Genomic DNA, 71,258 nt, shown 5'->3' on the forward strand with positions numbered 1-71,258 from the left:
AAAGACGGTATGATCTTCTCAAGGGTAAAAGCAGCGGAAGTAAGAAATGAAGACATATGTCTGAAATTTCACAAAAGATAGCAATCTTAATACTTCAGCACATAAGCTCTGTGGGTGGAGTGAGGAGAGTTGCCTTTCTTAATGCCAAAGCTTCCACCAGTACTCAGGCACAATTATGCTGTTTTCCCCCCACCCCCTAAAAAAGGGTACAAAACTCACTGCTTCAAAGAGGCTGCTGGCTACACAGAAGAGCAGTCTGCCCTCAGGGAAGCTGGGTGAAGGGGAAAGAAGACACGTATATTTAGTTTAAAATCTCTTTTAAGAGAAGCCTTGGCTCTGCGCAATTTTTATGTATTTTTATTCCAGGACAGAGAGGAATAAAGGTTTGTTAAATCCCAAAATACATTAAATTCTGTGGTGCCTGCTGTGACCTCACAAGCCATGCTAACTTCCCAGAAAACACAGGTGCAACAGCACTTCTTGGTATTTGCCCTTCGGTGCCAGTGCCGGCTGGACCAGAGGAAGGAATGCGCTGCAGCTGTTGGCCCTAAGCATGGGGGACCTCCTTTATTTGTGCTTTTAAGAGCCCTGAGGTGGTAGCTGACAGCATAGAAGCGATTTTGAGTTTCCAGTGATTCCTCAGCATCTTTCGCTCATGAGTGGATTAAACTGCATAGCTACCCGGAGGTGGATTAATGTCCCTGTTCCACAAAAGCAAACCTCCAGGCAGGGCAATGTTAACATCTGCCACAGTCCCATGGGGTGCCACTGGCAGAAAACACCCCTTCTCTCCCAGTGCACAGCCCTGTGCTTTTCACTAAAAACATCTCTTTTTTTTTTTTTTTTTTTTCTTGCAGGATTCCACAAACACTTAGCAGAGCAAATAATCCAAAGGCTCATTACTCTGCATAAATCCCTCAGCATTCTGGGTTTCCTTGTCTGGAGCCACTGTGAAAATGGACACATCAATACAGCCTTCTGCAGAAAAGCTGACAATCTTGAAATGGTGTCATGCTGCAATAACTGAAATCTCCTGCCAGGTTGGTGATGGTGCTTTCTAATCAACTTTGCAATGAATATTTCTTAAATCATGTTAATCCACCATTTAAGCAGAGATATCGGTTCCAGACAATGAATCACCATACCTAGAGGGGAATATACCTGCCGTTTCCCCAGAGAGGAGGCGATTAACAGCACACGTGCTGTCAGATGAGCTAGCAGCACTGGCATTTATCACCCCAGAGCTCCTTTCCTGCAATGAAGGAAATCTTTGCTCCCTGCTTTTGGTGCAATCAGCTTTTATTTATGTAGCGGTTGTGGAATATGGCTCTTAAAGGAAAACTGCACGTGTTTTGCTCTCTGGAGCAGGTTTTGCTCTAATTTACACGGATGCACTTCCCATTAGAGTTTGCTAAATGTAGAGTTCTCATGCAGAAATGAGAGTTCTAAAACGTGAGTAGGCAGGATGCAGAGCACAGCTTTTGAAGATCCAGTTCTGGAGACCCACGGAACTAAATTAAAAGCTGATGAAGAAGCTCAACCGTCTTCCGTGAGCGCTTTTTATGTTCTCATCTCTCCATGCTCCTAGGGACCAGCTGCTGTGGGAACTGCTAACATCCCACCTCAAAGAGACTACAGTCCAAGTTGAAAATCTTGTCTTGAAGAAATTTCTGAGCCCAGGTGGTTCTGTTACTTTGGGTAAGGGAAGGACTACGCATTGGTAAGTTTTTTTTGTTAAGCCCCAAGCTAAACTTCATGAACATTCACTGCAGAGTAACTTTTCTCTTGATGGATGAGCTGTGGTAGCTTCAAAAAGAGAGGATAATTTATTGGGATAAGCACCTAACTTGCTGTGTACATGCAGCCATAACCCGAGCTGGTTTCCATTTGTTAGCTCAGGTATTGACAGCAGTGGTGCCTTAGCACAGTGCTGAAAGTGCACTAACCACGCAGGTCTTCAGGGGACCTTTGCAACCACCGTGGACTTTTCTGCTGCCACCGCTGTGTTCCACTTGCATGCGGCCTAACTGGCCTGAAGCCAGTGTGGATGCTGCCACGTGAGCTACAGCTCCAGAAACAGTGAGGTATGGAGATATGTCTCTGAGAAGGGATCTCAGGAGGTCTTTGAGTTCCATTCCAGCTCAAAGCAGGGTTGAATTCCAAGGTAGATGCTGCTGCTCATAGCCTCGTCCAACTGAGTATCTCCAAGAGTGGAGATTCTCCAATCTCTCCAGGCATCTATTCCTGGGCTGAACCACCCTGAATAATAATTTTTCTCTCCAATCATGTGTAATTTCCCTTGCTGCTGCTTGCGCCTATTGCATCTGCCCTTCTGCTGTGCACCTTTGAGAAGAGTCTGGCTCTCTGTAACTGCCTTTCAGTTAGTGGGAGACTGCAATTAGGTCTCTTTAGGTTTCCGCAATTAGGGTCTCAGCCTCTTCTCTCACACCTGTACTCCAGCCTCCTGATCATTCTGGTGGGTTTCTACTGGACTTACTGCACTTTTAGTGTACCTTTTACACTGGACAGCACGAAACTGGATACAATATTGCAGATATGGCCTCAAAAGTGCTGCACAAAAGGAAAGGATCCCCTGCCTTGATCCACTCGATATGCTGCAGCTCATGCAGCCCAGGATGCTGTTGGTTTGCTTTATTGCAAGGGCTCATTGTTGGCTCTTCAGCTTGCGGTCTACTGGGACACCAAGCACCGTTGCTTCAAAAACACGTTTGCAGGCTGTAGGAACGCTCTTAGGGTTGCTGCCAGGGAACACGTCCCTGAGAATGTGCTGCACCCATTCCCTTGGATTTTGGACCTCTTTAGGCTATCCCAGTTTGGCCTCCCAAAAATGAAGTAACCTCATGCTTCCCATGCTTTCGCTAGATGCTCTTTAATTCTTTGGCTTTGGGCTTTAGGACAACAGAGGCCAGTCCCCTAGGTCTCTTAAATATAAGGATAACTCTTACCTCCTTAGGCAATCCTGGAGGAAATGAACTGCCCAAGTGAGTGAACTGATGTGGAATTTGAGTAAGAGCCCAGTGTAAATGCTAACAAGTATTGGCCCAAAAGTAACTGCTGCTTTTACTGCTGCAGAAAGAATGACACAGAGCTCTGATAACTCGTCTCCTGGTGAGTCCTGCCAGGCTGTGCCTGGATCCAGCATGATTGCTGCATTTCCTGGTGGTGTGAGGAGGAAAACAGATGATGTAAAAGAGTGGGAGGTACAAACAAATCCCATTTTTTTTATAAGAATAATTGTGTCTGAAGCCACAGTTAGCCGTGGGAAACTGTCAACTGACATAGCTTGATAGACAATTCATTGTGGATGGCTAATAGAAGTACATATATGTATCTCCACCGCATGGTATCTGTATGAAACTATTATGCCTGAGGCAGATTGCTTGCCTTTGGCCTCGAACTTGACTTCAACTTGGTTATGTTTACTTAAGGCGTGGTGAAAACTGCCTTATAAAGGAGAACAGGGATAGTGCCAGCCTGTCTGTCACTCCGTTGGTGTTGGCTGCAGAGTTACACTGGAGGCATTGCAGGTAAAACATCGCTTTGCTGTTTTACTTAGTACTGGATGAAGCAGGTGAAACACAAAGAATAGTGCTGGAAAAGCACCATAGACATATCAAGGGATTTGTCTTGGAGAGACGGAATAAATTAGAGTCTCCATCCTTAATGTTACCTGGAGAGAAAGAAAAGATTAATTTGCCATCCTTAGAAAAAGCCTTACAGTAAAGCAGTAAGTTGTCAGAAGTAATTGGATCAAGTGGGAGTGGAGATCCTAAGAGGAGGAGGACTCTGTAGTTACTGCATGGTGCTGTTAAATGAGGTAGAAAAAAGGTGTCTGGAACTGTCCTATGCTATGTATGCAAAACGAGGAGAAAATTGACTTAATAAATAGTCAGAAGGGAGTACTTCACAGACTGTTTGGAGCAGAAGGTCATGCAAGACGCCACTGGGAAAGTAATCTCCTGGAGGATTGCCAAAGTGCCTGGTTTTCGTTTTGATTTTCTGAGGTACTCAAGGCTTTCATATATTGTATGGACAAGGAGCTGTTGTCTGTCTGGGGTTTGGGACGCCCAAGTTCAGGTCCCTACTCAGCCTCTGCGCTTTGCTGTCTCTGTGAGAAAGCTGCTGAAAAGCAGCATGCTTTCATTTGTTTTTTTCTCTCAATGCAAGGGGAGCTAATGAACTCGCTCTTTCCTTCATTATAAGGCAATTCTGGAACTGAATCCTTGAAATTTTTACAGTGCTTCAAATATGAGAATGACAGAGTCTTAGAGGGAAAGAGTGCTTGCATCACTGTAGCGCATATTGAATATTATGGGTGAGATGAAATGTGCATTGATAGTTGCAGTATTTGAGAGAAAACAGAGAAAGAAAGGCTGCTGACTTTTTGGCTTGTCTGGTATTCTTTGTAGTGTTTGAGAAAATTCAGCTGCTCTTCCTGAAGTACAAAAACCCAGCTGAGCCAACATGTAATGGAAATGTTTTGAGAAAATCGATGGAGAAGAGAAGGTGGATAGTTCAGCTATGAAGTAGACACATGTTTCTAATTGCCTATTTCCACTTTCTACTCAGTGAAAAATATCAGAAGCCATTGAAGGAAATTATGTCTGTACTCTGACATAAATCTTTATGCAAAGTGTAATTAGCTGTCAGTAGCATTTGCCACCATTGAGTACCTGATTATAATAGTTGCTTGACATCTTTCGTGAGTGAGTGCTGGAGGGAGACAAGACACACCTTTTGCTGCTGGCTTTTAAACTGTTTAATACAAAAAATGGTGGGTGCTTGGGGTTCCCAGGTTAGTTTCTGCAGGGGTCGCCAAACTTTTTCCTCTGATATCCTCAGAGGCTCCCCTTTCCTTCCTCTCCTTTCCAACTGCCACACCTGATCTCTTCTTCTCTGTAGCTTTTCCACTGCTCTTCTTTCCTCCCTTACCCTTTGTCATTTGACCTTCCCTCTGAGACAGAGAGCAAGAAGGTTCTCTCTCTGCCGAGAAGGAAGAGGCACCAAAAAAAGAGCAGTAGATGCAAATTTGGGCGTGATTCCTTTCTCCATTTCAGATAAGTAAATGCGTTGGAGGAGATCCCAGGACTAAGTAACTGTATGTTTAACCTCTTCTGAATAATAATTTCCATCCTTAATTGAGAGTCAGTCTCTTTTTTTTCCCCAATGTTTCACAATGTCTGAATCAGATTTTGTCAGTGTTTGAAATCCCTCCCTCTCTCCCCACTTGTTGTGGCAAGGAGCAGTCCGAGGGCAATGCCTCTGAGACCCATTGCATTATAGCTTTGTCCCTTTAAAGTCTTCCTGCCTCAGAGTTCAGTAACGGTAAGAAGCTCCCCAACCAGGGAGGCAATATTCTGCTTTAAAAGCTATTGTGATCTTTGCTGTTGCTGCTGCACCCGTGAGAGCCAACCTGTGGCCAGGGCTCAGGACACTGCTCCGAAAGAGGTGGCCGGCAGATTGAGCTGGTGCGGAGAGGGCAGTGCTAGCCAGGTGCGTGTGACCCCATGGGCCGCCCATGCAGTGGCGTGGATGGGTATAGAGGTCGTGTATCTGTGCATGTGTGCGCCTGGACACAATGCTGATGAAGCTATTCCTGCAAGGGAAAAGTAATTAAGTGTATTATTTTCTTCAGTCTGGTTGCTAATTTAGTCCGGATATGTTAAACACCGTAATTACACACACACACACACACACACACGCACGCATGCTAAAAACTCTTGTTCTCTGTCAGGAGAGAGAGAACGCGTGTCAGACCCAGCCTTCAAGCTCTGTTAGTTTTAATTTGAGTTTCGGAATTAGTAATCAGTTTTGCTGGAACACTGTTGCAAGAAATAGATCTTAGCATGCATGGGGCCTGGGCACAGTTTCAAATGAGTATTTGTTAAGAAGAAGCCATTCCCTTGTCGTGTTATGGTACATTACATGAGATTTATTTCCATTGTATTAAAAAATGCAAGCCCAAGGGGAACGTTCTCTCTTCTTGTTGGCCGGGGGTGATTTCTAAATTCCATCCGATTTTTTTTGTGGGGCTTTTAATTAAAACAAGGAGATGCAAAACGCCTTATTTTTCTAGGCTGTTGTTACAGTGCCAGGAGGCCAAGTGGCTTGAAGCATCGAGAAAGGTGATGACACCAAGTAAAAAGCGTGGGGGGGGGGGGGGGGCGGCGTTGTATCACACCTTTAGTGTGACTAGTCTGTGTTTTTCCCATGTGAGAATGATTCACAATAAAAATCTGAGGCTTTGCTCTTACTGGAGCCATCTGCTCTTTTTGTATCGTACCAGGAACACATTGGATCTACAGATAAGTTCGTTTGGCAGGAAAAGAGCCCTTTCATCTACCAAAAAAAAAAAAAACCAACCCCGAAACACCCTGATGGCATCCAGTGGCTTGAAACTGAAACTAAGTGACTTCAGGCTGGAAATCAGCACTGCGAAGTTAGCTAACTATAGGAGTGGCTTGCCAGGCCACGTGGTGGATTTTCCAGTGCTAATTTATAAGAAGGTACATCTTATAAGTGGAAGCCAGGAGCTAGGGACAGGAATCACTGGATCAAGCTTAGTGACATCTGTCATGCAAGAAGCCAGAGGAGGTGATCACAGTGATCCTTCTTGATCTTAAAATTCTCCTAACGCAGGGCTTCACCAGGGGCTTCTAATTTCTTAAGGAGAGGGACAAAAGGGGAATTATAGCTCAGGACAGTTAAAGCTTTGGTTTTGTGAGGGCAAGTTCAAATGAAGGGTGAAAGCTGGCGTGAATCTCAAGTTACGTTTTTACCCAGCAACATGTAATTTTGCATGACAAAAGGTGTTGGAGGAACAAGGAGGCAAGGCAGGCTGAACAGCCTTCCTGCTACTTCTCTGAACTTCACAACAGGGCTTTTTAGCTGAAGGAGGATCCCCAGAAGATGGTGCATACGCGTGCATCTCTCTGTACATCCATGTGGCTATGAGGAGTGCAGCACCTCAAAGCCCCTACTCTGGTTAGACAGAACAAATTGCCTTTTTAAAGCTCTGGTGTCAGTGCCTGTCCAAACATGCAAGTTTTCCGCCTTTCTGTGCCCTCCTCTTACTTGTGTCCCAAAAGTCCTCTCACTGCACAGTCCAGCATGGATGATGCACTGCCTCCCTTTGGAACAAAAGTAGATCTTTGATGGAAAGAGCCCTGCTGTGCTCTTTGACGACTGTAAAGGAGACATCGTCCACAACAGGAGATTTTGTCTCCTGCGTCCTTCCCTAGCTGTGCCAGCAGAGGTATTAGCAGGTCTGTCCGTTCTTGGGTTTCACTGTGTGTGTGAAATGTTCACTTGTGAATTGCCTCTTTCCTTTAGACACATCAACAAAGAAGGGTTCGAACGTGCTTCAGACTGGAAATAGCTACAGATGCCACGCAGTGACTGCCCAGCTTAAATTGAATCTGTAATTCATATCTGTTTAAATAGTAGTCTCCAAATTAACTGCTGAGTCTGAAAACCTCAGACCTTGGTGCACACTCATGTGAGCAAGTAGTGCAGGTGGGATCCAGGTCTAGATGTTGCAGCTTGGTCCCATTTCAGCACTGTAGCTTTAGGGACTCTGGTGAAGTGTCTGTGTAAGATGGTAGGAAGCCACCCCTTAAGCTGTCTGGGTCTTTGGAGCAGATCCCAAGGGAAGGCAAGTCTCTGCATTCTTTAGGTCTCACAGGGAGCAACTGACAAGTGCTTACTTATGGTAATGAAATAAATAACACAAAAGATTCCCTGGGCACAGCTGTGATCCATGGCTAGAAGAGTCTTGGGTACTTCTGAGTAGCCTCCGAGCTCATACCACCTCCCTCCTCCCCTGTGTCTGCAGATCCTGCTCCATCCCCTACACTCACTTATGTTGCAGATGTACCTCAATGCTAACACAGTGGCTCTCTAACAGCTTTGCTCTCTGTCCTCGGGGAAGACTCAAAATTGAATTTGTAGCAGTGACAGCACTGGTTTAAGATAAACCAGTTGGGATTTGACGACTACTGTTTCCCCGGGCATTTCTAGCTAATAAGGGTTTTGTCACCGTGACTGCCCTCAGCTTTGCAAGCTGCTGCTCCACAGCCTTCTTGGGGAGGTGTTTGCTTTCTCACACAATCCTAAGGCACCACTTCAGATTGGGAAACTAATGGCAGTCCATGTCTCCCCTTCACAGGAAAGGGGCACAATGTTTGCCCCTGGCTCTGCTCTGACATTGGAGCCAGCCTGGCAAACAACAGGAGCAACAGGAAGCCTCCAGAACCTGAAGAAATTTAATAACCAGGACTTCGACCGCCTGCGAGCCTTGTGTCTGAGCCAAGGACTGCTTTTTGAGGATGCCACCTTCCCCACTCACGTCAGCTCCATTGGACTGAACCTGCTCCCAAACGATAAGCTGCGGCAAATAAAATGGAAGAGGCCAACTGTAAGTTATACCATGCTGAATGGGAGCACTGATGGCCATGGGCTAAAGGCCTTCACCTTGGGGAAGGAGATCTGTGAGAAGCAGGGAAGTAGACCCTGAGGGGAACACTGGAAGCACAACATGGCAAGGAGAGATCCTTGCTGTGGGATATATGGAGGGAAGATAACCTCTGTAACATTAATGATTTCACTGGGTACATTTTTGTAGGAAGTTTGTTTCCACCCGTGAACCTGACTAGAACTAACATTCCCACTTTGACCTGCTTCTAGAGGACTTTGTGCAAACCTGAAAACCAGACAAATTCTCTTAAAGATCTCTGATTTCTGTAATCCAAGCCACTGACTCAGCAATACCTGTTTTAAAGTAATTGGGACAAGGCATAAGATGAAGTACGTTTGTCTGCTGATTCCCAGTTGCAGCTTAATAGGCAGTCGTCGTAATCTTGGCATATGGATGCTTAAATTGGGAGGTGAAATCACATACTCAGCTCTTTTATCCTAAGACCTAATTCAGGGAATCTTTCCACAGTCAGACTGCATTGTATAGCACTGCTGTGTACCATTTGCTGCTGGTGCAGCTACTGGATTAGCCACGCACTGCCCTTTGCTGGGTTTTGCTGAGCACACCACTACTGCCTGGGGCCTTTGACTTCCCTGGGCTGGAACAAACCCGTTCATCTCCCTGCAGGCAACCCCCCGGGGATGTAGAGACAGTAACTGGGACTCTGTAGAGACAGGACAACTAGAAAATATTTACTTGGAGAGTGGATGCAAGTAGGGCAAAGAGGGCGTTGCAGCTTGGCAGTGCGGTGGCCTTGGCATAGGAGCAGCAGAGGCTGCTTCTAGCATGGACTTCGAAAGCCATAGCTCACAGAAGGGAAGCAAGCTAGCCCAGGGAGCCCACGTAGCTGCTAAATATAGATGCCTGAATGGAAAGACAGGGATCCCCAGCTCTTGCGTAAAAGGAATGTGATGTGGTGATGTATCAGATGGAGCAGAAGCTGCAGCCTGGACACCAGCAGGGCTGTGGCTGCTGTATTGTGGTGATAGGGATGGGGCCTGATGCTTGAACTTCTCACTACCCACTGCTGCAGCAGGGCCTGAAGGTGTCGGAGGAATTGTGTGTGCAAAGGTACAGGTGCTTCCAATCTGGGTCGATGCTTTATCACATGGCTCGGTAGGTGTGGAGGTGCTGGGTGCAGATGTCTGGGGGTCCTCTGTGGAGCTGCTATGAAAGGATCATTCTCTGCAGAAGCAGCTCCTAATGCTGGCTGAACATCTGGGCTTCTTCTCAAGCAGCCTTTCTTCAAATCCAGGTCCAGTGAGAATGCAGCTGGTGCTGTGCGTTTTACAACAGCGCTCGGCTTACAGGTTTGTAGCGGGTGGGGATAATCTCTCTTGAAATAGGGGTTATAGTAAAAGAGTAATTAAAAAATGCAAAGGAGAGCAGTTAGTTGCCACTGTTTCCAGACTGAGAAAGACAAAGATAGATAACTAATCATTAGACTCACAAAAGACAAGCATGGATATTAGACAGGACTCTCGGGGGTATTTTAAATATGAATAATCTGGAATAAAATGTTATGATACAGTTCAATTAAGTACTAATCACTGGTGTTTATGCCGTTTGGGGGAAGCAGGACGTGTAGGATTTCAAAAGCATACAAACTGACTTAGAAACTCAAATACCACCAATTTTGAGTCACCGCAGTGTGGGATGAACATTTATCCTACTTGAATATCCTGAGAGTTATTTCATGTGCAAAGGGATTGACATACCTTGCCAAAAGCAGAACCTGCTGCTGCTAGTGCTTGGAGTTTTTCCTGTGACGCACATGTTGGAGAATTCCCTTCCATTTTGCTGAATCCATGAAGATTAAGATGATGAATTAAAGTTTTCATGGAATCAGTTTCAAAAATTTGCAGAGATCTTCTCCTTCCCAGCACTTCTCTTTTGAAGATTTTTTTTCCCAACCCCACCAAATTATCCGAAACTAATCACTTCCAACATTTTTCCAGAGTATTTTCAGGAAGAAGTGAGATGAAAAGTCATTGGCTTTGCCAGAGTTCTCCTCCGAAAAATTAAACTGTACGCTTCTGGCCCAAGGTACATGAGGCAAACATTGGAAAACCTTTTCTTCTATTATAGAGGTTATGGCAGCATCACCAGCTGCTCTTCTGTGATGTACTCAAGGGACAAAGTTGAGACTGCCGACTCAACTGGCTCGTCTGGAACAGACACCCAGGATGTCAGTGCTGAAGAAGAGTCCATTTAAAATTTTTTTTCTCTGTTTGACAAAAACTTCCACCTGTAGCCATTTCCTGACCAGCTAGCCTGCTTCCTGCTAGCCAAGATGCAAGATGAAGGGCAATGGCACCAACTGCCTGCGGACCCCAACCAGAAGTTCTCAGATGTCACCACAATATCCATGCTGTGTCATGGTCACATCAAAGCATGGCCTCCGTTTCCTGGTAGAATGAAGCAGGGGCAGAAGTTACTAAATAGCAGTGGCTACTTTTTATTTATAGAGCTGCAGATGTTTTGAGCCAAGTCAGGAAGTAAATAAAATTATATTTGCATTTCAAATGTTGTGAAGGGCCAGTGGTGCATCCAGTTGCCCCTGGAAGTTGGTCCCTAGAGAGGAAGAGTGAAGGCTGAAGTGTTAGGAGTCAAAGTGCCCCATTCCTGAAGTTTTTCAGTTGGGCACCTTTCACCCATGCAGAAATGACCATAAGGTTCTTAGGTCATTGCGGTGCTGTAACTGTAAGGATATACAATCTCAGGCATTTAAGCTACCTTAACTACCCAGCAAAGAGATACCTGTAATTTCCCCAAGGGTGGCTGTTTTCTACATGAATGCATCTCCCAGAAGGTGTGTAGTTGCATCCTGCCGGCAGAGCATGGTCAATTTAACCTATGTCTGTATTTTTCTCAGCCTCCACCATTAGCTCCCTCTGACATTAAAAAATTTGGCTGGAAACATACCTGTGACAAAACTGGCATCTTGGTCCTAACAATATCTTAGTCTCCTGAGTCATATAGTATCTGGTTATTTAAGTGGTAGATAGAAATTACAACTGCTGTCATTGTTCCAGATCCAATTGAGCAGTTGAGCACCACGCTGCTTCTCTTTTACCTTGTACGTTGTCAAGAGAATTGCCAATTGCATTCAGAGTTTGGAGTCTTCATATCTGGGGGTAGGATACAAAGTAGAGAGAAAACAGCTTGATTTTCAGACAGCAATAGTCACTGGTGACAGTCAGAAACAACTTATTTTGACTTGTAAAGTGAGCTGATTTAATATGGGAGTCCCTGAAGGGGGAAGTGAATCAGGAGCACCAAGACAGCATTTGAAATGTCGCTTTTCCTAACTCTGCAGTAGCTGCAGTTTCCCATCAGATGGGAACTACTCCAGGCTGTGTTTTCATCCCCAGGCCCTCAGTCTGCGTCCATTGAAACGTGTGCAGTTTGTAACAGAGGTTTTGCATGTGGTACTTCAAGCATTACTAGAGGTGAGGCTGGAGGTACCAGATACAGCAGGAGCTCTGCAATAAACTGGTCTTTTGCTTCACCCACAGTTTTGAGAAATGGAAGAGAAGTTCTATTTTAGACTGAACACAGTATTTTCTATAGCTGGGCTTTTCTAAAGATCAGTCAAAGGGAAATTCTCCTTGCAGAGTTATGTCAGATTTAAAAGACTGAGATGTACCTTTAAAAATGTTTAGAACAAATTTTTTCATTGTGTGGTGCATTGCCTTCACATGAGCAATTGAGTGGAACAGAGAAAGACGTGAAATGATTTGCTGTTGCTGAATACGCGTTTTTAATCAATTAATGTTCAGGCTAAAGATTTCAATCTGCTCTGATCATAATGCATAATACTATACAAATGCAAGAAAAAAAGTGGATGACGACGATTCAGATGATGTGGCTTGTGGTGATGCTGAATTCTGAGTGCTTTGTTTTTGCTAACATTGGTTATATTTTCAAACATGGTATATGTGAAGGGAGAGAGATTACCACATGTGCAGCAGTGCCTTGGCCATGCACCAGGGACAGCCCAAAGCAGTGCTTGATGTGGTGCCTGTTACAAACTTTAAGGATAGTCCCTGATCTTCAGCACTTATGCTTTAGAAGGCTAAAACGGGCAGAAGGTGAAGCTGCTGAAGGTTTCTCTGAAGGGTCTTCAAGGTCACAAACTACTGCTCCTGCAGCTGCTCACCCCTTGTCTCTTGGGGACCCCGTAGCTACCTTATGGGGTGAGGGATTGCTGAGCAAGAGCTGACATAGGAGACTCCATCCCCTGTTTAACACAGGCTGCGGCTTGTGTAAGGGGCAACCACAAGAGAGGGAAAAGCTCTAAGGTGGCCAGTAGAAGTCTGAGGGTCAGCATGGGAGAGATCCCTGAATGCCTCTGACTTGTAGGAGGGTGCATGATGAAAGGACTGTCTGAAATAGCCAACGTAGGTTTTCTTCTGCATCATCGCAGTCTGTTCATAGCATCAGGGCATGGATTCCTTGAGAATTTGCCTCATGTGTCCCTTGTCAGGGGAAGAAAAGAGTAAGATCTGAAAGAAATCCTTGGATAGAAGCCACAGAAAGAGGCTGCTTTAATGTGAACTTGAGCAAGGGAGATACCTTGTTCCCTCAGCAGAGACTCAGGGAACTGTGCTCCTGCACTTAGCATCTAAAAAGTATTTGGGAAAATGATACAGTTTGAGTCAATGCTTGTTTGCTGGGAAAAGTGATTTGTTGTTTGATTCAGTAATTTTGCAAAAGGGCTTGCTTACATTTTTTCCTCTCTTCCTCTGTCCCTTCCCAAAGCAAACGTAATCTTCTTTCAGCAGCAGAGTGCCTATCGTGATTCCGCTCCGCTTTTGATGATTATTTGTTTATTGGCATTTTATTTAATTTCCAGGAATTAACATCAACATTGAGGAATTTTTAATCTAGGAACTGACTAAACCGAAATGGATCCTTTTAAAAAAATCATTTTGAAGGTAGAATCTTTCCAGGCAGATAAGCTGAGCTGTAGTTCCTAGTGCCTCAGCCTCATCCTATCTGTAGCTGGAGGGGAGAAAAAGATTTTATTCAGGCAAGAAATCAGACAGTAGTTTGACATTAACCTAAAAACTGAGTTCTAATAGCACAGGGGAAAAATGCAGAAAAACCTAACCAAAAAAAAAAAAGAAATATGGATTGTCACATGAGCTGCTTTAATGAAGCAAGTTACGGGAAGCATGTGGTGATGAGGAATAGTGCTGTCCTGCACTACCCGCAGGTCTGTCGCCGTGGGGCCGTTCTCTGGCACGAGCCAAAGACGCTCGCCAGCTGTTCGTGGCCGAGTTCACAGCTTCAGTATTTCCCAGGGGCTGCAAGGTCCTTGGATCCTGTTCAGTATTTCTCCTCGATGGAAATCCAAATCAATTCACCTTATTTTTGAGTGTGCGCGTGCAATCAGTGTAATTGAACGGGAGCAGCGTTTACAGGCTGACATTGTCTCAGCCCTGTCCTACTCAGCTGATTGCACCTGACCTCCACTCCAGAGTTCATATCTCTGGGCTGAGGACGCTGTGGTGCGTCACTATTTACTGCAATTGTCTTTCTGCACAGGCTTTAGATGAGGAGGGTTTATTTGTGTAGTGTCTTCAGCTCTGTTGCTTTTGGAAAGGGCTGATTGTGTGCGGGCGGGAACACACGCATCCTGGGTTGGAGGAAGGCAACGCTCCTGTGATGGTCTGTTGACTCACCCACTTCTCTGTTTCTCAGGCTGGAGAGTCAGTCAGGAGGACTTTATATGGCTGAGACGGCCACAGGGGAATAGTTGGTAACTCTGTGCCACTGTGAAGACTTGTGCTGAATGGTTTGAGTGGGACGTTTCAAGACCTCTAAGGAAACTGCCTCTCAAAGGCTCAGGGTAGACAGGGCTTTGGGTTTTACCTCCTTTGTATTTATCTCCTTCGGTTGCAGTTGTCGTTTTTAGCACTGAGTCACACAAAGCAAACGGGTTGCAGGTAAAGTCAGGGCTGGTTTCTGTTTCTGTTGGTTATTGGACACCAATCCGTCCTCTAGCACAAAGACTCTCACACTTGTGGGCTCCGCACCTGTGCAGAGTCTGAGGCCCTCACTCCTCCATTGTGAGAGAGAACTGGAGCAGAGGAGGGTTTTTTTTTTAAGCAACTGAGGCATTTGTGTTGAAAACAGGTGATTAGGAATTGAGCTATTCTGCTGTAAAGCAGGGAATTGAGTTCTGGTGGTGCAAATAAACCCGTTGAGACCAGCCTGTTTTTTCCCATCTAAGAGAAAGTCAAAGAAAAGCAGAATATGAGTTAAAAAAAAAAAAACTTAGGAAGATTCCAGGAAACAGATTCCTGATTCTCATGAGGTCTAATAAACATAAAAATGTGGATAGAGAATCTAGCCTAGCAAGTCCTTCAGTCCTCAAGTGATGGAGAGTGGGAGGATGTATGCATTAGCTTAGGCTTCCCTGGTTATCCTGCTCCCTCTGCAAGCTGTCGGAGATAAGGCATTACAACAGACAGACCTTCAGTGTGACCCAGTGCAGCTTATGCTTTGTTCTGCCTGCCCTTGTTACTCCAACTGGATTATTTCTGTGTTAGCTATTCTATGCAGGCTTCCTGCGGTTATGGGATGTATGACAACAGTGTTCCTGACCACTCCTCAGCGCACTGCTAGGCAATGCCCTCAGCCCAGAGAACTACAATACCGTGTTTGCTTCTTAATCCAGAGCAACGCTATTACAGGCACAGCAGTGATGCTGAATTAAGATTTGTCCAGCTGAGAACAGAGTTTGGCTTTCAATCAATAGCAGTCTTTTTATTTTTCTTAACTGGTGTGTGTTGAACAGGCAACACTGTGGATCATGATGGCAGGATGTGTCAGGAAGGTGGAGCTGGAGCAGAGGGCAGCAACACAAGTAGAGCCAAAGGGAAAGGTGTGGTGCTGTGGCAGGAACAGAAGCAGGACTGGGATTTTACTGTAGGGTTAAGGCGAACTGACTGGGATGTGGCTCTGCAAAGAGTCACCTCCTACCTCTTAACCCTCAGTGGTCTTGAGCCTGCACTGAGGATTGTACTGGGCCAGTGGGAAAAAATCTGTGGGAAAGCGGCCATGGTCAGACCACCATACTGAGCAGCAGCCTGCAGTCCAACTGGCTTATGCTGCCTATGAAATCCTACCTCAGGCTTCCAAATTTCCACAAAAATGTCTGACTGTATCCTTTGCTTATGCCTGCATGTGGCCTACATCTACTTTACTCACCTCCAGCTTCTTCTGGGGACTTGTTTGTCCTTAAAAATTTCGAGCAATTTTAAAAAGAAATTTTGAGACAAATGCATGTGCTCTCCTTCCACCTCTCAAATTGTTTCTCCCTTACCCTCTGGATAAGCAGTACTTCTGTGGCAAGACTATTCATTCTCTAGAGGATGAACTGGTTTGAACTTGAACTTCTCTTTTATTTTGAATACATAATGAAGTCTTCAGTGGGCCAGGGAAATCGAATGATGATAGTTTTGTCCTGGGGGGATGAGTTCAGGCAGAGCGCTTGACTTGCAGCCCATATGGTTGCCTTCACTGCTGGATTCATAGATACTCTAAGAAGAGACCATGTGACTCCTTGAGCTCCCTCTTTTTTCCCCCTCCAGCTAAAACTGAAAAGTCTCAGGGAAAATGCCACAAAGCCTCATCATAATTTCTCAGTGAAACAGGGCACTGCTTCTGGACAGACTTACAGTTAAATCTGTGGTTTCTCTATTTGTCATGCAATTTATGCACTAGCACATAGTGAGGCTTGCACATTTTGTGAAGCAGTGACTATGTGCATAGCTGTGTTTTGCAATAATAGATCATAGTTTCTGGTGTTTTATGGCTTCTATATTCTTGCCTTTGAAAGAAGAGGAGCTAATTAAAGACTTCATTTCTTCCCTTTCCTTCCAGTTGAGAAAGCCTAGATTTCCAAAGCATTGCACCCATCAAAATTATGTCCTTTCTAAACTCTTTTGGAAACCCTCTGCGCTTAGTTCAGGCGCCACACAGCATCCTTCAAGGAAGCAGCCGTTCTACCACTGACTTCAGGGGTCAAAGTCTTCCAGAGTGTCTGGTCCTGCGATTCCCCACCGCTGCCCCCTCCTGCCTTTGCTTCAGCTTCTGTTTGTCCCCTGCCCTTCCTTGGCTCATACCCAAAACTGCGCGAAGAGCTCATGCTCTGTGCGTCTGTGCACTGCATCTTTTTGAAGCGTGCCCATGCTGCCTCTCTTCCTCAAGCCCACAGAGAGGTGGCTACACTCAAAAGCACAAACCTCTCATTAAAGTCTTCCCCACCATTTCTAACTGCAGCGCACACAGCAAGAAGGACTGCTGCCGTGTCAGCTCTGAGAATTCACCTTTTGTTTGCCGTGTGGTTTCTGCAGAGATAGCTGCTGAGCAGTCCCTTTTCCACAGCTAGTCACACGCTCTGTGTTGCTTTCCATTTGTTGCCTGATAAGTTTGTGGGGAATATCCCCCACTGGAAGCAGAGCTCAGTGCGTTGTGGGTGGGGGATTACAGTGAAAGTGTTTGACTTCAGCTTTTGTTCTCTCCGATAGCCACAAAATCATCTGTATGCACCATCAAAGCATGTTGGCTGGGGCTAACTTCGGATCATGTCTTTTCTGGTTTTAGACAAAATTACTAGTGTCTCTCAGCAAGGAATCTGCCTAATGACTCTGCTCATCCCTGTTTGCTTACTGGGGAGCAGAATGTCTTGGTGGGCAAAAGGGTATCTGCCAAGGCATCTAATGGACGGACTTTTCAGCTGGTCTCAGTAACAGATTAGCAGGATCCACAGTGCACTTAAGAGCTGTATTGTCCCAGGACAGAGCAGAGCATCAGCCTTTTCCTCAGGAATGCCATAAGAGATGCAGCTGCCTTCCCATTAGTTTCAGACTCATGTTTCTATATGATGGTTACCCCCATGGCAGCTATTCCCTGTAGCATGTTCATCAGAGCCCAGCCACCCTGCTTGGAGCAACTAAGACTTCAACAGCCTCAGAAATGATGGGGGAATGAAAATACCCATTCCTTTATGCTGTTGGTTTTCTCCGATGGCTATTGGCAAGTCAGACACACACAAGGGCACAGGCCAAGTTCAGAGCCTTGTTGTGCAAATTGCTCTTTCCTGCTTGTTGGAGGTTTTGAATTCACACAGGTGAGGAAGGCAAACTACTGTCAGGGAAGTAGAGGCAGGGAGAAGATAAAGCTGGGACAGGTGTAGAGAGGAAGGGAGAAGGGCTGAGAGCTGCTGCTTCCCTATATGATGACCAGCTGCTGTTGCTGGACATCATCACTTCTTAGGCCTGCTCCCATGCTATGGGTAAATCCATTGTCGTAAATCCCCAAAATCCTGGGATAGGTGTGGATGGCCGCAAGAAAGCACCTGTCGAGGAAAATGCCTGCCCAGGCTGCTTTCCCAGGTGTCAGCAGTGCTGTGGGAGCATGGTCTGTTCTCCAGCCTGGAGCAGCGATGTGGTGTTGCATATTCTCCTGACAGGGAAAGTTCTTAGAGCAGTTTGATCACTGTGAAGCCATTTCAGAAAACTGACAGCGTTTGCTAATGCTGAACGCATGCAACCGTGCGAGTCACGAGTCACGTTGTGTGCTGGTCTCATTTTTGTGCAGCATGTCAAATCAATTGGGAAGAAGAAATGCCAGGGCCTTCTTAAGGAAGAGCTGCTGTATTATTTTTCTTACTCAGATGTTTTTTCTCCCTTTGATCTCTTCATTTTCTTAGATGCGTGATGACCTTCCTATTTAAGGCTGATTGCTTTTTCAAAACAGAGCCTTACCCAGTTGAGGTGTGCCAGGGGTTACACACAAGGGATGCTCGGGCCGTTCCTACCTGCGCACTCAGATATCCCAGATCAATAACAGACACAGGAGGGAGAATGGTTCATACTTCTGTGTTCAAGTACAAGCTCTGAAGTGTTTCCCCCTTCACTGCCCAAACAAGACTCTCAAGGAATGCAAGGAAAATTCTCCCTGAATTAAAAAAATGTCAGACAGGTCTATGGGTTTTGGAGCCAGCGATTAAGCTTTCTTTCTGTAGCTTCCTCAACAGAAGTGATGAAAGGCAGCCCAGACTGATCTATATTAGTCCTGCATGGAAACACAAAAGGCTTGGAGAATAGAACATTCCCAGACTCAGTGCTGAGCTGAAGTACAGATTCTACTCCACTTTGCTTGGAAACCTCTGTATCTCTACCGTACTGTCCCCAAGAAACTGCATGATTTTGCAGCCAGGCTCAGAGCCCTCTCTGAAAGGTGTTGGTAGCATTAAAGAAACCTGAATGAAAACTCAGTGAACACCCAGCCACAAGGCCCCATCCCTAGGAATAGCTGAGCAGACTAAAGAAGAAATGCTTGAGTATCTTCTTGGTTTTTGCTGGTGGCAGGCAACAAAACATCGAGGCGCACGAGAAATAGTTTTCAACTATGGAAAAGGTCGGCAAGCAAGGGTCTTCAAGGGGCAGGAACACACTGCTGGCAAAGACTGGGTACTCACACTGCTCTTTGCATTTTCTTTCCTCCAGGAACTTCAGAGAAATCCATATTTGATTCTGGATGGAGTTAGCAGATTTGATATCATGCAAGGAGAAATAGGTAAGGTCGTATTCCTGTTTTGGAAAAGATTGGCACAAAACAATAACCAGTGATTGATTTGCTATGTTCTGAGTGCTCAGGGGGAACATGTGGACCACAGTAGCTGCAGTAAATAATCACTGCAGGTCAATCCAAACTCAGACAAGTCCACACACAATTTATTGCAGATGTTTTATAAGATTCCCAAATACAGCAGCTCTAACCCCTGTTACTTATATATTTATATACGGCACCTGCCCTCTATGAATATAAGGACAACCATAGAAAGGGAGATCCAACTGAGATCAGGCAGATGCTTCAAGTACAAGGGTCAAACACAGTTCTGGGGTAAGTAGGCACAGCTCCAACATGTGTAGGACTGAATTTTCTTTTAATCTTAATATCTTCATCTGACTCTCAATGTTTTCTTTCCTGTGGATATTTAGAATCATAGAATCATTTAAGTTGGAAAAAGACCTTTAAGATCATCAAGTCCAACTGTTAACCTAGCACTACCAAGTCCACCACTACACTATGTCCCTAAGCACCACATCTACACGTCTTTTAAATACCTCCAGGGATGGTGACTCAACCACTTCCCTGGGCGGCTAGTTCCAACGCTTGAAAACCCTTTTGGTGAAGAAATTTTTCCTAATATCTAATCTAAAACTCCCGTGGTGCAACTTGAGGGCATTTCCTCTTGTCCTGTCACTTGGGAGAAGAAACCAATACCCATCTTGCTACAATCTCCTTTCAGGTAGTTGTAAAGAGCAATGAGGTCCCCCCTCCACCTCCTTTTCTCCAGGTTAAACCACCCCAGTTCCCTCAACTGCTCCTCATAAGACTTGTGCTCTAGACCCTTCACCGGCTTCGTTGCCCTTCTTTGGACACACTCCAGCACCTCAATGTGTTTCTTGTACTGAGGGGCTGAACACAGTACTGGAGGTGTAGCCTCACCAATGCCGAGTACAGGGAGATGATCCCTTCCCTAGTCCTGCTGGCCACACTGATACAAGCCAGGGTGCTGTTGGCCTTCTTGGCCACCTGGGCACGCTGCTGGCTAATATTCAGCCAGCTATCGATCAATACCCCCGGGTCCTTTTCCACTGGGCAGCTTTCCAGCCACTCTTCCCCCACGTAACGTTTCATTGGGGTTGCTGCGACTCAAGTGCAGGACCCGACACTTAACCTTGTTGAACCTTATACAATTGGCCTTGGCCCATTGATCCAGTCTGTCCAGATCCCTCTGTAGAGCCTTCTTACCATCAAGCAGATCAACACTCCCACCCAACTTGGTGTCATCTGCAAACTTACTGAGGGTGCACTTGATTCCCTCATCCAGATCATTAATAAAGATATTATATTGTTTCTGTCCATCTTCTCTGATACTTACCCAGACTTGTGTCTGCACCCTTTATCATTTCCACCTTTTTCTCCTGGCCCATAACCATGTTTGTCTTTAGGAGCAGTTCTGCTCCCATATAGAAAGAAATGTCTTCTCATTCTCACCCCACTGAGAGGTTTGAAGATTTCCTAAACAATGTTCTAGACTGCTAGTCTCAACATGACCACAGAAGACAGGAGGAGCATAAAAGTAGAAAAGGATAGTTGGGTGGCACTGGGGTTCTCAGAGGATGTTGCTGATAAATACTGGGTAGTGGTTCAGTGTTTTGGGGGAGGAAAGGGAGACAAAACACCAAACATCGATTTCTTTTAACAAGCTGGTTCTTAGATGTCTTAGCTGTTGAAAACCACTCTCGTAAAGAGTTAGTTATAATCGACAACAGTGAGTGACTGAATGCACTGGATTCTTCCCTCCCTTGAGGTGACTGCTGGATGCTGTCTGCCCTGGGCTCCCTGACACTGCAGAAGCAATTTCTGGAAAATGTTTTACCAAAGGACCAAGGATTCCAGGAAAATTATGCTGGGATTTTTCATTTCCGGGTATGTATTATCTGCTTTATTGGTACTGCTCAGGCTTGGCTGGTTGGATTATATAGGGGTCCAAATTGCAGTCCCAGATCTTGACATCCTTGAATGTTTTGGCTCTTCAGTGCTAACTCCTAGTTCAGAATTTTGCAGAAAATCACAGTTTTTCTAATGATTCCTCCTACTCCAGGTGGTATAATCACACTCCAGGGAATTTGAAGCCCTTTTCTGAAAGGTATGACTCCAGAGGTACAGATGCCAGCTGTTCAGATAGATTTGTGTACATATATGTTTCAGGTAGCATTCTGGTGTCTGCTTTGATTTGGACAGTTATGGCTGTCAGCACATCTGTGCTCTTTATCTATTTGGACCCATTTTCTTCACCTTGCCCTTTTAGTTGGTGGAAGTGGCTTGAAATTACGAATCCTTGGGGACACATCAGAGGAAAAGGCTTTTGATATTTTGAAAAGAGATTTGTTTCGGAGAGGGGAGCAAGGCTCTTTTGTAAATCTCACTTTCTACCAACTCTTGAAATTCTCTGAGTCTCCCAGGAGGGTGACTGGGATAGTAACTGGCAGGCCCTGCTTGTTTGTATCTGAAGTAACCAAATATCTTCTGGGAATAGAAGCATTTGCAGTACCATTAAGCTCTAGAAGCTAAACTGGATGTAGAGATAATCAGAATATACTCAGCCATGGATCATCCTCCTTTTTTCTTTCACAAATCTGTTTTTTTATATGCAGTTCAGTACCAAGCAAAGAGCTCTGAAGCACTTCTTTGATCCCCTGGAGCTCTTGTAGAGTGGCACCAGGAGGACTATCTCATGGGCAGTCTAAAGTTTGCTCTGATCCTTTGCTCCTTGGAATACCAGATGTTTCTGGTTTGGTCCATTTCCAGTATGCAGCGGTGAACTATATGAGATAAACCGGCTGAAGGGACACCAGTCTGCTTAAAAAACATTAAAAGGATGCAAGCTAGATTGTCTTTCATGAGAGCTTTGAAAAGATTAGTTAGGAGCAATCCTTAAATCTTAAGCAATGTAAATACCTTACAGTATTTGAAAATGCTTTCCCTGTCATCTCATCTGCAAATCAATGCAACTGTTTCTGGCTTTCCTTCAGCAATAACCCCCTGAGAAAGCTACTCTGAATGGAAATGCTTCTCGGCAATGCCTTTCAATTATTCCATCAAAGATATTTTACTGCCATCCACAGGCTAAGTCACCAGTCCCCAGTTCAGTGAAGAATCGCAAACAAGGCATATCATATGTTAATCTAAAAATTTTAGCTTATAACTTTTTTTCACCTTTTTGACTCTGGAGCACGTTGCCTCTCAGGAATACAAAGTCTTCCTACACAACACTGGCTGTTTGACTGCAAGAGTTAAGGGTGTTAACCACTTCCTCAGCTGTAGTTAAGATGGGTGACATTTTTGTCTAGGGAACGATTACAATGATGTTTTTTCGCCAGGAATTAAGTTAGTCCTGTGTTTGTACAAGAATCACTTTCTCTGCCACAGAAACTCTGATGCCTCTGAGCATGTGCCACGTACTGTGACAGCGAGCAGCAGCAGCTCAGCCTGGGAAAAACCCAGAAATATTCTGCAAGGGCTACAGGGGGCTATGACACAGTGCATCAACTTAAAACAGGGGGGATCTGCCCTGAGCTTTAATGTCCCTGCTCTCAGAAAGAAACTGATGAAATCTTTAAAGGCCTTAAGTGGTCAGGACCTCAGTTTCAGGACGTGTCCAAAAGGTACTTCCTAACACCATGCAAAACAGAGTAGTTGAAAGGCATGGGATTTTCACATTGCTCAGTTCTGGAACTGGATTTCTTGAATGTGCCTGTCAAAGGAGGGAAAAAGGGAGGCAAAATAACAAAACAGTATTCCCCCTCTGATCAGCAGTGCTCCAGTGCGTTGTTGTCATCTTGCAACTGCCCATTTCTTTTTCCTCCTCTTCTAAGCCCAGGAAAATAAAGTCCTGATTTAAAAGGCTCACCACAAAACTGCAAGTGAAGAACATCCCGCTTGGCACCCTGCGTAAATAGGGAATCTTTGTTTCATTTACTGTCATATTCCTAGCTGCACTACTTTAAATCCTGAGGGTATCAAGAAATTTCCTGAAGCCAGATTCTCAAGCCAAAAGGTGAAGATATCAGCCCTCTCTAAAGGCGTGTGAGTGAGAATGGCTTCTTCCTTAGCACTCTTGCACTCCCAGAGAATCCTAGGACTTTCCATGAGGTTTCTCATTCCCATTGTGGCTTTTCCTGTCCTTGTGAACTCTGATGAGACCACGACCTGAAAGTCTGCAGCAGTCAGGGCAAAGCAGCTCTCTTTATCCAGCTGAAGAAAAATGCAGTGCTGCGTTCAGAAGGCCTCCAAGCTTGAGCTCCCTACCAAAGATGGCCAAGGAACTTGGCTTTTGGAAAAATGCCACTCAGTGGGTTTGGGCTGCATTAACCCCACAGCCAGTTCCATTTTGTTCTCCTTGTTTACCTGTTGTGTTTGCACATGAAACACCATGGGGAGGTGTGGCTGGATGTCACATCTTTTTTTCTTCATATAGACCTGCTGCCAGATGTTGACTGATGGTGGGAGGGCACATCATGTGACCGAAAGGACAGCTCCTTTTGGACTGTTCTTTTACTGGTCTCTCTTTCCGGCAGAGGAGAGCCAGTGGCAGGCTTTTTCTTCAACCCCATCCTGCCAAAATCAAGCAGAAGGGTCAAACCACTCCTGGAGCTCAGTTCAGAGAGTCCAACCCTGCCACCTCCTGCTGCCAGTAATCTAGGAAGTGAGAGGCTGGAGTGAGGAAGAGCGTAAGAAGGCTCAAACCTGCTTTCAGCTTAGCGGACTGTAAGCTGCTTTGCTGTTGGGCAGATCTGGTCTTGTCCTTTTCTAATAGAACGGCTCATTTTTGGGTTTTTCATTGACCAAAGCTGTTGAAATAAAATCACGCTAGACTAAATCTATTGCTGGCATACTTCCACTGGAGTCCTTAGCATTACTGCAAATAAGAGCTTGGCCTCTTATGATTGCGAATCATGCTAAGCTACATTAATCTGCTAATGACTCTGGGAATGGCTCCTTTAGTTCATCCCCACAGATCTCTTTCCTTATCATCTCCCTTGAAAGGTTTCACCAGCTGGATCAGCTGGAGAAACACCTGCTCTGTCCACATGCTGGAGAGACCGCCTGCGTCGTCCTCATCTATCAAGGAGATGGATAACACCTCAAAAAAGTCTTTATTCACTACACTGTCCCTGTCCGTGACAGCATGTCAGAGTCTTAATTGAAACACAGAGGAAAGAAAATCTAGAGACTGGATCTTGACGGAGGCTCTCTGGCCAAGAGCTGTGCTGCAGGGGAAAATCCAAGTGCAGCTGAGGAGAGAGGCTCACTGAACCATCTGCCTGATTGTTCTTTATCATCTTGAATGCTTGCTATCGCCTGATAATATTAGCATATTTCCCCTGTTGAATCTTTCCTCCCACTGATTGCAGGACTATTTATAGTCCCAAATGACTTCCCCTGCCACTGGGAAATCCAGCCACTTGGTAGCTTGTCTAACAATGTGGACCGTTAGCCTGAAGCAGTTCAGGAGAGAACTTGCACATACCCATGCTTTAGTTTAATTCCTGTGCTATTTCAGAAGGTTGTTTCTTGGCATGAATATTAGCTTTTAAAAGAGGCTCATTCTTTTCTCTCTCTCTTTTTTTTTTTTTAAAAAAAATTCCTTTTCCAGTTCTGGCAGTATGGAGGCTGGGTGGATGTAGTGATAGATGACCGGCTGCCATTCTTAAATGGAAGATACCTGTCTGTACAACCTCGAACGTCAAATGAATTCTGGCCATCCTTGCTGGAAAAAGCATATGCCAAGTAAATACACCTGTTCGGTCTCTTCTTCCACCCAATGCTGAATGCTTTCTACATGTGGTTTCACTCTGTGCTTTATGCAAAGCACACAGGGAGAAGTTCAGGCTAACAGCTGTGTGTGTTGTGCTGTGCTTATGTAAGGAACTCTGGCTGCATGCAAACATAGGGGCAAGGTGACCTGGAGATATTGGTCTCAGGCTGAAGACCTAAATGTAACCAATCCAACTCTGGGATGTTTATTTACGCCTGAGAAGTAAAATGAACAGGACAATGACACAAAAGGGGCTGGGCATCTCCTCCTTATTTTAGGCAAACTTCTTCGTCCCTGTTTTCCTCTACATATTTTCCTCTGTTTACAACTGCAGAATCTGAGCAGAGATTGCCTCTGTTTACAGTCACCAATCAGAGGTCATGCAGACATTTGGAGAAGGCAACGAGAGGAAGCATGACTGAGGAACATGCCAAGGCACAACACATGCACTCCTGTGAGTCTCTGGTCAGCTCTCACTTCACAGAGCTCTGACTCTTGGCTGAGGTCCCCAGAGTACTGCAGGGTTAATAATGATTAATAAAAAAAAAGAATAATTTTTAAAAATACTCTGAGGCGTGAAGGGGTCAGAGTGTAGTACCTAGCATCTGTAACATTGGCCATTATTAAATGTGCTGAAGAGAAATTCCTATGCCAAAGGTAGTGTGAAGGGCTGGAACTTGGTACACATGCCCTACATCAAGCTGATGTAACATTTGCAGTCAGTAAAGAGAAGCTGAAGAGGAGAGCTAATTAATCTGGCAGATTTGGTCAGGAATAAGCAAATGTTAAAGCAGCATCTGAGTGACTTAGGAATAGGATGTGTTTTGCCCTGAGAGATCTCAGAAAAGTTGACTCAGGATTCAGTACCAATTTGCTGCATAAGATTTTAATTACAAAGCAAACCAAACCGCTATTAAATTAAAGTTGCAAGCGATGCTGTTTATAAGATTCCCATTTGAGAAGTTTTTCCCCAGTGCCCATGACAAATTCTTTTCATCAGTGTAGGACAAGGACAGCCCTTCAAAATACAATTAGCTGCAGACTTCATTTGATTACGTTCATTAAATACAGTGTGTATGGTGGGGTTTAACAGTGTGCTCTACCTGCTCTAAGTACAGCATGTTCCAGCTTATTTGCTGTCTCAATAAAAAGCACACGATAAAAACAACAAGGACTGTGTTGGCAATATTAAATTATTATCCTATTATTGTACTCTAGCAGAGTGAATTGGGAACAGTGCTGAAAACTTCTTTCTCTCTTGCCTTGAGAGCATGGGCAAATTCCTTCACCTCTCTCTTCTTCCTATTTCTCATTTGCAAAAGGAATACTGCCCATTTTTGCAAAGATGCATGACAAAATGCAATGCAGAAACTAACAGTTCAGCTCAATTTGATCTGAAACATCCATTTGAACTAGTAACTCTCAGCTCCCTTTCTGTTCAGAAGGAGGACTCTGGTTACTTCAAGATGAGATGCAGCTCATCTCCCTAAAATGTCTGTGCTGGCATGAGATGAACCTTATTATTTCCCACTGTCTGTGAATGACTTGGCAGCTGCCTCAGATGTGAGTCTGCCTCATTCATTCCACAGGGCATGCGTTGTGTCTGGCCATGTATTTCAATCACAATTCCTTTCGTTACCTCATCCCAATGTTGACACACCCCAGGCTCACCGCCTCAATATGCATGTCCATTGTGGAAACCATCCCTGTACATTGTTTATTAAAACACAGCATAAGGACTAATTAACTTTTTTTCTTTCCCCTAGGTTACGTGGCTCCTACCAGAACTTGCATGGAGGCTACATTTCTGATGCTTTAGTAGACCTCACAGGTGGAGTCCAAGTGCAGTTTTCTTTGAAGGATCCCCCTCCTGATCTGGAGGAGATAGTGAAAGCAGCTGACAAATCTAAGTGTCTGATGGGTTGTAGCACCTCAGGCCAGGTGAGTCACAGGGCCAGGAGCATATGCCTTTCTTTGTTTACCGTGTTTGCATAAAAGTTGCTCTTTGAGTGAAAAAGGAAGTCGATAATCACTCTGTGTAATGGTTACAGCTCATGGATGCCTGGAGACATCTTGACTGCAGAAAGTAGGTTATACAGCAAATAAAGGCTTTTGAGTAGATGTAGATGGGTTAGTCTGTCAGAGAGGGAGCTGTAGCTTCTCTCCTGGCTAATTTCACTGTGATAGAGTGGTATCCTCTTGCAGCAGGGCTGATTTTGGCCCTATAGCTTTGTGCTCAATTCTACAAGGCCAAAATGCACCTCTCTTCTGCAAGAGGGTGCTATTATCACATTGTGATTTGCAGGCTACTGACGTTAATGCTGTGAAGTTGCATAAGGTTTTGTGATGCTCAGCAAGCATCTTACTAAAAAGCTACCAAGGCTTCCCTTACAGCATGTAAGGGAAGACTGCAAAGTGTGTGACATTGTTCCTGTAGTTCCTGGTTCATCAAGACACAAAGGTCAGCTGGTGCAAACAAGCCAAGGACTAGCCCCTCAGCTCAGGTGGCTGACTCTGGGCTGTGGGTGGCAGGGAAATTCGGGGCCTCTAATCCTAGCAGTGACTCAGTCCAGGTCGTTCTGCAGTTACAGTAGCTCTCAACCATCGAAGAACTTGCAAATATGTAAAGACCTGTAGTTTTGTTAAATTTACTGGACTACTTATGTCTGCAGTTGGAACAATAGTCACTTTCTTCTGCAGCGCTATATCTGAGGTACTGCTGTAGTCAAAACCAAGTCTCTCTTTCTGCCATAACAAATGGCAGTTCTGGGAGCTGATGGCCATACCTTTGCAGTGTGGCAGGTAGCTAAAAGCTGTGCTTTCTCCCTTCTCCAGCTGAGGAACATAGAGCTGAGGAATGGGATTGTACAGGGTCATGCCTACACTATCACAGGAGTTGTGAAGGTAAGATTGGCGACTTGTTCCTGCCTGGTGATCTTGTACAGGTAATCCACTACAGGGCAGTTACACTGCTGTTCCATTTAGAGTAATTTTAATTATCTTCACACTGAGGATGGATTGTCGAAAGCACATAGTTCAAATTCCAGGACATGGAAGGATTCTGACACAATGGGAAAAGGAAGAATATCTGAATCCCACAATTTTTTCTAATGGAAAAATGCAACTTAAATTCACTTTTGTTTTGGGACACTTCAACAGCAAATGCAGCATTTCTGGGGATTTTCGTTCCATGCTGACTCTTAAAAAATTCACTTTTCTGTTTCAAGTGGGAATAGAAGTACTGGCTGAAATTCTGGGATTTGTCATATGATGCAAATCTACATTTGTTCAGCTCACTCACAAGCTGCCAAGAATCACTGTGTGAAAAGTAAATAACTCACTGGTTCAAGAATAGCATTTCCCTGTCTTTTAGAGCTGTTCTACTCATGCAGAACTTCGCCTGCCCAGATATTAATATTGCTGATCTGAAAACAGGACTGATTTATCACACAGATCAAAAGAAATGAAGGATTTTTTACAACCAGAAGCCAGAACACGGCTTACCCCAGTAAGCTGTAGTGCACACAGGGGGTGTTAACAGATGAGCAAGGCCAAGAAGGAAACCAAACAATGGCTATGCTATCAAGAAAGATAGCCACAACACATTTTAATCTAGGAACCTGAAGTACTTTGGAAAGGGGACGTTGTTTTCTCTAAGATGTTTTCTCCTTTCTCCCTCTCTCGTTAATGGTCTCCCATAGGAGTCTGGCTTTGGTTTATAGCTCCTCGTGCCATAGCATGTTTGGCGCCATCATCATACGCAGTGTGCAGGGGTGGAAGGATCCCAAATCCCATTGAAGAGGAAGCAGGCTGTTTCATCTTCATGCTGCTCATGATGTGTACAGAGAGGAGAAACAGTCTTTGCCCCACCTTACAGGAGTGCCAAGGCAGCCAGGGAAGTGTCTTGTGGGAAAACAATTTCAGACTGGCCAGGGGCTGGGCCTTTGCCTGGGAAGAGACTACCATGGCATTTGTTTCCGACACTGCCTATGTGCATAAGGAAAGCCAGAAACAAAAAGGTTTGCTTCTCCTTTGCACTTCCACTATTTCAGCTTCATGGGTGGAAGTGAGTTGTTTCTGGCTTAAAGCAGTGACAGCAAGAGGAGGAAAGCACCAAACCTCCAGCTGTTGGAAACCATAATACTGTAGAGGCACAGATTCTGTTTATCATTATCTCTCCATGCTGTTGACATTCACTCCAGGCAGTCTGGTAGCCTGGTTCCTCAAAGTCCCTGCCTTTTCTGACTCACAGCATCAGATGTGCAGGATTAGGCACTGGACTTTCCCAAGGCTGTTGAAGTCATGCGGTGTGGCAGGAATGCTGCTGCTTCCCTCTGTGTCAGCTGTTCACTGTCCTCAGGAAAGCAAACTAGGCGCAGTTTTCTCCCACATGTTACTGCTTTACAATGTAGCAAAAGGCACTGATGTTTAGCTGCAGTCAAATGAGATCAGAAGTTAAACCAGGCCTCCAAGGTATAGCAGAAGATCCATGTTATCACCCATCTCCATTGAATATAACAATTGTGAAAAACTGTGACTGACTTTATTTTTCTTTCCTCTTTACAGATAGGCTACAAGAATGGCTGGAAACACCTCATCAGGATTTGGAATCCATGGGGCCATGGGGAATGGAAGGGGCCCTGGAGTGATAAGTATGGTCTTAAAGCTTCAATCTCATAAGGAGAATCACTCTTTTATAGTGATCCTTACTGTAAAGGATCTCTGCCTTGCACTCATTATAATGACGCAGACATTTCTAAATCAATTTATTATAAGCGTTATTTCCATCTGCAAAGCAACTACCCACAGAAATCCAATCCAGGGAAAACTAATGCAGCATTGGTTTTATATGTACTCCTCACTAGGCCTAGCTCAGCTATCTCTTTTTGTCTTTGTGTACATTTTTCCCAGTGGGTAATTCCAGATAAGTCATGGATGAAAGAGTTGTTATTACCTGGAGTATTCTCTGGCCATGCACCTAGACACCAGCTGGCTGCTTCTATTGAATTCTCCTGCAGCAATCGTGCATCCACCTTCCTGCTCCTTCTTCCCCTCCTATGAGTCTGAATCTGGGAAGAGGATGGCTAGCAGAGTCCGTGAGAGTTGGGCAGTATTTTTTTGCAGTACTGAACACGGAGACACAAGAAGGGTCCTTGATTATTGCAAAGGCGAAGTGGCTTGAACTGATCTTTTGCATCCTGTGTGCAGCTTTGGAGATGCAAGGACCACTTTGCTGCTGTGTGTATAAGCTAACTTCTCTTTCCTGAGGAAAGCAGTGATACAGAGGAAGGCTGCAACAGTGTTTTGTAAATAAATAGATGTTAGTTTTCCTGGTGGAATTGCATCAGTGTTTTCCTAACTAGAGAGATGTTCAGGTGTCACACTGACATGATTTAATAGCATCCCACCTCTCCTGTTGCTAGCGACACTCATAACTTCTCTGCTGAGAAAAGTCAGGCTAGCGTCTTGCGTCTGGACGGCTTGGCGGGTGGTGCAGAGATGTTTAAAGCTGGGATAGTAGCTATCTGCTCAGACAGCATCGTCCCGTTTTTTGGAAGGGTGAACTATAATCCTAACTGTAATTGAAATGTCAGTAGAGCGCGTTCACAGGTAAGCTGCATAAATCAATAAATTATTGATTCATGCTCTGTTTATTTATCTTACACTCCACAGAAAGTACAATTATCACTTAATTATGAACATGCTGCTTGGAAACAACACATTTGACTAGCTAATGTGCCCTCTACACGTCAATGTAATATCAGCACTTCAGAGTGCTATGCCTTAGGCACCTCACTACTCTCCAGCATGGGGACAGGTGACCAGGGCTTGGAGGACAGAGGCAGGATTCCCCATCCCAGGATGGGCAACTCGGGCACAGCAAAGGTGCAGAGCTCTGTTTGCTGGCCTTGGCTATGAAAGTATCAAGCACAGTCCTGTTCCCAATGTGCAGTTTGCTCACCCCTCCTGAACCTCCATGATTTAATGGACTGGTTAGAGGAATGGGCTGACCAGAGTGATGGAAAATGGTGCCTCACATCTGCTTGTTGATTTGTTCCTGTTTGCAGCTCTCCTCAGTGGGACCATGTTGATTCTAAAAGCAGAGAAACCCTCCTCAGAAATAAGGATGATGGAGAATTTTGGTATTTCCCTATTGATCCTTCTGTCTACCAGGTTTTCTGTTTGTGTTCATTATGAAAAAAGAGTCATTTGGGCAGATCTGCTCTTAGTGATGGCTCAAGGCACCCTGTGTTATCTGTGTGCAAACAGCAAATGGAAGGTTGTCCTGACCCCATGGTGTCAGAGGAGAAATGGCCAAGATTTAGTAACAAGCTGGTGAAAAAAACTGAAAAGTGAGAGAAGTAAAAATCCAGCTTCCCGAGATCTAGTCATTTTGTCACACTGTTGTTCCCCATAAAGCGCCTGGCTTGAACCTTGGACTGGCTGGTGCTCGGAGAGAACAGGTGATTGAGCAGGTCATAGAGCTTGTGCACTTGCTCTGCGGGTTCTTGTGGTTTTCACTGGCTTGAGCAAAGCATGAGTGCGGGGCAGGACACTGCGAAGGGACAAAGCAAAATGCAGTGGCAGAGATGTGCTGGAGATAGCAGGGGTCCATCTAGGTACTACCGAACATGCCCTGTAATTTCCCTGGGGCTTAAGGTGTAGTTAGGGCAGCCCAAATGTATCAGAAGCTGACCTCTTCTGCCAAGTATCAGCCAGCTCAGCTACAGACTGCAGAGCTCTCTGTAATCCCCTTTTAAAGACATGGGGGGTGAATGTGAATACCTGACTGGTGTCTCAAGCTGAAAGCTGAGATTTTCTCCTTCTCTGCAGGATGTCTTGTGAAAACTTTCAGGAGCAGTTTTCCTGGTTGTATATATGTAACAGCACCCCAACATTTCTTGACTTTGGAGATCAGCCCTGCACAACATGGTCCGTGGACAGACACATCAATCTGTGGAGTCCAGCCCTTGCCACAGGCAGGAACAATTATTCCTCAGGTAACGAACGCTCACTGCAGTCAGCCAGTCCTCTCTTCCTCTCCACTGGTGCTTACAGTGAAACATTCACTTTGAGCACTGAATTGCAGAAATATTGATTGCCAGTGGTTAATGCCTGCCCTTTCCCATTACAGCTCCTATCAGCTAAAGAGGCAGAAACAAAGCAGCAGCACCGGCTGCTGAGTTAAAACAGGAGACTTGTGATTTAGAAGCCCTAAACTCTTTAAATCAAAATGTGCTTGTCTTTCTTCTTTCAGCCAGTTGCAGTTAAGTGTTACTGGGGACCTCATCAGAAAGTCTGGTCTGGCAAATATGTAGCTGATCTTACAGAGCAAGAAATACTCTGAAATTAAATGAATTTGAAATGAAAGAATCATGCTATAAAGCTCTGTTTTTGAAGGTAGAAAGGCCTTTGAGCAGATAAGACCATTGGTTTTACTGTCTATGCAAGGACTCTCCTGGCATTGCAAGCCCTGATTATTATTAGTTTATTTGTTTGTTTGTTTGTTTGTTTGTTTTTAATTATCTTATCTTACTTTTTTACAGCTGCATCAGTATTTGGACTCTATGTTTTTAATCTAAGATGGTAGCATGTGGTCAATGAAGGAGCTTCTCTTTTCTGCAGCTCTGATCCCTGACTAAGCAGCAAACAGGTTCCAGCCTCCTCCTCATAACCTTGATCACCATATCTCAATGGGTGATAACAAAGCAATGCCTGTGCTCCTGCACGCTACAGGCACTGGGACTGAGCAAGGAGGTGCAGGGACTGAAGAGAGAGCATGTGAGCAGAGCCATTTTCCTTGAGCTGTGTTTTCCACCAGCCCACTAGCAAAGTTCCTGTCCAAGTACAATCAGGCTAAACCACAGCTTTCAAGGCCACCCAACACAGCTACACGGCTTGAAGTCCAGACTGGTTTAAGCAGATGCTATCATCTCAGTCTTTTTTCCTCAGTTTGGGCATTTTACTGCTTTCTTATCAGGGATGTTTCCTGTGAACCAAAACCTTGGCCAAGAAGAAGCCTTTTCCCTCTGGTGCTCAACTGTCTGTCTTGCCCATCACAAGTCCATCACTTCCATTCACTGACAGGAAGGAAGGGGAGGATAGCTTTGCACCATTTTGTCTTTTCTTTTCACGTGTTTATGATCTCCAAGCCACAGTCCTTTTCAGCTCAGCCACTGGGTCAGTCAGCTGTTTGAGAATCGCTGCTTTTCTGCCTCAGGGAAAGTGTGCCATGTAGTTGAAGCAGAGGTAGGGGGATTGAGAAATATGCATGACTTTTATGACTTTGCCAGAGATTTCTAGAATGATTAATGGGCAATTAGTTCAACTCCAGATGCCTTAACTCTTACTGGTAAAGTAGAGACTACAGTGCTCTGTTGTATTGAAAGCATCTTGGAGCAGTAAATGCCTGTTCCTCTGGGTCTGTATGAGCAAGATCTTACACAATAGGCTACTACTGGGACATCTGTGTGACTACTATTGATCTATTAACACTTTCTCAGCAGGTGCAGTTTCAATGAACCCTCAGTATTTCTTCAAAGTGCCAGATTATGACCCGAAAACCTACAATGTAGTCATTTCGCTCATGCAAAAACATGCTGAGGATATGCAGGATGCAAAGAACCTGAAGATTGGCTTTTTGATCACCACGGTAAGCACAATCAGGTATCATGCAGGCACTGTTGTTCTCTCTGTGACTTATTATAGCTGTACATGCAAATGAAAGACTGAATTGCCTTTTGGGCTGTAAAAGTAGAGCAGTCGGTATTTGGAGTGAACTTCTTGATGCCTTCTATCTTAGAACATCACAGGAAAAGTACAGTTAGGCAGGCTTAGCTTCCTTTATTCATATCTTAAGAGAGGAAAGGTTCAACTTTCAGTTCTGTGGCATCCCAAACCGTCTCTGGGAAACCCAAGGGATCCATAGGTTACAAGAGATGCCAGGGCAACATCATCCGTGCCCAGTGGTACTGGTGACATGCCTTGCCGGCCCAGCACACGGCATGACAGCCAGCATTAACCACAGCACTTAAGCAGTACTCCAGTTCTAGTAGGGAACAGAATGGCCTCTTGTTCCCCAAAATGGGGCCTGTTTTACTCATCTACCCCTTTCTATCACAAAAATGTCATGTAAAACCCTTTTGCAAATACATGGAAGATTTTTCTCAAGACCAGTGCAGAGGTAATTCACTCAGTTATCTGAGACCTCCACCATGATTTTCCTGGTTTGGGGTGTTTTTTCTTGATAACTGTCCAGGGAGATGCCATTTCAAGGGCAGTTGTCAAAGCATTAGCAAGGTTACTGAAAGCGCAATTGCTAGTGCAGGTGGATGCTTGTCTTTTCCAAGTTGTTCTTTTTGTGGGCTGAGGGGAGGCAGGATGGGGTTGTTCTTAAACTGAAGAACAAAAGGAAGCAGAGATTGGTATGACCCTAGCTTCACATTTTCCTGAGCACTGGAGAGGTTTGCTCTAGCCCCAGACTTTGAATAACTGATGCCACAAGTCTAGCAGCTCCTCATAAAGGGAGAGCATGGCTTTGTAGCTCATAAAAAACAGTGTCTGAGAAATAAAAGACATAATAAAAAGAGCATCACTCCAGCGAGTGGAACTCACTATCTCTACACAAGGAGATCCTCTACCTGGTGCAGATATCATGGGGCCAGCTGTGCCACTCAGAAGGAGCTGCTACTCCTGATAAATGGGGAATTCGCTGCTTCCAGCATCCTCATCAGCTGTCCTGCAACAGTCACCAGACATGGAAGTCTCTGCATGCTCTTGCATGATGCATGCCCACCTTGATTAGTTATCCATTTTGACAGAAAGGACCCTTACTGGGAGGTGATGACAAAGGTCTTGAGTCCCTTGAAAAGAGATTGTTTAATCAGGAAATACACTAGAGGACAGATTTGCTCTAATTCTTGCTTTATATTTAAAAATGTCTTTCTTCCCCTTCAGTTGATGCTCAGGTGTCTTCATTTAGTTTTTCTCTCTCTTGGTATATTCCCAAGGATGGATGAAATCCAGTGAGACATGTCCCTATGGGCTGTCAATCCATGGGTCACCTCAGGGTCAGTTTGGGCTTCTGATCCCAGATCATCTGCTATGTAGCAGCTGAAGGGCAAGGCCAGAACAGGCTGTTACTAGGGGCACCAGAGTACTGTGGAGCACCTGGTCAATGAGGGAAAGAGGAGTGTCGTGCTACTCTGTCACGTCACAGCTTTTAATAATGTAATGTTATTGGTACAAATCCACACAGCAGATTATAGAGAAAATATCCCCCCATGGACACAGCCTGAGTATTTTAACATGAGAGCTGGTCTACCAGCCGCTCACAGCCAGGCGAGCATTCTGCCCTGGTAGCAGCAAAAGCCAGATCCAGGAGCTAAAAACCAGGGTAGGTGTGCAGCACTGTTCCCTCAGTTCATTTCCTGGCATCTAGCCTCAGTGCCTGACAGCAGTCAGAGGTGACATCTTTACGTAAAAGTTTACAAGGGGTTTTCTTTGCACCAGGAAAGTGTAATTGCTAAGATTCATGGGGCTTCACTCTTCCTCCCTCAACTGCTTTCACTGCCAGTACTCATTAGCAGTATCATTCATTGCTCAGTACCTTTTGAGGTGCATTAAATTGTTGCTGTGAAGTAAAAAGGGTATTATCCCTTGGTAGGATGAGAGGGAAATGCTGTGCAGGCAAGGATGCAAACCAGAATGGACATATCTGATAGCTCTAGGAAGCCTTTGATTAAATATAGACGTGGAACACTAATACATGGCTGTGAGGGAAGTTTAATGTTGTGTGATAGAGCTGAGCAATGCATAGAGGCTGATTCTTATCTCACACTGGTTTTGACTCCATTGAGATATTAATCTGCTTCTGCTTTTTACCAGAAGGAATGTGGAATGAGACTCAAAAGTGAAAAAAGTATTACACCATTTATTTCTTTGCAGCACTGCCCACTTCTGTCTGCTCAAGATCCGACCCATAATACTTGGCAGTCTACATACCTCCCAGCCTTCTGTAACAGTAGTGATCTTTTTTTTTTTTTTTTCTCCCAAAATAGCAGTTTTATGTTATTTTCTCCCGAAGGCATGGCTCATAAATAACTCTGCCATGCTGTATAACCATTCTAAATGGAATTTATACATGCTGATGTATTTTGGGGAATATGTTTAGTAAGGGATTTTTATTATGCTATCTTTACATGTCATCATAGTAATAGCTGTTGCATTATATTTGTTTCATCTCAGCAAAAATACTGGAATAACAGAAGAAAGATCAGAATATTCTATTTTCTTGTGACACTCGCTGGAAGGTTTGGGTTATGATTTTTGAAGCATTGTCAACTGGGTGAGACGCTTAGTGAGCTCTCTGATCACTCTGAGTCACGCTAGATCTCAAGGAAGTTTTAGTAAAGAGTATTCATCCTTGATTCCTTCATGAACTCCAGTCTGCTTAACGTTAATTGAAGTTCTCTTCAAATCCACTTACATACACTTTGCCTTTTGTTTCTTTCAGTTCTTCAACCCTTGTGCATCTTTGATGTGTCCTTGAACAAAGTCTGTCACCTGGGTGGGCTTTTCGTTCCACTGAAGAGGTTAAGGCGTGTTAGATGCAGTGTATATTTAGAGAGCTGAAGGGATGCAAGGCTGCTGTGGGTGCACTTTCTGATTTGCTTTGGTTCTTGATGTGGAGGGGAGATAGCCAGCTATATTTTTCTTTCAGGAGAACTCCGAAGTTCTGAAACAAAGTTTTTCTCTGACTCGAGACGTTACCAACTACTTTATCTTGAGCGCAGGAACTTATGCTGTCATTCCTTCTACAACAGAGAAACAAGAATTTGAATTTCTCTTACGAATTTTTGTGAAGAATCAAGACTACAATGAGTAAGATGATAAGTATTCCTTATAGGCCCCAGACTTACAGTGTGCTAGGATTTAACAATTTAATGTCAAGATAACTAATGTGGCAATTTGATTTTAATGGACTCTAGAAGCGTGTTGGGAAGACACAGCTGAGTGTTAAGCACCATGTTGAGGGGGATCAGACATATAGTCAGATACACAGGGGTGACCACAGCAGAACAGGGCAATAGCTCATCTGCAGCCACCAAGGGTCTCAGCTTTGGTACAGAGCCACACAAGCAGGCAATAACTGTGAGATATATCGTGTGTCCCCCTCTGAGGAGATCTCCCTTTAGTGAAAGGAGGGCTGAGAGATTGTTTTTCTTAACAGCTGTTGTGTAGTGTCTTGTGTTGTGTCGGCAGGAGACCAGATGGATCAGGTCCCATTCTACTCTACAGAAGCAAAGACCAGTGAAAGGCCTTGATCCTTTCACCCAGCCATCTCATAGACAGGCTGGCAGGGCTCCCTGTGGGTGTGAGAGGGGCCTTGAAGATAAGTTTGGTGGAAAAATGATATCTTAGTTCATTCAAAGGCAGCTGTTATCACATTTTCATATAAATATCTGGGTGTGTTTTACGTAAAGAACAAGCCCCAAGATTCAGTCTTACCAAATGACCTTCTAGCATCAGATTTGCATTGTCTTTCCTTTAGTAAGCTTTACAGTGGAGGTGGTTGCAGGTCTTACCTCATAGACCCATATCTTAATAATGAGATTGCTTTCTAGGCTTTGGCTCCTGGCAAAAATACCTTGAACTGACTAAGGCAACTCCTTAGTTATGGAAAACAAATATGAGAAGTCTGTGCTCTGGGCTGGACTGCCTTCAGCATGACGAGTCATGCGCAAGACAGCTCAGCCTTGGGAGGCAGGTCTTTCCAGGAGAGCCTGTGACCCTCACACACCTTCTTGAGCTAGGCCAAGCATGAGGATCCCCTTCCTGTGGGTCTCTGAAATTCTCACCTATATAGTAGCCCAGATGCTAAAAAAATAGGATCTGGCTTGCCTAATTTCTTTACCAAAAGCAAAACTCAAGTATCGTATGTCGCTACTAAGTGAGTCTCAGAAGGAATGGTGACCTCAGCTCCATTTCAGGCAGTCTGCAGACATTTAAAACATGTGGCCTTTTAGTAGCCCGGATGATATTTTTATATCTGACTATTAAACTAGGCAAAGAGAAACCAGGTGAAAATTTTATGTGGCTCAAGGCAGGGCAGCCCTGTCTTCTGTGTGGTGAGGTTAGTCCTGGCATGATCAGAATAAGACAAGTTACCTTTTCTCTGCTGCTAGTGCCAGCAGGGCTGGCTCAGGGAAGGCAGTCACTCCAGAGCAGCCAGAAACTCAGACCTGCTCATGTCTGGTTGTGCAGAGAGACCCAGGACTGGTACAACAGGCTTGAGTGAATGGGGACTGGCTGGGAGGTGTGAGCACTGAGCATCTTGTGGGGCCACAGGGTGGGTGGGTGCTCCGGTTGGTGCTTGTCTTCTGCCACATCTGCAAATTAATACCCGAAAAGGCCTGTTCTCTCCCAATTTGACTCTTGTAACTCTTTTCTAGGAACTCAAACTCCCTGTCCAGCCCAGTGCTGCCAATGGTAAGAGTCTGTGAAAACTGATGTGGATACTGGTGAGGGTGAATAGTTCCCAGAGAGCTGACCATTTGGTAACCTCTACTGACTCCTCTTCTTCCTTCCCTGCATACCAGACACCACTCTGCTCTTCTCTCCTTTCACCACTTACTACTTGTCCCAGAGTTTGACTCTGGCACCCTGCAACCTTGCTGGGAGAGCAGATGACCAGCCTGAGGTACCTTTCTGGAGAGAGAGGAGTGACAACAAAGCCCTTCTTCTTCATATATGTCTTTTTCAGAGCCTGATTCTTGGAGAAAACAAATCTTAGACAATCCCTCTGTCAGCCTGTCCATCTGTCCTTTCCACCTCTCTACCTTTGACATTTTGATCAACCAAATATAACAGGAGGGAGAGCATTTCAAAACTATTAAATTCTTGCAATGTCTGTAAAATGGGGATGTATCTAAGGAGGAGAGAGGGGGAAACTTTGATGAAAAAGTCACAGTTTGAGTTTGCCCTCTCTTAAAAAGACCTTACACCTGAGAGCAGGTTCATATATGTCTTCACTATGGGAATGGCTTCATTTAAGTTCTTGCGCCATATGAAGCACAGGAGTCCATAGAAGTGAGGCTCAAAGCAAATTTATTCTGATTTTCATCAGGATATCTTCACAGATGTAAGGGAAATTGCACTTCAAAGCTGATTGTGCCTCTAGTTCAACCCACATTTCAGCTTGTCTAGCCCAGTTACCATCTGTTATTTGACTTCCTCGCCCTGAACTGTGGAAACTACCAGAGCGGGTCCAGTCCATGCTGCTGTCTCGCTGGTTGCTTGCAAAATCCTGCTGCTGAGAGGCTGTTATTTATAGCAGTGCAAACTCAGTGCAGATCTTTGAAGCCAAAGGTGTAAAGCTGCTTCAGGAGAATAGAAAGTTCCTTCAGGAGTCCTTTCCTTGTGATTCATTTTCCAGCCTGCAATTAGGTCCCATTAGAGGGGTAGTGTAAATGGTAGCTTATTATCTCTTTCCACTGACAAGCTGTCAGTTTACTTGACTGTTGTCGCCAATGTTTTGACTTTGAAAGATTATGGTACCCACACCTTCTGCCCTTGTTCAGGTATTTGGGCTTCACTGGTGTGAATTATCTCGCACAAAGCTGAAGGCATTGGGGCTCAGGCTTAGATTTTTGGGGGAAACTTTATAATGTTAAGGATAGTTCCTCTTAGTGCCTGGTGGATCTCCTCACCAGAGGGTTGAAAAAAATCACTTAACCATTAAATTGGAACTGCTCAGGTACAGTCAAGCCTGCCTTAGGGGTTGAAAAGGTAAAAGAGAAATGAAAAGTCAACTCCTGCTCTGTTTTCTTGGTTCACATCAATCTTCACATGCCCTAAGCCAGTGATTTCAAACAAGGGCCATCAGTAAGGATCAGGCTTTGTATCACTATACTCATGTATTAACTTGCTGAACTCCACCATGGATGTGTTCTATTGTCTTCCTCAGACCCTGAGCTGCTCCTTCCTGGTTGTACTAAGTAATGTCATCCAAACTATGCTTCTTCCTTCATTTCAGCAGCTGTTCCTTGCTCCCAGTCCCCTTTACTTCTGGAGTTTTAAAACCGCAGCCTGTACTGTATATTCCCTGTCCTTTCTAAAGTGCTGTTTGGATCTGCAGGCTTCTGCCTGCAGTTGTTTTGTAACTGAATTATTTATGTGTGTACTTTGTCTTTGATCCAGGATGTACCAAGACAGAACCAGGACAGCTCCTACAAGGCTGTCTTCCTAAGATATGCTAAGCAGGTATCCTATCTAAAACATCTTGCTCAAAAATAAAAAAGGCATGTGGACTTGCAAAAAGAAAAACTGATTAACAATGTTGATACAAATCCATTTAGAAAAATGTTTTTTTGAAATGTAGCTCCATCCTCAAGTGCATACCCTGAAAACAGTATTGATTGACCTGCCAAAACCCTCTGAAAAATGGGACATTCATCTGGGATAGATTGGCTAGCCTCATGTATCAGAGGAGGATTGGAGATTTGTGGTTGTGCTGGTGATGGGCTTGCATGTGTACTTTTTTTTTTTTTGGCTTCGGTTTGTTTATTTACTGAAAGCAATTAGAAAGCCTTGGGTATTCCCCCCTCTCATCAGCATCATTTTCCATTTGCCTTCGAGGCATTTGGAAACCAGACATCAGTCAGCGTTTGAGTAATTGATTCCTGCTCTTCCTGAGCCAAACTCTTGTGTGTTCACAGGAGATGCTTTTAATGGTTTAATAAACTGTTACAAAGAACTCTTCAACTTAGTCAAGAGCAAAAAAAAAAAAATTGCTGCCAAAAAGTCTTTGCACAATGGACCTCTTGCAGTTAACAATTATATCAATGCATGAAGGTGAAAATGAACACGGGTTGCCAGGCTGAATGCCCTGGGGGTGTCTCTGGAGGGAGGCAGTCAGGTTCACTGGTGGGTTGGGTGGATCAGGGGGAAGCAGGCAGCAAGGCCTGTGCACCCAGCCCGCTCACCCAGCTGTCTGCTGTGCCTGCCCATGGGCAACTCCCCAGCTAGGGGCTGGTGAAGTCAGCGAGTGTTCCCATCACTGCTGCAAATCCCCCACAGAGACAGGGAGCATCTGTAACTCCCCTGTAGACTCTTGTAGGGAGGGACTAAGAGTGGCTCAGCAGCATGGAGGGTTTTGTTAGGCTCCTATGGGGGTGCTGCTGCTCCTCTGATATAAGCAGAGGTCCTTCTCGGTTGCCACTGTTTGTGAATAAAGAAGCCTGGGGCGCAAAAGTGACACAGGAGAAAACCTTATGCTTACAGACCTTTCTTTGCATGTTATTCTGCGTTAGGGCTCAGCTATTGATGCCTCGCAGCTGCAACAACTCCTTAATGAAGTGATCCTGCAAGGTAAAGCTTTTACAACCCAGCTAATGTCTTTGGTGCTTCCCTATCCTTAGTGGGGTGTAAATTAGACAAAGGATTTAGTGCTGTCCCGATGATCCTCAAAAAATCCTCAGAGTGGCTTACCGCACTGTTGGATCTTGAAGAATGAGCAGTGCCTCCACCAGGGTTCCTTTGGAAGAGTTTGGTTTGATTTTTTTTTTTTTTTTTAAATCAAAGTGATGTTCACATGAAGAAGATGATACAACCCAGACCAGCTGCTAACAGACTCTTTAATGCATGGTCATCAGCAAAGCTGTGCCTCTGTTTGACAACTAAATTTCACCTTCCCCCCGCCAGTTCTGCTGTGGAATAGCCTCTGCTCTTCAGCCCTACCCTGCCCCATGCTGCCCTTCTCCTGGATGTCCCTGCAGCCCACATGAACACCTCTTCCTGCTCTATACTCTACCAATTGCAACAGGAACACAGTCCCTGGCTGGGTTGCACCAGTGAGTGCCCTAGGGAGCTGTGCCTCCCACTGTCCTCACTGTCACCCAATTTCTCTCAATTCAGCCCTGGCCTCCATCACACCTCTGCAGAGGCCTCAAGCTGGCTTTCAGCATTTCCCAGCCTTCTTAACCTGCCCACCTTGAAAATGGCATGAGACAGGGGCACAGCTGGAAGGCTCGAACCAACTCAGTCATGCACAAGGCTCAAAGTGCTCCTAGAACTTGCTAATTCAGCATAAATGGCCTTTCTTGTCACTGTCATTTCCCATATCCTTATTTCAAGAGGGAAGAGTTTCCATCAGGACAGGTTAGGTGGGCAGAGACTGTGCAGAGTAGTTAGTTACCTGTGAGCCCAAACAGGGCACCTGTCCTTGGGGAAGGGAGCAGTAGAGTTGTCTGAGACACATTAGACTCCCTCAGTGGACCTCAGCCTGGCATGTAGCCCTTGCTGCTGCTTGAGACCCTGAGCCAGATCTGGGGCTTTTTAGCTACATGAGCCTTCAGACTGGTGTCCTCCTTCCCTCCGAATAGTGACCTGGTGCCTCTGTAACCTGTCTCACTCTCACCAATTCCTTCTGTTTTGCCAATCCTTGCAGATGAAATGACCAGCCTGGGAGGAACATTCAGCTTTGATTCATGCAGAGGCATTTTAGCTCTGATGGATGTATCCTTTCAGCAGAAGCAATAAACTTCCCTGGTGCTGTCCATCCTTGCCTTGAGTTATGCCTGAGCTGAGCGTCCCAGTGTGAGAACCTGCAAGTAAATATTAGCCACAGTCCTAATAAATAACTGTCCCGGCATCTATGCAGGACTTTGCCATGCATGCCCTGGCTCTGGTGTCTGTGCTGACAGGTGAGGGTCAACTTTTTGCTACCAGCTAACTCTTTGCTCTCATTTTCCCCTCTGCAGGGCCTAGGGCTTGGCTAGGCTACACCCTTGAGCGCAGGGTCCCAGGCAGAGCCCGAGGTAAGGAGGCAGCACAGAGCTCAGGCCCAGCTCAGCTCTTCCATCACGGCTGCAACCACGCTGGCCTGTGATGGCAGCTTAAGCAGGTTGCTAGCACTGCCAGCAAAGCTGGTGTTGGGGCAGAAGCACTGTCACTGTTGAATCACAGGCACTTCCCTGGCAGGCCATTCATCCTTCCTAGTGAACCATCCCTATTTAGATGGATCATGTAGTCTTTTTGCTGTTAACAACACTGGAAATACATTGCTGGCTGATGTAGAATAAGAAGGCTCCTTGATGAAAACGTAAATTCTCCCCTATGTGTTTTCTCCCCATTGCTTGCTCACTGTCTCTTTTCTTCCATGCCTTGAAATAACTTTGAGACATTTTCAGACCTTTATAGACTGCCAGGGAATGAATAAAAATGATCAGAAGTCCCTCTCTCTTTCCAGCTTTCTGCATCTAGCTAGTGAAAGAGACTTTTCCGTCTTTCCAAAGCCCCTCCTGGGCTAAGGGGGCACTGTGAATGCATGGCACGTGCAAAGAACTGACAAAGCTACTGCTCTGCTTTAATTCAAAATGGATTTTTCATCCTCTGGGCTGCATACAACCCATGTACGGTGTGACCTATCTTGGCCTGCAAAGACAGGATCAGGTTTTTTTACTCAGGTTTCATGGCAGTAGCACTTTTCTGCTTATATTTCACTGGTGATGAGTTTTGCTTTCGGGGAGTTTTTGCCATCTCAGCTGCATCAGGTGAGGTGCTGCATGCCTGCCCAGAACTCCTACCTAGATGGTGTATGGAGGGGAGCAGGTCCACTGACATGGGTCTTCGAGCATCACCATGTCTGCTGACACCTCTGGGCTCCTGCAGCTCATGGTGGGAAAGTGTTTTCTTGCCTGTGGCATATGCATGGCTCAAAGGCTGCTGCTGCCTTCTGACGGCAGGCATCAGGATCGGCTCGTCCTGCTTTTGGCTCCTTCAGTGCCAGTTCCTCCAGGAGGATCCAGGCAGAGCTAATGCTGTGCTGCCTCATGCACAGAGGGAAGTCAATGTGCACATGTGGCCTGGAGTATGGGATCACGTTCATCCACAGGGGCCTCTGTGCTCGGTGGCTATATGTCAATTGAAGCTATCACTGCAGGTTCCCTTGTGGTTAAAGGCACCATATAAATAGAAACCTTTTGTTTGCGAGCACAGGTATGAGCAGCTATACAATGTGCCAAAGAAGGTGAATTTAACCCTAAGGATAATTGAAGGCAGAAAAGCTCTTGGCTTTCTCAACACAAAGGAACAAACAGAAGAGACTGCATCTTATGTCTGCCTTTATGTGACGGCAGCATCCTCAGGAAAGAAGACAGTCAGGTTTAGCTCTCATTAGCTGCTCAATTCTTAACTAAATGCACAGCTCAACTCGAACGGACAACTGACACTCCAGGAGTTCGGGAGCCTCTGGCGAAGTCTCACTAAGTACATGGTACGTGGGGGCTGCTCTCTCTTCTCTGCTGATACTGTACTCTTGGGCTTTTCATCAGCAGGGAGCAGATGCTCTGTGATATCAAAGCACTGGGGGGAAAAATGTGGCAAAGGTTGCTTGCTTAGTGGGTCAGATTTCTATTCTCTCACGCAAAGGCTGGGAGCTCAGGAAGCAGTGGTGTGTGTAAAGTGCTCCAAACAAGCAGCCGAGGCTTTTCTAGCCCAGCGAATATTGAGGTGAAAGTGGGAAAAGGTAGAAAGGCCAATTAGGCTCAGAATCTGATGGAAATCTCTGTTTGTGTGCTACCACTGGCAATTTAAAAAAAAATCTTTCTAAGCTGAAATGAGTTCTGGAACAGAGTCATCTGAAAAATGTCACTTCCTCGTTGCTGCAGTTTGTAGTGGAAACGCGTAGGATCTGATGAAAGTTTATCTGGGAGAAATGTCTCTGCTCCAAGGTAAGCTTCAGTTCTGGAAGCAGTGAGGACAGTAGCTTGGTATTTATGGCCTCACCTAAATTCAGGCAGCTTCTCTGTGTCAAGTCCTTCTCCCTTCAGTCTTGCTGGAGGACAGGAAGATTTCCTGAAGCCTCAGAGTTGTATGGGCTCTACTTTGTCTCATCCATCTTGAGATGGTCTGAGGCCACCTAGGACATGGACCTAGTTCCCCATCTAGCAATGGTGCTCTTCCTGCTGAAAGCACCTCAAGTGTGGCTTGTGGGGTTTCAGTGGTGCGTTGGGAAAGATAACCGCACACTGTTCTGGGACTCAGGGACTCCTGGCTCATTTCATGTGTAACAGCCAATGTCTTTTTGGCAGTGGAGGTGCGAGTATTCCCATTGCTGCCTGCACACATAAACCAGGGAGAGTGAGCAAAAAGGCTTCCACTCACTCCAAACCATGGGATTTCTGACACTGCAACATATTGTCTGAGCCTTCTGGAAATGAGTATCCCTTGTCATGGTCACCTCATCTCATCCGTTGAGCTTCCTTGCAGCCTATTTATTAAGGAGGGAAAGCATCCTACATAATTAGATGTAGTAGTAAATTTGGGGAATGCCGATATAGGCTTGAAATCTGCCTTTACACTATTTTTTTAGGATATCTTCAGCAAGGAAGACAAAAATAATTCTGGATTTCTTGATGTGTCTGAACTGAAGAGTGCGATACAGACAGCAGGTACAACCATAGGTGCTGAGCAGCTCCTTTTCTTGTCCCTGTGGCAGTGAAGGAAAGGATGAAACAGAGGAGAAATAAAAAGAAAAGAGAAAGCGGTTTGAATTGCACAGAGGTGCCAGTAAGAGCAGAGCTCTGCTCAGAGGTCTGCGTTAGTTTAGGGCATTGAGACAGAAAGCTTATTTCAGGGAGAAACCCTTTGCCCTGCAGCTGGGGAGCCAGCAGAGAGATGCAGAGAAGCACAGTGCTGGCCAGGACCTGTAGACTGGTTCATCCATAGTCTCTCTAGGTCATGGACAAAACATCCAGCAGAGGAAAGGAGCAAGGAACAGCCGATGCTTGCAGTTACCCCCATTCCTGCAGTTTCCCTCCAGGACAATGACTAAGTCTGTAAGGGAAAGCCACAGTGACAGACGTTTATTTAGTTTGCACTGACCTCTGTTGGCTACAGGAATGCTGAAACTTGCAGTGAAAAGCGTGGGACCCCTACAGACGAGTGAGGCATTTTAGCTGGGTCATCTCTCTGGAGACTTTCGTACATGAAATACAGCTCCGAGACAGCAATCCTCTTCTAATCATACGGTAGGGAAGCTCCCATTTGTCTGCCTGGAGCTTGGAGTGGCGGTGTCCTCAGGAGAAACCTGGTGCAGCAGTGCTATCTGCGGAAGCCGTCAGCTCAGGGGATGTATGTGTAATTTTTTTTGTAGCTGAGAGGTGGGCAGAGCATTAGCATCTGCTTGAGGAGAGCAGCACTAATGTGCCAAATGTCAAAGGAGAAGCTGCCAGGTCCATTCTGTAAGAAAGGTGCTAAAGTGTAAAACTGGGAGGAAAATTGTACATTGAGAAGCCCTGGCAGCCAAAACAGTGCAGCTGTTTGAAGGGATAAAAAGACGCTATTAAATGGCAAATTCAATACATGTTAGGCTATAAGCAGTTCTGAGTGGAGGAAAAAAAGAAAATTATAAGCTCATTCTTGCCTCTTTCTGAGCCAGACAAATGCATTTGAATCTGGCTTTGCTTTAGGACGATCTTCCTGGCTTTCAAGCAGGAAGGAATGGACAGCCTCAGAAAGAGTTTGTGAGGCTGGTGCTACCTCTGGGAATGGCACTAATGCATCTAAATACAGCTCCCAGCCAGCTCTAGCATGAAGTGTTCAGTGCTTTCCCCAGTAAAACACCAAAGTGTGTGCTTAATTTTCCCTGTTGTCCTAATGCTTCAAAGCATAAGAGTGATGGGTCAAATTTTCAGCCAGAGTAAAGCAGACTAGCTGCATTAACAGCAGTGTTGTCCTGAAATGCAGGAGCATTCTCCTGGAATATTAACAAACTCCGCACTCGCCATGTTAAATGCATCAAAATAATTTTAAAAAATAGAGGAACATAAAGTCTGTATTTTAAAGCTTAACTAAAACCAGAGCGAGGAATCCAGCAGACAAAAGATGTGAGGAGTGACCTCACAAATAAGCAACAGCACATAACTGAAACATCCTGGGAAGAGAGAGGACTGACACTTCAGTCTTGTTGATGAGGTTGATTGAGAGACATTGCCAGGTGAGCAGATTTCACAGCAAGTATATCCCAGACTGACCATGCTGAATTGTCAGGGTTTTACTAGTGTGAGACATGATTATAACATCTTGTAAGCAACAGTACAATGCTTGCTGGAATCTGCTCTCCAGCGAGAGCTTGATTGAATTCCCACTGCCTTCAGAATGTTAAAAATGATATAGGGTTCGTTGCTCACTACTACAGTGGTTCTTGGCAGTGCTTTAATACCAGACTCAGAGAAAAACTTTCATTAGTTAGATTTTTTTAATTATTAACTTTTTCTCCTAGAAAAAATATAAAAGTATGTTTATCTTAATTTGAAATGTATCCTAAACCCAAATGTATTTCCATTATTTAAATATTCAGCATTGTGTGTCTGCTTCCTGCTGGAGACCTTCTCCAGCTAGGCTCATGCAACTAGAGTTTGTCAACATGCTGACCCACTTCTATAGAATCATAAAATGGTTAGGGTTGGAAGGGACCTTAAAGATCATCTAGTTCCAACCCCCCTGCCATTGGCAGGGACACCTTCCACTACACCAGGTTGCTCAAAGCCTCATCCAACCTGGCCTTGAACACTTCCAGCGATGGGGCATCTACAACTTCCCTGGGCAACCTGTTCCAGTACCTCACTACCCTCAGAATGAAAAATTTTTTCCTTAGATCTGATCTACATTTCCCCTCTTTCAGCCTAAAGCCATTGCCTCTTGTCCTGTCACTACACACCCTGGTAAAAAGTCCCTCTCCAGCTTTCTTGTAGGCCCCCTTTGGGTACTGGAAGGCTGCTTGAAGGTCTCCCCGGAGCCTTCTCTTCTCCAGGCTGAACACCAGCTGTATCTCCCCCTATGCAGGTGCAGATAAATAGTTTCCTTATTTTCTGCTTATTCAAGTAATTTGGCTCCACAATGAGTTCATTTAAACCTGAAAAGTTTAGAGCTAGTTGAAAAAACAGGAAAGCTTTTATTCCAGCTGAGCCACTAAAAACTAGGAGTGAGCAAATGAGACTTTTCTGAAGTCTCAGAGAATGTATTAAACCAATGCTATCAGTCCAGCTCTCTGCAGAAAATGACTCTTTTGTTTAGTAAATCAGCTTTTAGTGCAAAGTATATTTAAATCATTTCTCTTATGTAGCCAGCACATTTAGGGTAGTTTTATTTAACTAATAAAAGAATCGTTCTAAAAGGCAATTTTCGTTCATTCAATTGAATACCAATTTCCATCCAAACAGACTGTGACACAAATACTGAATAATCAGCTAATAAAAAAAGAAATGCACCCTTCACCTTTTTCTGATAGAAGAGAAAATGTAAAAATTAAGAATCCCAGGCATGCTATACCGCATAATAGCATGAGCGTGTGGTATCTCCCTGTTTAGCAGAAAGCGACAGTGGTATTGTAAATTCTATGCTCAGACTTTAACAGTTATAAGCCAAAGAAAATCACCCTTTCTCGCAGAAAATGAAAGCTAGAAAGGCAAAGTGAGATAACACTAGATTAGTTAGCTCCGTGCTTCCTGCTTGCTGACCTAATCCACAATTCGAGTAAGCAACTAGAAGGACTTTGATTTTCCATCACCCTACGCTGCCTCTTATGTACAAACCCAGGGAAGGGCAAGCTGCTGCCCAGGGGTGCAGAGACCCGGCACGACAGGGTGGGGGGGCTGAGGGAGGGCCCCTGCTTCTTTGCAGGGTGCAGAAGGCCATCACAGTCGGTCCGTCATCCCACAGCATGTCCCCAGTGCTGTTGTCCCTCTTCCCTCTGCAGGTCTGCCCACTAATGAGCAGCTCCTGCGCCTGATGGCTTTGCGGTACGGTGATGCTGCCAGGAGAATCGGCTTCTCTGACTTCGTGTGCTGCATGCTGCGCCTCGAAACCATGACCTGTGAGTCTGGGTGCCAGGGCCTGGGGTGGGGCAGGGGACGTGGCAGCAAGGGGATTGCAAAGCCAGACTGAGGGCAGCGGCAGGAGGTGAGGAACACAATGTGAGACATGATAATACATGGTTAGCAGCGTGGCTTGGAAACAACAAACCTGCCCAAAGTCCAGGCATCCCTTTGGGCAGCCTGGTTGCCAGAAGCCGGATTCGAATCCCACCTACAGAAGCAACTGGCTGGTAGAGAGCGGTTTAGTGCTGAGAGAAAGCAGCAGCTGGGAATACAGTGATGCCTTTGCTGAAAGGAGAAGGAAGTTTGGCCTTCAATTTCTCCACAGAGCTCATCAGAGTGCCTGTGGGCTGCAGCGGCACCATGCTGCCCCGGGTTTTTTCCTGGTGAGGAGTGATAGTAATGTATATCCAGAGCTGCTTCAGCTGCCAATCCTTTTTTGCTGCATGAATTTAGCCTGGCCTCTGCAGGCTTGTTCTTAGAGCCCCTATGCACTAAGAGTCACTTTCTGAAAACAAGATGTGTCCTTGTGCTGGTGCCCTTCCACACAAGCTTGAGCATCCCGGTCCACTCGTCCAGGGTGATGTGGAGGATTGCGGATACCACTGAGGGCAGTGGTACCCGCAATCCTCATGCATTCATGCCCAGTGAAGAGGAATGAGGCATCACATCTCAAGTGGAAGGCTTTCTCTTTTGGTTAAAAGTCAGAGAAGTCTGAATCACAGCAAGGGACGTGCTTTTTTTTTTTTTTTTAAACTAGAGAGATGTTTTTCCCACCAACTTCAGTAAAGTTCTCTCAGTTTTTTGCTAAGGAGAAGGTCTGAGATCCTTCTCAGTGGTTAAACAAACCCATGCCCTGTGTTGCATCCAGCTATTGTCTGGTGGTTGCAAGGAGGGAGTGTCTATGAACAAGCTTTTGCCTGAAAGTAAATGGAATTCTGTTTTACAAAAATCATAATTTTTACTACTCTAATAATAAGCATTTTGACAGGAAAAACTGGTAGTTAAACAAACCCAGCAATTGTGACCCATGTGCTAGACCATTGCTACAGCAATTTAGTTCATCTTTGGAATGAGCTGGGTTTCAACAGTGCATGGAAATGAGTGTTCGCTTTTTCCCATGTGTTTTTACCACTGATGTTTTATAGGCCAATAGTGGTCAGCAGAGCTGCCCGAATAATGCTGCCTAAAATCCCATTTCAGGGAAGAACAGCAGAAACAGCTCAGAAAGTCAGCGCGTGTCCTGATTTTAATGCTTTCATTAAAAAACAGATAACTTGTAAACATGGATTTTTTGTGATTATACATGTCACTTGCTGTAGATGAAAACTCTTATGCCTAAATTTAGTACCATAGCAGGTTTTTTTCGTCCTAAAAAAGATCCTCTTACATTTTAAGTGCCGGTGTAAAGATGACTCCTTTACATCCATGTGGAAAGGAATCTCTAAAAGCTTCATTGCTGTCTGTAATGAGTATCTTAAAATGCTCTCAACTCTTTCAGTTATCACTTTACAGAGGGTTTAATGTGGAATACATTTCTCCAACTTTTCAAATCATTGTGAATAAGATTGTTACAGGAGAGGATAATGGTGCCAAGTGGGAATAAAATGCAGTCCACCTTTACGACGATGTGAATGCAGCAGGAAAGATAAAATCTGTCCCATTAAATCATTGCTCGTCCTTTCAAGATAGCCAGAGATGAGACCCAAACCAAAAGCAGCAGCTTCTTCGCAAACTATTTAACAGGAGTTAATGAAGCAGTAAAGGGGCGCTTACTTCTGCCCGGAGGAGGTAACTTCAGCACTGCTGTCTGTTCCTAAAAAGGCTGTGGGGCGCAAGCCCAGCCCTGTAAATACAACCTTGTCAAGGGACTGGGAGTAACGTGGGGATTTCCTTGTTCCATGCACTTTCTTCAGAGCTGTATAGGCTGGATGTGCCTCACTGTGTTAGCTTCCCCCCCTGCCTCATCTCTGCTCTGGATTGTACACATAGCTCTGATTGCTTCCTAAAGGGGCAGATGAGCAGCATCTCCCAACAGCCTTGCGCTTTTACCTAAAGCCGCACGGGTTTCGAAACATTCATGATTGTCGTGGTTTTAGGCTGATCCAGCAACTAAAACTCACACAGTCTCTCCTTCTCCAATAAAGTAGAGAGGAGAGAAAAAAAAAAAAAAAACACAAAAGGACTGAGGGTTGAGGCAAGAACAGAGGGAGCACCCACCAACCATGGTCCTGGGCAAAACAGGCAGCGCTTTTCTCAAAGCAAAACAGTTTATTAATGATTACTTAGAAGGACAAAGGGAAATAAAAACCGATTACTTGAGAGGACAGAAAGAAACAAAACCAGATCTTAAAACCGACACCTCCCCCCCCCCACCTTCCTTTTCCTCCCGGCTCTACCTCCTCCCCCCAGCAGCACAGGGGGCAGGGACTGGGGGAGTGCAGGTCAGTTCATTCCGTGCTGTTACTGCTGCTTCTTTCTTAAAGGAGAAGGAGTCCTTACACCCTTTTCCCCTGCTCCAATGGATCCCCTACCCACGAGGAAAAATCCACAAATTTCTCCAACGTGAGTCCAGCCCACTGGAAACAATCCTTCCCCACAGATTGCTCCGGTGTGGGCTATACCACAGTCTCGGGTACTTAGGGAGCTGTAGCCACTCTCTCCGGCGTGGGTCGTCATGAAGACTCCAGATGCCTTTCTGCCTTGCTGTGCCCCCAACACGACCATCCTCGGGCTCAGGCATCTTCTCCCCACGGGCTGCGAGTGGGTCGCTGCTCCACCGAGGCCGTCCTGGTTGCAGGGGGGCCACCTGCTATCTCACCACCAGCTGCAGGGGAAACTCGGCTCCGGCACACCTCCTCCCGCTCCATCCTCACTGACCTGCTGTCGATGCAGCTGTTTCTCTCAGATCTCAGTCCTCTCCAGGTGAACTCAGCCCAGTGGGCACCCTGGGAGTGGGGTGCCCCCGAGTTCCCCAGCTGGCTCCGCCGCCGCCATTCTCCGTGGGCGGCTCCGGCCCGACGCAGGCAGCTGCCCGGCCGGGAGCCAGGGAGCGGGGGCAGTGCCCTCCTCCCTTCTCTGGTCGATCCTGGGCGAAGCACCTTTTCCGGTTCCCTTGTCCTGACTTAAATAGGGCAATTCGCAGAGGCGCCCTATTGGCTCAACCCCGAGGGGGATGGCAGTCTGATCCGGTGGCCAGAACTAAGCCTAACCCGGATCCAAAACCGGGGAGGTCGCAGGGAGCAAAATCCCTCTCCTGCCACCAGAACCACCCCCCCCTCCACATCAAACCATGACAATGATCTTACAATGCCTTTTCTGTTCAAAGTGGGGAAATAGGCTCCTGGAGAAGCGTGTCATTCAAGGATAGACAGACTTAAATTTGTTTCGACTTTTTATTACTATTTCTAACAACACATGTCTAGGAGAAAAGTGATTTCAAAATAAATAAGAATCAAAAAATTGTGTTTTGACTTTATCCAAACACTTGGTTCTGAACATTTCTCCGAGACAAACTGCAATATAGATGTGCATATAGAACATCAATATTTGAATGGATTTAAATTTTCTTATGGTAAAGTGTTCTGTCAGAAAACTTTCAGCAATGTTAATTTCAAACTCTAGCTGAATAACAGCAGCATCTGCATTTATATTCCCTTGAAAAAGCTTGTAAGGCATACTAATGAATGCAAGAGATTCACTTTCTTTAGGACACACTGTGATCGCTCACTGCCAAGGAGGGTGGAAAAGGACCAACAGAAAGTTTCCCTGTGGGAAGACGTGTTTCATTAGTTCACCATTATCCTGTCAGTCTTCAGGCAGGAGCTACTATTGGAACAAATTATGAGAGGAGATGAAAGCAGCCACACTGAGCACTCCCTGCCCCTACACTTTTGCCAAATTCTGGCCCTACAATTGGAATGCTTTCTCAGGCTGTGATCCAAGGGACAGGCTGAAGGGGTACCCAGCACAGAAATGAAATGTGGCTAGGCAGGACAGCATGTGTGGACACCTGAGCCAGGCAGAGCATCCCTGCGCAGAGATCACAGCTCTGGTCCTCAGCTCTCAGAGCCTTATGTCTGCATTGCATTCTTGCTTTCTCTTTATGAAATAGATTTTTTTTTTTGTTCTACTCTTAGATGCATTTCAAAACTTAGCAGAAGGTGGATCACAAATTTCAATGACGGCAATGGAGGTGAGGATGCTCCTCTCCCTCTCCCTCTCCCTCTCCCTCTCCCTCTCCCTCTCCCTCTCCCTCTCCCTCTCCCTCTCCCTCTCCCTCTCCCTCTCCCTCTCCCTCTCCCTCTCCCTCTCCCTCTCCTCCCTCTCCCTCTCCTCCCTCTCCCTCTCCAGCTCCAAAGTGGGACCATTGAGTAGGTTAGCAGGGGGGTGAAGTTAATGATGTGTGATGTATGATGCTAGGGGGGTTGCCTCTGACATCAATAGTGGTGAGGGTTTCACCTGGCTGGATGTGCATAATGGGCAGCCAGGAGGTATTTCCCTGGAGTTCCCTGGCCCCAGTCATGCAGCCTCACTAGAGTCAGCACAGCTTAGTGGTGGCCATCCATGTCTAAAGCAAGAGAGTCTTCCCTTACTGACACCAGCCTGTCATTGCTGGAGACATTGCTCAAAGTGACTTTGAGGAATTGACACAAAAAAAAATCCATGCCCTCATTTCTTACTGCCCCATCTGTTAACGCTGAATTGCAAAACATCTTGGTTTTAAGAAAGAAATAACAGACAAATGTTTGCTGCTGCTGTTTGTCTTAAAAGCACAGCCTGACAGATAGCGAGCCAAACTGGGATACATCAAGCTTTTTATCAGCTAGTCTGAAGCAAAAATCCTGCTGTGCTCCATAATGATATGCCCAAGTGCTGCATTTTATCAGTCTGGGAACTGCTATTTGACAATATAGTGTTTAAAAAGATTTTATTTAAAAAACCTTTTACAATATGGCAACCCCCCCATGGCAGGGGGGTTGGAACTAGGTGATCTTTGAGGTCCCTTCCAACTCTAACCATTCTATGATTCTATGATATTGCTGGCTTCTGTTTACACTCTGTGGTTAGTTCAGTGGCTCATAGTTGATTAAATTTTTGTTGCACCAAGAGCTGAGCAGAGTTTCCAAGTGAAAGCCCTGAACCTGTTTTACGAGGTAGTCTGTAGGATCACATTCCCAAAGCCTGCCATCCTTTCCACTTGCAGTCATGCAGATGTCATCCTTTCCCAGTGATTGCTCCTGCTGAAGCTGCTACAATAATTTGTCATGGAAAGCAACACATGGAAAGCCTTCGTAGGTCTGAATTGTAATAAGGCAGTTCCAAAACCTTTTAACCATCCTGTGCAGGACCCATGGTCACTGGGTCACAGCCTGAAGGTACCGAGACACATGTTTGAAGATGTATCTAAATGCACCTTTTCTTCTCCTTTTTCCAGTGGCTGACTCTTGTCATGTACACTTAAAGAGATGTCAGAGCTCAATGTGGCTGGTAAGAAATCTCATTAGTACTGTACATACTAAGAAGAAAGAGGTGGGTCCCCTTACAGGGGTCACAATGAACATGAGTGGGAGCCTTACAGAAAGCTCATCCTGGAGTTATGGTGGGTTTTGAGAGAAAGAGAAAAGGTGAGAGCTGCAGCATGAGTGGGGCTGGAGAGGGGCTGCAAAGGGAATTGGACTTTGGGCTATTTTTTCTGGGATGATGACCTTACCAGTTGCTCAGACCACCAACGGCTCAGTTAGCCACCTGCCTCCTGTTTCCACCTGAGGTGATGCATTTTCAACAGATCAACTAGCAGAACGTGTCTTTTCTGTCTTCTTCTGAGGGATGCAATTACTCCTTCATGTCTTACATAGCTGCAGCAAATGTAAAGCCAAGTAGAGGATGGAGATAAAAGGTCACTTAGATATTTTGATCAGTCTGATTTCCTATTTTTAACTGAATTATGTAATTTAGTCTACCTTTGAACAAAAGTCCCTGCCTTGTGCTTCATTAGATGTTTGCTCCCTCCCTGTCACACCTTGAGAGAGGCTTTTTTTCCCCGAAGTTCACCTGGACTTTCCAGTTTTGCTACTTGGTTCTAGTGAAGGACTCTGCGTTTTCCTACAAAACTCGTTGTGTTTATACATCCATAATCCATCTCAGCCGTAGTACTTCTACTAGCCCACTGGGACACAGCTGTTCCCAGTTGAAATGGTAAAGCATTAGTGCTGGGCCCAGACAGGTGGCACTGAGGAGAAAACAGGGAGGAAACTCAATCCTTAGAGGAAAGGTACAGTGGAGAGCCAGCAGCCCCCTGCCATTGTGTTGTGGTTGACCCCAGGAACTCATGGACAACCCATGGGCAAAATCATATGCTTTTCTTATCAAGCTAGTTCAAAAACTGAGTGGAAAAAACAAAAAGCCAGGACCTTCATTGAAATCCAGGGGCTGCATCCAGATAAGCCTTCCTATAGACAGGAATTACAGTAATAAATAATACATGAACAACATTTCTGGTATCTCACATCCTGTTTCTGAAGGCATTGAATGCCAGCTCCGGTCAGAAACTGAAAGGGACAATGTATAATCAGAGTGTAAATTACACTCCCCCAGAGAGAAAGCATGGTCGATTCAGACTCAAGGAAGGGACAGCTCTGTGCCTTTCACTCTTGGCTCCAGGACAGCATCCGTGCCTAGCTACTTCTCTGTCTTCGCTGCTAATGGCATCCGGTGTGTCCGTCTGCAGCGGGAGCTGGACTTCACCACAAAACACCGTGAATGCCTTCACCCCTCTGAGCTCTGTTGACACGTGGTCATTTGTTTGAAAGTCTGCCCTTTGCATTCGGAGGGCTTTGGGCAGTGCACCTTCCTTTTGTGACAGCAAAGCTGTATTTTGATGTGTTGATCAGTAGAAACAGGTTGTTCACAAACACAGCAGCCGCCCTCGAACCATAGAGTATCACTAGGTAAATATGAGACTAGAAGGACCTCCCTTTGGGGGATGAAGTTGCTTAAATTATTGCTTGCAAATGATATTCATAGTCTATTTAGTCTTATTTTTTCCTTTCATGAATCATTCATAAACTGATCATAACTTCTGCAAATATATCATTAATCATAATTTTCACTTACCAGTTTTGAATGAAATTCTGCCTGTAGGGTGTTCGTAAGCAGTTCACTTGAGCAGTCCAGCAGCCACTTGCAGCTGGAGAATGGGCAGTCATAACACGGGCCTCTCAGAGGACTGAAACTCTTCAAACTAGAGCCTAACAAACCATGAATGATGTGAGAAAACACACTTGGTGTTTCTTGAAAAAATTCTGTTGGAAAAAATATTCTCATTAGTGATTTCTGGAGACTGACCTCCAGCTATTTGTGTTTTGAGTGAGTCTCTCTACCTCTATTTTAGGTGGCTTTTCTGCTCCTCAGTATGGCACAGCCCAAGGCCATCTCATACAAGAGCCATCCATGGGGCTCTTGAAAAAACAAACACTGTGAAGGAGTGAAGTCAGGTTTCTTATGGACATTCGCTTACACTTGATGGTACTCCGATGTCTGGATGGAGAGTCCTTTTCAGGCAAACTGGAGTTGCTTTGGAGAGAGAAGAGAAGACAATGAAAGAGGTCCATGGTCAAGTTGGTAGTATGTAATGGTCTGGGCAAGCTGGAAGTGTCGACTATGATCTCTTCTCGTCTTCCTGTAAATACTATGTCTGGTTGTCCTGGTTAGTGCATATAAGTCAGGAACGGCCCCATTAACTCCGTTGCAAATAAGAACACAATCAGGCCTTTTGTGTGGAAGAAATGTCTTTTGCTTAGGTAATAAAAAACATTTAAGATACAGTTTTATTACAATTATTTCTTAATTTGCTTGTGTGCCATTTTTAAATGTCAGAAAAAGGTTGGAGAAATTAATCATAAATCATAAATAACACCAGCAGCTTTGTGATTTTTTTTTTACTTTTTATTAATAATAATTAAAAAAAAAGAAAATAAAGTATTGTGCATATTTGAATTCATCAACTGTAAGGATTCCATTTTGTTTGCTACAGCAACGAAGAGGCATATTGGAGACGTAGAATAGATTGTTCAGTGATTTTTTTCTGATTTCCAGCGTCTATATCAGGACTGTCTGGGAGGAGACATGTTTATCTGAACTGCATTCTCTTTCTCTGTCCTGATGTCGTTAAAAATATAGGGCTTCTTCAGATACAATTCCTACTCAAAAGTTGAACTTAAATCTGCTACATAACTGTAACCTTTCTGTAGCCCACACATAAACTCTGCTTTCATACTGCGATCATGGTCATAAAAGCAAATCTAGTGATCTCTTCTACTCAACTATAGAAAAAAAAATCTCTGAATACTCTATTTGTGAAAATGCCAAAAAGAAGGATGCAAATGCCAATGGATGAAAGCCATTCAGGGTTGCCATAGCAATATAATTCACACTGTACCTCACCCAGACCTTCCACACAAGTTTCCATCAATGTGTCCACATGCTAGCAACAGATTTACTCATTTGGCAGCGAGATGTTACACACTGGAGCAACAACTACGTCACAAGATAAAGAAGGGACCTGCGTCTTTGTTATCATGAGGTTGGCCTGTAGCAAAGTCTCGTTCTGCAGCCTCGAGAATATTAACCATGTTGGTAGGTCTTATGGAAGCAGGGCCACTGAACCCACCCTTTCACTGAAAATGTGGGGAAAGGAAAATCAGTAAAATTAGACTATTCCAATATGTTTTACTCATTCTTGAACAAAACAAATTCCTTCTTCAAAGTGTGACTTACACATCCCTCCTGAAATGGTCAGTTAAGCTCTCTAAAAATCAAACCCAAAGTTGGCAAAGAGAGAAGATTAAAAAAGGTGGCCGTAGAAAAATAAATATGCTTCATGAAAAACGCTTATTGGTAGCTCCATTTCAGAGGAGTACACTTGTTTAATTTAGCCTGGGAATTCAAAAAAGGTAAGTAGAAATCTGGAAGTACTTCTGTACGATATCCACCACACAGTTCAGGGAGCTCGAGCTGGCTCAGACCTGCTGGGAACAAGCTATTTGTAGCCACACAGAAGTCACTCGTGGTAAAATTGTGAAATTCAGTTCAAGTCAACAGGTTTAAATACATTCTCGTTGTGTGAAATTCACATCTATAAAAATACCAGGCTGTTAAGTTCAATGCATTAAGATCAGTCTTAAAAATCCTAATTTGCAGACAATGTATTGCATTTCCTTTTGTTACGATACATAATTGCCTTTCTGGGGAAGGCAGTTCTGCTTGTTGTGAGACAAAGATCCTTGTCTCTAATAACTTAGTCTGGCCACAGACTGAAATGTTTCTTCTTCATTAAAAAGCTAGCAGCAGACCCCAGACATGCCAGGTGAGAAACACCACCGATATATATGCTGGCTTGTCGTGGTTTAGCCCAGCCGGCAGCTAAGCTACCACGCAGCTGCTCACTCACTTCTGTCCCCCACATTGGGGTGGAGAGGAGAAACATGAAAGAAAAGGCCTGAGCAAGAAAAGAGAGGGATCACTCACCCACCATGGTCTGGGGCAAAACAGACTCTGCTTGGGGACAAATCAATGTAATTAGTTATCAATTACTTCAGAGAGAATAATGAGAAATATATCCAGATCTTAAAAACACCTTCCCCCCTCCCCTCCCTTCTTCCCAGCTGTACCTCCTCCCTCAGTGGTGCAGGGGGACAGGGAATGGGGGTTACAGTCAGTTCATCACACACTGTTTCTGCCGCTCCTTCCTTAAGGGGGAGGACTCCTCACATTCTTGTAGTGGAGGATTTCTCTGCCCATGGCAGGGGGGTTGGAACTAGATGTTCTTTGAGGTCCCTTCCAACCCTAACCATTCTATGATTCTTCCCCTGCTCCAGTGCGGGGTCCCTCCTCACAGAAGACAGACCTCTAAGAACTTCTCCAACATGAGTCCTTCCCATAAGATGCAATCCTTACCCATCGGATTGCTGCAGCACAGGCTTTTCCACGGAGACACAGCTTCTTAGGGTGCAGCCACCCGCTCTGGTGTGGAGTCCCTTCCCACGGACTACAGATACATCTCTGCTCCACTGTCATTCTCCTGCAGTGTGGGAGTCCATCCCACCAAGACAGTCCTCTACAAATTCCTTCAGGCACAGGCATCTCTTTTCCAGCATGGGATTCTCTGCGGACTGCAGGTGGATCTCTGCTCCACTGTTCATCTCCACAGGCTTCAGGGGGGCCGCCTGTTGTCTCACCGTGGACTGCAGGGGAATCTCGGCTCCAGCACACACCGTCTACACTGACCTTGGTGTCTATGTACCTGTTTTCTCTCAGATCTCAGCCCTCTCTCTGCTGCAGCCATGTCGGGCCTGACCAGCCCTCGGCAGTCCCAGCAGGAACAAAGCCTGCCCACTGGGTGCCCCAAGAGTGAGGCACTTTGGAGCGCTTCAAGCTGTGCCACTGCGGCCACCATCAGCCAAGTGGTGGTAGCCCAGCATGAGCAGCTGCCCATGCAGCAGTCTGGAGGGGCCAGCCCCCCCTCCTCCCTCCTCTCTTCACCGCAGGTCCCATACGGCATGGGTTCCCTTGTCCTCATCTTAAATGTGACCTTTGCAGAGGCACTGCAACGCTTGACCCGATGATTGGCTTGGCCCTGGGCAGAGGGGATGAGGGAGCCCAACCTGGCCAGAGACCGGCCCGACCGGGTTTGTAGCCAGGGAAGCTTCTTGCATCTCCTTACGGGGCTATCCCTGCAGCCCCTCCCCTGCTACCCAAGCCCCAGCACACAAACCCAGCACAGGCTCATCTCACCCCAGGGGTGCGCCTATGCCCACCCGCAGCGCTCCTGCAGCCGCAGCCACTGCTGGCTGGAGTGCACCTCTGCCTCCACCACACCAACCCTTCGCCATGGTGCGTGGAGTGAGTCTGTGCATGCCAGCGGTCTCTGGGGCGAACCTGCGGCCCCTTTGGGTGTGCGGGCTGGCGCCTGCGCGCTGATCCTGCGCTCGGGCAGAAAGTAATAACTCACTGCTGTCAGGCTGAGCGTGGCTGCCTGTCTGTAGCCTTGGAAGAATCGGTATTCCACTTGATTTATACCTCCAACCAAGCTAATTAAGCAACAATTCAGGAGGAATCCATCATTGTGACAGACTTGTTGATTAACCATCCCACAAGCAAAGTCGAGGATGTTTGTTAGCCTGAAAAAAATAAAAAAAAAAATATCAGGTCAATAGGGAGGAAAACAATGATTTGGCCATACTACAGCAGTGACTATTATTTCCAAAAGCAACAAGAAGCTTAATACATTTCACAAATGCAGGGGCTGACATCAAAAACAAAGGCAGCTCAGATCAGTGGGGTGTTAGATAAAGAGGGAAAACTTCTACGTCTCAGCTTTGTGAGATTAAGCTGTGAAGGCCAACTTTGTGGGGATGGTGGCTCTCTTAAAATCTTCTGTGCACCTTCATCTGTGTTTGCCAGCTCTGAAATGTTAGTGCAGTCCCTGTGAGGTTTGTGGCATTTATGAAAGCTCTGAGATTCATGCAATTATGATAATATCAGCTCTAATTTTTTAGATGAAAATCAGTTTCTAGTCCTCAGGGATGTGAGTCTGAAAAGCCCTGAGAGGATCTGCTATTAGAAATTGAAGAGAAGGACCTCGAACAACTGCTTTATTTTTAAATCTTCCTGATGCTGTAACCCTCAAGAGGGTAAGAAGCAGGCAATGTGAAGAAGCAGAAGCCGAAGCAGATGAGATTAGTCATGCTGAACTTGATAGCACTGAAGATGGGATAAAGAGCTGATGAAATTAGGGAGGATCTGAGACAACCATTAGCGTTTGAAGGACTTTGGTGCAGAAGTGATTACAGCCAACGATGCTGCGAGCATAATCTCTGGATGCAGACCTTGAGGCTTTGCTGTTATCCGCCCTTCTCCTGGGATCCAGAGGCCCCATGTCTGATGTCTGCCTGACAGAGGCCATGCTCAAGTCATCTCAGGATGGATAGAGGAGGAAGCGCTCACATGTCTTGCCCACAGGGACTGGTCCTGCAGATGTTCCCAGAGCACGCAGCCTGGATGAAGGCTTTCCCAGAAGCCTTAGAGGCTGTGGTTTTGGTGCCCATGCCTCAGTGAACCCATCCTGCCATTGTGCTATGGGAAACTGGGAGCATCTATGGCCAGTTTCAGAGTAACTGAACCTCCCTCTCCACCTTTGGGTGTGCCTCATGTCTCTCAGAGAGAAACTGGTGCAATTTATACGGAATGCACTTTATGGCATGCACTAATGATTTTTAATTTTTTTTTCCTTAATGCAATGCAGCTCTTGAAGCAGGGACCAACCACGCCATGCCACAGAGAATGCTCTGACCATGGGCTGCAGAGTCACAGGTGTCTCTCAGGCAAGGGTGCAACACCAAGGGACTGGTGTTCACGTGTGCAGCCCGGAGGGATTCCTGCAAGCCAGGGAATGCTCAGCTCTTGCTGCTGCCTTCAGTGAGATGGTGACCTTTTCTCAAAAGAGGTACTTCTCCCAGTACCCCAAGCTCAGGAAGGCAGATGGAAAGCCCATCAAGAGTGACCCCCCTGCAGTGTTTAGGTAGCTCAGCAGCAGCACAGGCAAACATTGGGACCATTTTTCTGATGGCAGCGGAGAGGTGCCAGCTGTATTTGACATTATCAATACCACTTTGGTGCAGGGCTGGAGCTGAAACATGTTGCTTTTACATGACAATTTCTTACCCAAAGTACCTTATACTGCAACTCCTGGCTATGCTTCTTGCACTCGCTCCCATCCTGCAATAGGAGCACCTTCCCAGCCCTGGGGCATGGCATGCCCAGGCAGATCAAGAGGTCACAATCCTTTTCAGAGCAGGTTTCCCCATGCCCTCCACCAAGCTGACTGGTTCTGCCCTGCCGCCAGCTGTGCTGCCAGCTGTGCCTGGGTGGAGTGTCCCCAGCCCACTGTTGCACTGGGGTCCCTTTCTGCTGCATGGCAGTGACATCTAGAGGCTCCCTAGCCTGAGCTCCCGTCTCTCACTGCTCACATGCTGCTGGCAGCGCTTGGCAGGCAGAAACCTGCTCCCCAAGAAGCCCCTTCACACCCTAAGGGTGAAGTATTACAAGACTTAAATTCAAGTTCCTACCCTCACCCTCCTTCCCTAAACCACCATGGGAAGGATCTTTGTGGTAGCACCGCGAGGAAATTTGATGTTGCTTCTGAGATCCCAAAGGTTTGAGGGAGCCCAGCCATGTCCCTTCCCCGAGAGACAAACGGGTCCACATGAGGCTGGTGCTGACTAAATAATACATACAGCTTTCCACTTGAGGAAATATTACTTCCTCGCTTTATATGCCGTGCGTTTCTTTCGATGCCATTCAGCATCAAATGCCAAGGTGCCGCAGAAACACCTCTGTGTCGAGGCTGCCTGCGCCAGATGAAAGATTATTGTGCCAACAGAATGATGTGTTTAAAAACAATGCATTCAAGAAGGCTGAATTGCTCAACGAGTTGATGAATGCATCTTCTGAAGCATTCCCCGAGTTCGAGCTGGATAATGCCTACTGTGGAGAGCGATAGGGAATATTATTGCCCATATGAGGGGCACTCGGTATTCAATAGAATATGTATTTGCTAGGGTGATATAACATAGGCATTGCAAGTCAGCAGAGCAGACGCAAATGATCTTCTAGCCTAAAATCAGGGAATGAGCAGTCTGGTTGAGTCGAGCTCTCCCACAATACAAAATTTGTGGGAAGAGTGCATTGAAAGCTGGGAGGAGCGGCTGTTGCCCATTCTGTGAGATACCTCACACCTGGAAACTTTCAAGAGAAAAGTTAGGTCAGGCCATTCCTGATCTCAAAAATGTCTGGATGACAAAATGGGAAATCTCAAGAGGATGAGAGTAGCCAGACAGACAGCAAGGCGAGGCAGGAGCAGCATTGAAGCACTGTGATACAGACTCCTGCTGCCTCTGTCCTCCTGCCATGCATGATCCCCCCTGATTCCTGGGAGAGGCTGATATCCCAGAGGGTGTTAGAGCTAAGATTAAGGGCTCTGAAGCCAAGTCCACCTAACGAATGTGCACCAAAGCATATATACACACATATAGCAACCTCCCCAAAAAGCATTCAAGCATCCCAACCTGATCCCCTTATTTAGCAGCGTTCTCATGAGGACGAGGATGAGCCCCCATAAAAATGGCTTTGGAGGAGTTGAGGGCAAGGGGACACAGAAAGCTTGTCCATATACCACACCACCACCTCCTGCTTCAGTGCTCTCTGTGCTTTCTGTAGGCATGGAGATGTGGGTATTTGCTACCATCTCCAGGGCTGTGAGATGGCTCTTCTCACAGATGCTAAATCCATCCACATCTGGACTGAAGCACATGCCACAGGTGGGGTGAGAGGAGCAAGTCCTCTGCCTGCCCCACAGCCTTTTCCGGATGACACGCAGCTGCCTGATGCAGAGGAGTTGGGCTGTAATGATCGCTCCCAGCTCAGCGCAGGAAGGAATGTGGAGAGAAGTTGGGAGGCACAGCTGTGGGGTGAGCCTTCTCCATCAGCCTTGGATTTCATGGCCTAAAATCCCTTCCCTTTATCTCTGAGAGGCACAGGTTGTACCTCTGTCCAAGGAGCAGGAAGGTGCCTTGTTTACTAGTGGTATGTACAATCTGCAAGACCTAAACACAGTCATTAAACTATGGAGCTGCTAACGGGTGTTGAGGTATTTTTCCCCCTAAACTGGCATCCCACATCCTCTAGAGCTCAGAGGCAGAAAGAAATTGGTGTTGTCGGATTGTCTCAATTTTACTGGGTGGCAAGAAGAATGGTTAAAAGAAAATAGCAGCTATGAGTGCTGGATTTTTCTTTTTCAGTTACCTTACTTTTCTCTCAGGCACTGGCATAAAAGCTTCCCTTTGCATTATTATATCGGATGAAACCAAGGGATCTTTTTCCCCCATCAGAAAAAATGAACAGTTTCAAGCTTCCAGGGCAAAAAGTAGCCAGTAATGCCCAGCACAATGTTGCACTGCTGCTCTCCTCAGAAATCAAAGTTAGAAGACAAATTGGACACCTGATCCAAAGGCCACAGACGTCACTGGTTTCAAGTGAGGTCTCATGGCCATAGCCTTCCATATCAGGCTGAAGGTGCTAGGAAGTCAGAAGTGAAACATGCCATGGTGGACTCAGACATGCTCTTCTGGGTTTTGCCTGCCAGACACAGGGTGCATGACCTCAGGAAAACCATGCTGAGATCCTGGTCCGTCAGAAACGCTGAGCCTTAGCGATACCGCCTTAAGTCAACAGCAGTGGTCAGGCTTTGCATCAGACCTTTCATCACAGCTTCCTCTCTGCAACAGGTACAGCACAAATATTTGGGTTCCTGCAAGTGGTGAAGGAAGGGACTTGAAAGTTCAGTTAGGTCTGCTCATACCACACTGTGAGCCTCCAGGGAAAGGCCAGGCAAAATTCCATACTAAGTATTATAGCTTCTGTATCATCCACTATTTGATTTCTCATTAAAGGCAGCTCAGGGGAGTTTTGGACTCTTAAACAGTCTTTGTAACACTCAGCATTTCAAACAGCTCACCTGGGCGTTGGCTTTTGGCTGGTGAGGGCTTGACTTCATTTCTCCTTCCCAAAAGGAGGCATCAGAAACTCTCCCTGAACTTTGACGGAGGCGGGAGGACACTCTGTGGCATGGCTGGAATAAGAAAGAGGACCCAAGGAGCACGAAGCTGGGCATGAATAGGCTACCATTAGGCCCGTGTACAAAGAGGCAAACGCAGCGCCTTCTGTGACACCACCAGAGGATACTTGGTGCAAGCCCCGACCCCTCCGACAAGTGCCTGTGCCAAAGGGCCCTGCCTGAGCCTGACTGGGCGGCCGCAGAGATGCTCCAGGGAGGTTTCTGTGTCTTGCTGCCCTGAGACACAGAAACCCCACCAAACCAAATGGTGAGGTCTTGGGAAGGTCTGTATTGCACTTCACACCAGACAAGCAGGAGGTAGCTAAGAGATCTCGGTGTGCTCCCGCATGCCGACTTGAGTCACCTTGTCGCCACCGCGGCTGTGTCCCTGGGATGTGCCCTCCATGCTGCCGGGCAAGCGGTGGATTGGCACACATTCCCACTGACCTGCTTTACAGGGATTCGTGAGTCACACATTAAAAAAATAACTTCTTTAATGAATAGGCTGCTGTTACTGAGATGGCGATTTAGTGTGAGATGCTAAGCGAGAGCCTTTGGATATTTCAATGGAATAATGTACTTCTAACATAGCATTAACAAAAAGTAGCTGGCATTAGGCTTTTAGACAAATATTCATGGCTTTCAAGGAGCTCAATGGATGAATTGATTCTGTTGCTCAGGTGGGAAAACTGAGGCATAGAAGAGTTATTTCCTTCTCTAGTCCCACAGTAAGTCAATAGCAGAGCAAACAAGATTAAAAAAGGGGGCAGGATTTCCAAAACTCCCTTTTACTTTTGACCAAACAGTGGGAGAACCTTTAGAAAGGTCTGAGGTTCAAGTGTACTCAGTGGTAGAAAGTCAGTGGTAGAAATTCTTAGGTCAGAAACAGATCGTTTCTCTTTTTTGACAAGATATGCTCTGATTAGATGAAGACTTCATTAATCCAGGGGCGTGCCATGTCATGCATAATACAGAAGTTCAGACAGATGGAGCACGATGTTCTCCTCCAGTGTGCCAATCCGAAGCAGTGAGGTCTGGATGGGGATGATAATAGCTACCTGGGTTATGGTAAGATCCATCCTGGGGCATTTCAGAGGGAAGCACCAGCAGAATTGGTTTGGTGGCACACAGGGTCAGATAAGTCATCATGGAGTCCTCTTACTGAGCTGTTTGATGGTTCGGTTTTTATGAATCTGAACAAATGTTTATCAACTGCTTTTGGCAATCCATCCGGACTCATTCTTTGGCGAAGCAGGTAAGGTCCAAATTGTCTTCCTGAAAGAATAAAAAAAAAAGGCAGCACGCAAAACTTTGACAAATTTGAGTTTCCTGCTCCAAAGTATTTGAACAAACCTTTTTTCCCCTGCAAAATGGCCAGATTTGATAAGAACTTCTGAGGAAGAGCACAGCTATAAGCCCCCTGCACTGCTGATATGGAGACACTCCCTCGAGACTCATCTCACCTTAATTTGCCATTCAAGGTGGGTGTTTTAACGCCTTCATTATGAGGGAACAGATTTTATCTCATTTACAGTTTATTCGTTTGCCTTAAAACCCTGTTTCTCTGCTTCTGACCTCTGCAAAATTTGAACATAGAAACTTAGCTGAGAAGAGTATTTAAATAAGGGGTTGTTTGTCCACCTCCAAATAGGAGCTTGTCCGTGGGGTGGAAGAGCCTCCCGCAGTTTCAGACGTGAGCTGCAGATGGCAGAATTGAACTGCAGACTCGTTTCCAGACCAGAACTCATTTGCTCTCCAAACCTGCAAACCAAACGCTTTTAACCAAGAAGCCAAGGTACATGCAGCATCTCGTAGGTGAGACTCACGATGCGACGCCAGCACACAGCTTGCTCTGGAGATGTTAAACTCCTCTTGCAAAATAGATTCTTTTTCTCCACCACCAACCACATGTTGGTAGTGCCGGGGTTGCTCTGAGGGTGCTGCACCCATCTTCTTCTACCCCTAGAAGAAGAGAAAAATGTACAGAGAAAAGCATCGAAGATAATAAAAGTTTTATGGGCATCTTCTGGTTGAGGAATCATTAAAAAGATTAGGATATCTTAGCTTGGAAAAGAGATGCGTACATTGACGGTCGTGAGCAGGTGCGTAAGAAAGGGTGTTCATTGTCTCTGTAATACAAGAACCAGGAGAGGCAAATAAATCATTTGCTGGTGTGTTCAAACAGGCAGAAGGAGGTATGGCTTTACAGAGCCTGGAAAGGGTAGGGAACTTTTCCACTGGGGCTGCCAAACCCTCATGGTGCTTTGAAAGGCGATCAAACAACTTCATGGAAGAAGAATCAATCGAGGTGTACCACGCTCGAAGGCATCCCCTCGAGTTCATGAGGAACCCAGTCCCTGTCGTTATATCCTTGCAAAGGTGTCTGCTGTTGGAGGCAGGAGACTGTGCTAATGGCCCTTTCAGCTGGCCTGATCCAACACTTTCTGTGGCCTTGGCCTGGAGACCCAGGTCAGGGGATGATGTGAGGTGTGCAGCTTTCATTTCCAAAAGACTTTTTGCAGGAGAAGTGTTGAGCCTGTGACCCAGCTCCATTGCACAAGCTGTGAGGCTAGAAGATCCAAAAAAGTGCTAAAAAAAAATAAAATTCTCTTGACCTTTGAGTTTGTTTGGAAGGTGAGAAGGTGAGACTGATTCCTGGCTCTGGGTTTCCAAAGGCATGGATCAGCAGCGTTGTACCATCTTCTTGAGCTTCTCCGGTCGCACTCAACTAGAGCCAGCAGCGAGAGGCGGGGTGAGCCCCTGATGCCAGGGCTGCCATGCTCTAGAGCATCACGGTTTGGCAGGCAGAGTTTCAGTCAACCTGGTGACCTGCATCACCACACAGGTGCTTCTTTAGAGTTACGACATCCGAGCCAGCGCCTTTCTCAAAACCTATATTCCCTTTGAGAAAAAAAAAAACTCTTTTCCCGTTTTAATTAGGCGTAATTGGCAATATGGGAACAGCCCTAATTTGTAGCCATTTCCTGGCGGCACGAGATTTAGTGCTGCTTAAATAGCAATCAGCCCTCTGCCGTCAGCGTGGCGTGGGTGATGACAGCAGCAGCCATTAAAGCCAACGGAGGAGGAATAGCGGATCTCCGCACTGCATGCCAGATGGGAATGCTGATGCCCTGGTGTTAACAAGTGGGTAATGTGAAATGCCGATCAGCAATTGCTCAGGTCCATTGGCTTCTTGGCATCAACCAAACAAGCTTTTACATTGTTTCTGTGGACTTGATGTTTGGGCTTTTTCTCTTGCTGGATGATCTGGTTTGACAAGAGGGCTAGGTGATTCTGCCTGCAGACAAATTCCCAGTGTTATAAGCTTACCAGGTCTGATATCTCTTAGTACTGGTCAGGCACAAATAAGAGTAAAGAATTGTTTAAAGTTTCAGCTAAAACACATGCAGAGATGACACCTGATTGCCATGTGTCTACATAACTCTTCTGCTAGCAGTAAGGCATGGATCAGCACCTGAAACACCTGGAGAAGGTTCTTGCTATTTGCGATTCAGTGATGGGGACCCCTCTGGCCAGAGGAAAAGCGGGTATCTATTAATTGAAAATCAATCAAAATGCATCGAATTGAGCAAAGGATGAGTCTGACCATGTGAGAGATGAGAAGGTGAGCCCACAATCTGAATCCTTTATTGGTGTATCTGTACCACCCTGGGAGGTAATTGACAACAGTACAAATGCTGTGATGTCCAGTGGTAAGAGTGCCTTTATCAGGGAAATGGAGTGTATGCTAATGTGAGATCATTTACAAGCTCCTTTGGAGCCTTTTTTTTTCTGACTGACCAAGGAAAGGGACTATTAAGGTGGAAACAACTGCTGTCTCCTAGTTAATAACTACAGGAAAAGGAATAGCCATGTTTCTAACGGCTTGTGCTTGGTAAAGTTACGCTGGCAGAATAAGGTATTCCTCACGTTTTGTAGATAAATGAAGAAAAGTCACCTGATTACTGACCAGCCAGAAAGCAGAGCAGGTCTGATCTTCACACATGCCATGCCCTGGTTTGTTGCTGTGGCAGGCGACCAGGGAGCAGGGACCCACCTGAACGCTGGCCTTGGCTTTCCGCACTGGAAAAGGGTCAGCCTGGTCCAACACAGCATCCATGCAAACGCTGATCAATGTGGGCAAGGACTCTGGGATTTTTCCTTCAGCAGCATGCACTGGCCTCTCTCCAGATCCTTAGTAATCTCCATGTCCAGCGCCTGATTTCCATTTATCCTAAATTTGCTCAAATCCTGGGTGTAATCCTTTGCTGGGTGGTGGAGCATAATTCTATTTATTGAACTACTTTTCCATAATTGCATTTGCCTGCCGCTAGCTCTCTAATCTGCCTTTCCCCAAATCCCACGCAATCACACCGGAATCCGTTTATGCCCGTGTGTGCGGGGAGGGGGACTGGCGAGGCAGCCGGGCAGACGTGTGTGTGTGTGTGTGTGTGCGCGTGTGGTGCCTGCACACATGCCCATGGGTGAGAGCAGAGCACCTACCATGGCTTGTCCTGGGCAGCAGCTGCCTCCAACACTCGCCTGGCCGAGCCCGGCCTCTGCCTGCCAGTGGCTCTGATCCCAAACCATTATGCAGAGCCGTTGTGTGCCAGAGTTGTCCGTTCTGCTTCAAGAGAGGCCAAGCAAACAGCTTTCTCTGCTATTTGTTCATACCTACCTCCCAGGGTGAGGTCAATCAACAGGATAAGCGCTGGGGCCAGGCGATGGTTGTCACTTGGGTTGTCCTGTCTCCCGTCGCCCAGGCAGGACTGAGCTGCAGGAGGTTGCTGCACCTCCGGGCAAGGCTACAGCCATTTTGCTTCATTGCTTTCACCAGGGAGGGCTCGTAGCCACAAGGTCCAGCTGTGGCTTGTGAAACTCTGTCCCTTGACGTGTCAAGAGCCTTCTGCCCCTGCCCCATAAGCAGGGCTCAGAGACATGCTGCTGTGGGAGCCGGTGGGCATCTCGCTCAACGGTGCAGCAGGCAAGGAAGCCAGTCCAGGAAAGCTCCCCAGGGTTTCTTATTCCTGGGAGGTCTCTCATCTATTCCTGGAGCCACCCCAAAGACATTTTGCACAAGAGCACATGGCCCTTGACCGTGTAGTTTCCCTTGGATTACAATGACGCTGAGCAAAGATCTTGCTTGCAAGAACAATATCCTGCAGGGATGGAGCTTTGGCTAGGTGCTAGTGTATCATGTTTGGCTTCACAGTTATTTTTGTCCATATTTTTGTTAGTTTGTGTTAAAGAAAACTGGAGGGACTAGATGGCAGAGGAGGAAGGGATCTCATCAGAAATTTTGATAGGAGCGTTACAATAAGCAGCCTGCCAACATCGAAGAACTGGATCACAAACATTGTTTAGGGGAATAAAAAAAAAAATGGAAAAAAAAGATCCAGTGTTTTCAGAAATAAATATTTCCTCTTGTGAACTTGATGTGCTTCCTTAAATTGCACTTTTGACTACTTTAGAAAACAAAGGCAGAATCAAAGCAAAGCTGGATGATGCCATAAAGTTTTCAAATGGAGTTTCTCTAGATGGGGAGTTTGGACATTTTCATATTCTAATTTAGGAGCAGACAAATTCTGGATGCCTGCAATTCTCCGGGGGCTCATCTTCCCATGCTTTGCTCAACTCTTCTTGAAGGATGAGAGACACGGAGTGCAGAGTGAGTGGCTGCCATAAGGAACTGGTGGTTAAGCGTGTGCCGTTTTAAAAGGATTTGGGGGCATCAGAGACTTTTCTGGCTCACAGGCATCCCTAGTGTGAAATTGTCATCATAATAGAGCAAAGCACAGCTGTGAGGGGCTGAGGGCTTTGAGAGCCAGGTGGGTGCTGGGGAAAGATCCTGTAGTCCTGCTTTGTGGAGGCATTTTCTGGCTGCCAGGAGGGAGCAGCTTACCTGCACAGCCTGACTCTCCTGTGTCACCTGAGCCTTCTCAACTTAAACTCCTTCCCAGCCTGCCAGTACGGAAATAAAAAGGATGGATAAGGTTCTCAGTAGGCATGCTCTCAGCCCCACATGGCTGCCATGAGATGTATTTCATGGCTTCACATATGCAACATGCTACAGCTACATGTTATCCCTTTTTCAGTGAAGGGAGCTAAATTACACACCCGTCCATTGCAAGAACTCCTCCTTCTTCCCCTCTCACAATTTGCTAATGTGATTCAAATAGTAAATAGTATTCTAAGCAGCTTTCACTCAACAAAGAGGGTCTACCAACCTTTGCCCTGAAACGTGCTGGAGTGTTTTTGAAACAACGTAATGAAAACTCTTTGAAGAACAAGGCAGTGGAAGAGTTGGTATTACAAATGCCCGGAGAGTCACTTAGCTTAACCTCTTTATTGATCTTCCCTGAAAACGAAGCTCTATAGCAGGGCAGTTAAGGCAAACAGATAATAAACTCGAGAGACTTTTAGCACATGAAAACTGAGATTGTAGTTTTAGGTAAGACATGTCAATAGGAGCGAGGTGCCAAACCCCCAGGGTTTCCCAGCAGGTTCGCCAACAGGCATTAGTTACCGTACTATAAAATACAACCTTTTTGGCACTGAATCAGGAGGAGGTCTAAGTCCAGCTCCCGCTTGTCTCTGCACCAAGGGGCACGTCAGGCAGCAATTGAAGCAGGATTGAGGAGACGTGTGTGGGTGCCAGGCAGGGCAGTCATGGCTGGACTTCGGCTCCGGGTAGCTCTTGGGAGTTTTGGTCCTTTGGCAAGGCAGAGCAGTTGGTATCACACCTTTACATTAACTTTGGTCTATCATGGACCGGGTCTAGTAGCCTGTCTGGCGTCT

The 71,258-nt window shown here is 45.7% G+C and overlaps 1 protein-coding gene across 1 annotated transcript; it reads left to right on the top strand.

The window, feature by feature from the left end:
* Positions 1–8,200: 8,200 nt before the first annotated feature.
* On the top strand, positions 8,201–54,251 carry CAPN13 (calpain 13). Its single transcript, XM_086626321.1, has 22 exons — positions 8,201–8,437; positions 19,024–19,093; positions 20,898–21,016; positions 24,747–24,880; positions 26,675–26,849; positions 27,044–27,046; positions 27,744–27,812; positions 29,475–29,560; positions 30,977–31,051; positions 31,743–31,909; positions 33,413–33,561; positions 36,631–36,791; positions 38,363–38,399; positions 40,110–40,172; positions 41,222–41,279; positions 42,358–42,425; positions 44,116–44,184; positions 45,283–45,361; positions 45,409–45,479; positions 48,594–48,786; positions 52,927–52,982; positions 54,225–54,251. The coding sequence occupies exons 1-22, from the start codon at positions 8,201–8,203 to the stop codon at positions 54,249–54,251; spliced, it is 2,166 nt and encodes a 721-aa protein (XP_086482447.1).
* Positions 54,252–71,258: the final 17,007 nt, after the last annotated feature.

This window comes from Tauraco erythrolophus, chromosome 2, assembly GCF_009769465.1.
Source record: "Tauraco erythrolophus isolate bTauEry1 chromosome 2, bTauEry1.pri, whole genome shotgun sequence".
NCBI classification, from domain to species: Eukaryota; Metazoa; Chordata; class Aves; order Musophagiformes; family Musophagidae; genus Tauraco; species Tauraco erythrolophus.

What these genes read in the sequence shown, in the direction of transcription:
- CAPN13 (XM_086626321.1), top strand. Translation starts at nt 8,201, where the DNA reads ATGTTTGCCCCTGGCTCTGCTCTGACATTGGAGCCAGCCTGGCAAACA. An exon ending in CTGGGATTTTTCATTTCCGG is followed by an intron (nt 21,017 to 24,746) that starts GTATGTATTATC and finishes TTCCTTTTCCAG; the next exon opens with TTCTGGCAGTATGGAGGCTG. An exon ending in AAGGGGCCCTGGAGTGATAA is followed by an intron (nt 29,561 to 30,976) that starts GTATGGTCTTAA and finishes TCCTGTTTGCAG; the next exon opens with CTCTCCTCAGTGGGACCATG.